At 36.3% G+C, this 72,089-nt stretch overlaps 2 protein-coding genes and 1 pseudogene across 2 annotated transcripts; 1 reads left to right on the forward strand and 2 right to left on the reverse strand.

The window, feature by feature from the left end:
- Nucleotides 1-2,177: 2,177 nt before the first annotated feature.
- Nucleotides 2,178-2,672, reverse strand: LOC138338579 (uncharacterized). The gene has a single exon (XM_069289556.1). It carries the CDS (start codon nt 2,670-2,672, stop codon nt 2,178-2,180), a length of 495 nt encoding a protein of 164 aa, XP_069145657.1.
- Nucleotides 2,673-20,697: 18,025 nt separating this feature from the next.
- On the forward strand, nt 20,698-22,040 carry LOC101254727 (uncharacterized). Its single transcript, XM_004247033.5, has one exon. It carries the CDS (start codon nt 21,270-21,272, stop codon nt 22,011-22,013), a length of 744 nt encoding a protein of 247 aa, XP_004247081.1. The 5' UTR covers nt 20,698-21,269; the 3' UTR covers nt 22,014-22,040.
- Nucleotides 22,041-27,700: 5,660 nt separating this feature from the next.
- LOC138338580 (uncharacterized) lies at nt 27,701-34,371 on the reverse strand (annotated as a pseudogene).
- Between the last annotated feature and the right edge of the window lie 37,718 nt (nt 34,372-72,089).

Genomic DNA, 72,089 nt, shown 5'->3' on the forward strand with positions numbered 1-72,089 from the left:
TTTCATAGCATATCAAGGCACATGGACAGTTTTCACCATCCTTATATCACATTCACCTTAATCAACTTTACAACATAGTCAAGACATTTAAATTCAACATCATACCACCCTATCATCTAGTATAAGGTGAACTTCAACGTAACATGATGAGTTAACCACAATTAATCACAATTGGAAATAAGGATAAAGATTCTAAGACTTACCAAGTCTTATTCATAGTTCATCATCAAGGTCTTACCATCAACCCAAAACTAAAACCCAATTAGGAGAGTTACATCATCATACAATTATAACTAATAAGATAACAAGGCCAATTTCATCTCTATAACACAATTAAAACTAGATCATATCTTAAGACAAGATACATCGGCTAGTTTCAGAATATACTTCATAACCTAAATCACATAATAAGAACTAGCACGATAGGCCTATAATTCATCTTGATTTATTCATAATAACACCATAGGATAGTAATCTAATCGATAACCAAGACAATTGAATGATCACAATACAATATAGATCAAGATCACAACTTAGGGTTAGGGATTGAGGATCATGTTCTTCAATTTAGACCAAACCATCAATAATTACCCTAAACAATTTAAATTACATGTTAATATATTCAATATAACCTAAATAAATCATCAAAAACTCAATTCATAACTTCAATTTCGTAATTGGATAAAACCCATAAAAAAACTCAACTTTTGAAATCCATTTTGAAGGAATCCTTTGAGGAAAAAGTCTCAAAGGTGAATTAAATTCCATACCTTAAAGTTTGACAACAATTTGATGGTGAATTCGTCCCTTACCGACCCCAAAACCTTTATCCTTGCTAGTCTTCAATGGTGAGTTCAAGTAGAGAGAGAATGAAGAGAGTTTATATTTGAGAATTGTCTTAAACTAATGAAGGTTGGGAGTATTTATATTGGGTCTTAAATGAACTTAATTAGAATCCCCTAACCCCTAATTAAACCACCTAACCCCTAACTAGTTAAATGATACCAACTTAAATTTAGCAGAAAACTCAACCCTCAAAGACGAGACCCGAACGTCGGGCCGTTTGTGAGTCGATTGACCGAGCAAGCAGATGATTTCCCCTAAGGCACTGACCCTGCCTCTCTCGTCCTGCACTCCGTCGATGAGTTCAGAGATTGTGTAGTCGAGTGGATTCCTCATCATGGCTAAGTATGGGATAACAATGGCATCAACACCAAGTTTGTCCACACACGGCCCATTTATTGTGTCGTCGATGCACACTGCCAGACACTGTTGCTTCAAACGCTAGGGTCCTCCTCAAGGGCCCTTAGTCGGTCCTTGGGGAGTCGTACGCGGATGTTTTGACCATGGAACAACCTAAACACCTAAGGTACCCTTCCACCAATTTTTATACATTTCCGACTCCTAAAAGTTAGTAAAATAGGCTAAGGCACACTGACATCCCTTTGAACCAACTTCTCGGACGTCATGGACGTTCTTGAACGTTTTGGTTCTTACACCTTTTAAATGACCTATATTCATTGATGATAGAATTAAAAACAATTCTTAAACCTTATGACACCTATGTTAGGCTTTACGACACGTCTTGGATTTTCAAGGTGTTACATTATCCCCCCTTAGGAACATTCGTCCCCGAACGCCACCAAAACTCTTTTGAAGGAAGGAATAGACTCAAGACTAGCAGACCAACCAATTAAGAACATCCAATTAACATAAATCATATCATTTCAACAAGGTAATTCCAAGAACTCCTATAACCACACATAAGGCTCACACATTCATCATGAGGTACTTCTTTCTTACAACACACATGGGCTCAATATACATTGCATGATTCAATTAGCACAAAGTTCATCTTATCAACATGATACATATAATTTTATAAAGACTCACTATATCAAAATACACAACATAACTCAAAACAAGCAAAAAGCAAAATTTCAAGTTTTTCAAAAGAAATATTACAGTAACTTAAGTGTAAAGCTTTCAAAAATACATACTTTGCAAAACTTCACCCGCAAAAATCAAGAAACCTTAAATTCTAGTCATATTTATATTATTAAAAAGAATGAATAAACTAAATTCTCAAAAAGATGAGGGTAACGGGACTTCTCAACTAGGTGACTCTTCCATAACACCTTTACGTAAACCACCTTTTTATTCCTTAACTTTATGACTTACCTATCAAGAATTTGAACTGAAATTTCTTCATAAGAGAGGTTATCCTTGACACCAAGACCCTCAATAGGAAGAATGGACTCGGGATCACCAATAAACTTCTTCAACATAGAAACATGGAATACCGGATGAACTGAAGCCGATTCACTAGGAAGTTTCAATTCATAGGCAACCTTACCAACCCTTTTCAAGATTTCATGGGGACCCACATAACGAGGAGTCAACTTCCATTTCTTACCAAATCTAACCAGTCCTTTCAATGGTGAAATTTTCAAATATACCTTATCACCTTTTTCAAACTCCGAATCCCTTCTCCTATGATCAGCATAAGACTTTTGCTGACTATAGGCCGTTTGCAACTGGTTCCTTATGATATGAACCTTTTCCATTGTCTTATATATCAACTCAGGATCAAGAAGCGAAGGCTCACCCACTTCAAACCATCCAATAGGATACCTACACCTCCTATCATACAAGGCTTCATAAGGATCCATGGAAATGGATGAATGAAAACTATTGTTATAGGCAAACTACACCAAAGGTAAATGTTTATCCCAACTCCCTTTAAAATCAATAATATATTCCCTAAGCCTATCTTCAAGGGTTTGTATGTACACTCCTCTTGACCATCCGTTTGGGGATGAAAAGCGGTGCTTAAGTTCACCGTAGTACACAACCTGTTTTGGAATGATCTCCAAAATCTAGATGTGCATTGGTTCACCCCGATCCGATATTATGGATAATGAAATTCCATGGCGGCACACAATCTCATCCGGGTTTACCACCTAGACGTAACCGTCATCGTCGTCCTTTGCAAGGACTAAGACTAGCCTCTTAGTCTCATGTAATTACATTCATAAGTTGAAAACTGTGGAAAAATTAAAACTTACACTATAACTACTTGGAGGTTCATATAGACCTCTACATACACATAATATATAATCATATTGCGTATACACAGACCCTTCGTATAGGAAGGTTACATAGCTTCTACTTTTATTGCACATACATATATATAAAATATGAAAATAGTCTCAACAATTGTCTCATCTCATACCATCTATACGATGGCATATCCCTTACATCAATCCAACAAGACCACATATAGGTCGTACAAAAGTGTAATACTCAATTGAAAAGTAAAGAAATGATCCTTAAGCTTATAAAAAGTCCGTAAGCTAGATGGTGGAATTTCCCTCGGAAGTTAAGTACCTACCTCCCTTAGATGAAAGAAGAATCCAAGCCTTCAACAATATCGCCTTCCAAACTCTTCAACGATCGGAACCTAAAATGTTTGGAAAAAGGGAAGAAAATGGGGTTAGTACTCCACATATACTAAGTATGAGACCTTATGCACATATACAAGCAAAACATTCTAAAAAGGGACTTTTAGTTAAAACATGTAATTTTACCGCTTTAAGAACCTAGTGCAAAGCTAAACAAGTCATATCAACCAACCAATCATGCTTACTATCTCAACAAGTAATACTTATCCCAACATACATGAAACCATTATTTACTACAACCTTATCATAAAGGAATAATATCACAAGAATGAATAAGAGTCAATCATATCATAATAAGCAAGACAACTACTCATGAATCGTTACCAAGTAAACAAGTGCAATAACCAAGCAAAGCCCCATAACCTTACTCAATCAAGTATCCTTAAATAACAACCATGACGAATGTCCAACTTTACATAACATAATATTTAGGTTTACATTTCATCATATATTAACATTATACCCAAGGCATACTCATAAGTGAACTAATCAACATATAGTATCAACAATGTGCCAAAGTTATCATATACATATCATATATCATCATAACATAAACATATGTAGGAACCTCCTCCTAAGACTCCTATAAAGGCTAATTAGTGCAATGTTTAGGTAGAGTCTCATAAACCTACCTAGACTAAGCTAGACCTCTTAGGTTATCCAAGTTTGAGTTCAAGTCCTTTAATTCATACTACCTTTTGGGAGCATCTTGTACTAACCGACATAGATCACATGAGCTAGTTTGGAATCCAGTGTCATAAAACCCTAACTTAAATAAGATGAACTGCTTGTCAAGGTAGTACAAAAACATGAAACATAGAAACTACGTGGATCCACTAGATAGTATTCCTATGGGGGCAACATAGTTCAAGAACCAGGAGATATAGTTGGGAACCTCTTTATGCGCCATGCATTATAGTCTTCAATCTCAAGAGTAATGTAGTGTTCCTACCTTCCCTATGTGGGAAGGGACACTCCTCAATCTAGTTCACTCGGCGCTAAGCTAGAATCCCTTTTTGAAATGTCTTTAAGCCTTTAAATATCGATCCAGCTTAGTTTAGGTCATTGGGTCTATCCCTTGTATAATCATTATCATCAATAGCTCAATAAGAATTGTATGAGTATAAGTCCTTCATCGCAATTCATATAAGTGAGGTTAACACATTATCATTTCATAGCATATCAAGTCACATTGATAGTTTTCTCCATCCTTATATCAGATACACCTTAATCAACTCCACAACATAGTCAAGAAATTTAAATTAAACATCATACCACCCTATCATCTAGTATAAGGTGTACTCCAACGTAACATCATGACTTAACCACAATTAATCACAATTGGAAATAAGGATAAAGATTCTAAAACTTACCAAGTCTTTTTCATAGTTCAGCATCAAGGTCTTACCATCAACCCATAACTAAAACTTAATTAGGAGAGTAGCATCATCACAATTATAACTAATAAGATAACAAGGCCAATTGCATCTCTATAACACAATTCAACACTAAATCATATCTTAAGACAAGATACATAGGCTAATTTTACAATATACTTCATAACCTAAATCATATCTTAATAACTAGCATTATAGGTCTATAATTCATATTAATTTATTCATAATAACACCAAAGGATAGTAATCTAATTAATAACCAAGACAATTGAATAATCACAATACAATGTAGATCAAGATTACTACCTAGGGTAAGGGATTGATGATCATGTTCTTCATTTTAGATCAAACCATCAACAATTACCCTAAAAAAGTTAAATTACATATTAATATATTCAATATAACCTAAATAAATAAACAAAAACTCAATTCATAACTTCAATTTTGTAATTGGATGAAACCCATATAACTTGCAATTTTATGTGTAAACAGAGATAATCGATTTTATTATCATTTATTGTCTTTTCAATTTCAAAAGTAGATGGTCTATCTTTTGAAAATTAAAATTAATGTTTAGTAAGTTATCAAATTATTAAGATGATAATTATTTACCATTAAATAATTCAAGTGAGAAAATAGCAAATATGACAATAAAATTGTTCGTCTCCTAGCTAGTTAGAGGCCATAAAAAATAATTTTTTCTGGTAGACCTTTACCCAATTACATAAAGTTGAAAGTTCCATAATAATTCAATGAATAATTGAAAATGTTATGAAACTATAGAAACAAGAAGAAGAATAAAGTAGGGAGAAGATAAAAGATTTCTTATTCATTTTGAAGTATATTCAGGATTCTTTGATCTTATTTACAATGAAAGAAAACCCCTTTACTTGTAGCGGATACCTAACTTGGTCGCCAAGTATGATTACTAACTATATCCTAAAAGGACTCCACATATAATTAAACATTCAATATAATAGAAATATGGTTAGAACACTCCCTTTTGAATATCGGTAGATTTAATGTGTCTCGCTAAAAGCTTGCTAGATAAAACCCAATAGGAAAAAAATCTAGTGAAGGAAAAAGAGTATACACATTAATAATATGCATTATGGATGTCTCACTAAAAATATTGCAATAAAACTCTCCCTAATGATAACATCAATTCAGAGACTAGAATCTTCATTTTTCAAGTTTGTGCACCATATTTTTGAAAGTTGTAGTTGATACAGAATTGGTGGATAAATCAACCATATTATAGTTGAACAAACATGTTGCATGTTGATATGTCATTCTTGGAAGCTCGCGAGTATAGAAAAACTTAGACGAAATATGCTTCCTTCTATCTCCTTTTACGAATTTTCCCTTCAGGATAAAGGATTTATGCAAGTTCCTTACTTCAACTTCTTTAAGCAAATAATCTATTGCCTTTTGAAAACTCTTTAAGAGTTTCAATTCTAGTCATCAACTTGCATAACAATACTTGTATATGCTTTATGCGTTTTGAATCCATTTAATCCTTATATGGATGATAAACAAGTTTTTTTGAAACCTTGTACTCCCTCTGTTTCAAAAAGAATGTCCATATTTCCTTTTCAGCCTATTTCAAAAAGAATGACTCATTTCCTTTTTTGGCAACACATTAACTTGAACTTTTCACATGGCATATTTAAGACAACAAGATTAAAGGGAATTTTGGTATATTTGACATAACATTAATTTAGTACCACAAGATTAAAAATATTTTATTTCTTAAACTGTGTTTCAAGTCAAATTAGGTCTTTTTTTTTAATGAAGGGAGTATATGCTTTAGATTTTGAACCCAATGGATATTTTCATATCAATTTCGCCAAGTGAAAATATTCAATATTAAATGTATGACATATTCCAGTGCCTAGATTGCAAGTCAAATAAGTTTATGCTTACCAAGATGCATCGTTTAACTTTTCACTTTATAACTATTTCTACTCCAACATGCTTTAATAGTCGTAGAATTTATATCATAATAATTTTTTACAATATTGGCGCTATTGTACCAAAGATATTTTCAATGATATACCATTTTGTACTAATTCACAATACGACATAACTTATTGAAATTCTATCACTTTATTATTTTTAGGTACGTACCCCTTTCATGAGGTTTCATGATGTGTTGTGTTGTAGGCTCTCCAAGAGCACATTGTCTCCTTATTATGATTATTTTGATTCTTGTGTCCTTTCCTATTTTCAAGGATTATTTTATGTATAATTGATTAGTCTATCATGCTTCATGCATGTTATTGACTATATCCTTTAGGGACATCAATAGGAGTATTGACAATTTTCGTGTTACTTCTAATCTCCCCTTTATGTTAGACAAACTAACAGAAATCTCAATCTTTTGGAGAATCTATCTTTGTGTATCATTGTATATTATTAAATAAAAACGTTTGGTCCCTGACCATAAATTAATTAAAAAAGAAAGATCAGAATCTATTGGTATGATGTGTATAATTACTTTTGTATGCGGTATCATATTTCAAATCAATATATCGAGCTTTGTTTTCATAGCCAATGATTTCACCATTTATTTGAGACATTTAATGTCACATATGTCACAACTAGGGAGCACTGCCTAGATGTAACCGGCGTCTTTGTCCTCGAAGAGGACTTAGACTAGCCCTTAGCATTTATCATTACATATCATAGATCAAAAATGCGTAAAATTTAAAACTTTTACACAATGAAGTTACTTAAACTTCTCACTTATCATATATGAAATTTACATAGACTCCTCGCTTATGAAGCATACATAGCTTCTCGTTTATGCAATATAACCAATCCATAAGATTGTCTAATAATATTGTCTCACATATAAACCATCTAATTAAGAATTACAATATTGGCATAGCCCTTACTTCAATAAAATATGACATATATAGTCTTACAACAATAGTCTCAAATAATAAAAGAAAGAATAAATGTTTTTTGACATATGCAACATTATAGCTAGATGTGGAAGGATGACAACATCCCCAAACTTGAGGACTCACAAATAACTTGGGAAAAGTTCCAACTCTTCCTTGAAATTTGTCTAGAAGCTCTTTGATGTTTGGAACCTACAATGTTGGGGAAAAGAAAAGAAATATGGGTTAGTACAAACCAAATATACTAAGTACGAGACCTATGCATAAAATCACCAATGCATGAGAAAAGGAACAATTTAGTCAAAACCATGTTTAGTATCAAATGCACATACAATGAAACATCATAATTCAACCCAATATGATATTAACCCCACATATAAGCAACCCAAGCAATACTTGGGCAATGCCAAGAATAGAACCCCATAACCCTATCCAAAGCTAAGTATCACATTAGGTCACCTACTTCATGCATACAACATAACCTCATATTTCATCATGACATGCTTGATTCATAAGATTCATATATAACTTGACATACATAACATGTAATCAACATAATCATAAAAGAACACTACTAGAACTATCCCTTAGGATCCCACACGTGGAATGTGTAAGAGATTCTCATACCCTCCCTCACACTATGTAGAACCTTTAGGAAAAGCCCTAATAAAAGTTCAATACTTAACTTGTTCATTTAATTTTACATTCGAGAAAGAAGTGCAATAACCGACATTAGACCATGTGAGCTACATGGGATCTGGTATTTTAATCCCACACTGAAAACATATGGTTAATACTTGCGTAAGGTGTAACCTTTCGTGCATAGCTATCTAGGTGATCTACTAAGCTAGAATCCTATGTGGTAACATAGTTAAGGGTCAATGAGATTGTTACTAGAAACCTTGACTTGCTAAACGTGGAGGTTTCCATCTTATGAGAAAACACACATCTTGGGAATCTGTACTTGATAAACGTGAGGAAACCCATGTGGCTTAGGATCCGAACTTACTAAACGTGAGACCCCCATCTCCTTTACATTCCCTTTTGGTGCTAAGCATTTATTCCCTTTAGTAATCATCTTACAAGTTCACATTAGTCTCTTAGACTCCCTATATGAATATCTCATCATAATAGCTCATAGGTATTCATAAGTGAGAACTATCCTTTCACTTTAGAAATCACATACAAGTGAGTAAACCTTTCACTCAATACTTTATTATAATCATGGAGAACTATTTTCAATCATATAATCATATCATAACATTCATACATACTTAATACCTAATTCAATTGTCTAGGATTAAGGATGAGGAATACTTGTTATCAACATCAGAATCACACATTAGACATAGGAGCATTACTATCTAAGTAACTTATATTTCATAATTGAATTCAAGAAGGATCAATCTTTATACCTTCTTGTCCCTTCATTGCCTTCATACTTAAATTACCAAAAGATACATTAAAAATACATAAATAGGGTAAATTCAAGAAGTCATACATAGCAATTATCATTCTACATAATCATATACTCATCATCTTCCACAATTCCCATATAATTTCAAGATATGATGAGTTTAGGGAAGAACAATGGTTTAAGGAAATATCGCTAGTGATTACCAATAATTTACCATCAATACTTAGTTAAAAAATGATAAAATACCATAATTCACCACAATTGAATAACAATTTCGTTTTGAAAAGAGAACCCATGTCTAGATTGAAACCCTATTCTTGGGGAAGTTTGAATACCATAGTTGAATGAGCTTCATAGGCAAAGAATCCCAAGAGTGAAAGAAACCATACCTTGAAGATGATTTTTACATGAATTGAGATGGATTCCTTGGTGAATTTTCCCCTTCTTTAAGCTCTATTGTTCCTTTAATGGAGGTTTAAGTTTGGGGAGAGAGAAACTAGAGAGAAGTTAGAGAGATTCGGGTTTAATGAAATAATGGGGTGTTAGGTTAGTTAATTGAATTAGGGTACTTATAAGTCATTAATTAACTAATTATAATCGACCTAAACCCCTAATTAATTAATTAATCGATTTTCTAACCACCAACTTAATTGACTTTTGGACAGTAAAATGAGGTCTCAAACGATGAGACCCCATCGATGCCACGTTGACTAAACAACGGGACTGTACTAGTCATTCGCGGTTTTGGTCAGAGACTCCATTTTGGAGCCTTTTGGGAAAGTTTCTAAGTTTCAACCAATGACACCAAACGACAGAGCGTCTTTCAAACGGCGGCTCGTCGTTTGTGCTCATGGTTGAACACTGTAAATTGGGCATTTTGGGGCCAATAGATGAGTCCTCCTCAAGGACCCTTAGGATAGTCCTTGGGAAGTCGTACCCAGACTTTTCAACCTTAAAAGCATCCTAACAGGTGTTTCCAATATTTTCACCCAATTTGACTCATTTTCGACTCTTAAAACCCCTTGAAACACACCAAGTCACAGTAGCTCAATTTTCACTAGCCTCCAGACGTCATGGTCGTTTCTTTATGTTTTGACTCTAGCGCCTCCTAATTAGTTTCATTATATTATTTAGGCTTAGAAACATTTTTAAGGCTTGGTTCATATATTGAGTCTCTAGACTAAGTCATGGACTTTTGGAGTGTTACAATATCATCTTGAATATTGTCGCTATTATCAAGACAAATTGTCTTAATTACATATTCTTAGAGTTGTACTCTTAACTCAATTATCTAGCACAAACTATTATGTGAATGTCAAACAACAAGCTGACAACAAACACACATGTGATTATCTTATAGATGCATCGCTTTATCATATCACATGATATGTGAACGAGCCCATATTCACCTTCTATACTTTTAAGAATTTAGGGATTTAGTCCCAACTTTAGTTGATTCAAACAACTTATCAGGAGAACAAGAAACATAAAGATTTCTTGAATAGTCTTCTAGTTCTTCAATGAATGTCTATTACTCAGTATGCACATCTTTGAAATTATCAAATTATTCATGCCAACTAATAAAATTATTAGTACTTGTAAAGTCCAAGTTTACTATATCATTGTCTTTTGCTTTAGTAAATTTCTAATTTACTATTATATGAATAAATTTCATTTTTATTACTCTTATAGTAATTTTTAAATTTATTTCTTCTCAAGTACTATACTCCGTCTAGAGGTGAGTCGTGATCCCATCACTGAATGGACTACTCTAATTATCGGAAAATTGTGCATGTAATCGTATTATTTGTGTCAACATTTTTACAAATATCAAGTTGCGAGATAACAACATGCACACATGAGACCATCTAGATGAAACATTTATTAGGACCATTAAGTATCTAAACAATCCACTAGGTGGATGAATAGGTTCACAAATATATGTATATGTTCCTAATAAGCAGGGGATTCAATCTCAACTTTTGATTATGATGTTCTCACAATTTACTTGCCTTGCTAACAAGCAGTACAAGAAAATTCACCATTTAAAAGAATTTTTAGGTTCTTCAATGGATGTCCATTTTAATTTTCTATATTCGTCTAAAAATTATAGACTAATGATGTCCTAGACAGTCATGCCAAATTAAAAAGGGATTGAAATTAGTAAATTTCTTATTTACTATAGAATGTGTCTCAATAGCACTAATTATTGTTCAATGCAATCTTGAAGATAAAGTATGAAATTTTTCTATAATACATATCTTCTTAGAGAAATTCTTGGTGATACCACATCATTAACCAAAGGTTGCGATCTTTCCCACGCCTAGCATGGTAGCTTATACCTCGTTCCCTTAAGAATGCATCTATATTTTTAGCATGTATCAAAAGTTCTCATTCTTCATGAATGATAAATAAATATGTGAGCATATCAAATTATGACATCTTAGTACCTCATTCCATATTTATGTGCATTATTCAATCACTTGTCTTCTTTCAGACATATTATGTGCTACTACCACATCTACTTTATGTAATTGAGCAAATTCAATCAATTTCTCATATACACATTAGTTTTTCTTTAGTCATTATTATATCATCAATATAGTGCATTAAGACTCAAATTCAATGTATTTTCCATATAAGAGTATCTTAGGCCATAAATCGTTGGAACTTGAACCCAATATCTTTTCATCATGACGCATTAGGACTTTAACCGATGTCTTACCCTTTTGGTGTGATGGGATGTAAACCCATTGTATTATTCTTTTGCTGCGATAAATCTTAAATTTATCGTCTTACCCACAATGAGGCTCGATCTCAAATCTTCAAAATAATTGTAATATTATCACTTTTGATAATCATTAATATGATTGTACATTATAATTACACACAAAATTGAGATTATTGATTTATTATAATAAACATTAGTAGTTAATAAATATATTTTAATACATTGCATACCTCATATAAAGGTAGAAAACATATCTTTCACTAAATTGTGCTCATTTTGTTAGTTTTATGACCCACTCACATTAATATTATTTTATTTTAGTATTTAATTACTAACTAAATTCTAATTCTAATTGGATAAGTGGAGAAGTTACTTCAACTACACATTAAGTCTTCTACTTTACCCATTACCTCTTCCAACTATCCATTATCTCCACTACTCACCATGATGAAAAGGTATGAGTGATGTTAAAACAACTCTATTTAAAGGGTCCTGTCTCTGCCATAAAAATATAGTCTTATCCATCAAAGCTATACATAAGTATAAGGCAAGAGAGAGAAACAACTTCTAAAGAACCAAAAGAAAAGACTTCTGCTCAATCAAGTCAAGAATTGTAATGGCATATTCGCGTATGCATTATTGATTGAAATACCATATTATTAAATATATGTGAAAATCATATAGTTCTACGATCCTGAATAATTGATAGAATTTCTAAATATTAGATTGGTTATGTTTTTCACAATCATTAAAAATCCTTATATGTGGTATCAGAGTATGGTTTAAGAACTAGTGACTTTTCATAAAATTAATGTTTTCCTTATTTGAAAATGGTAATAGGTAGTATTAAGTGAAATAATTATTCTCTATCATGATGTATTTTATTTTTAAAATTATGCATATGAGATTAGTTAATCACCAAAGTGGTCTAATCTTTGAAGAATTAATTCAAAATAATAATGACTAAATGTATATTCAATTATCCATTATTTTGATGCTTATAACTGATATAACTTATGGATATATTAAATTTTTTGATTGTAAGATATTTAGGGATCACCCAAAGGTTGATTAATTCATTTTATAATCATTATACATTAATGAGATAATTTAGATGTGTCGTTAGTTTTATTTATTTATCCAAAGATAATAAATATTATTGACTGACACATTTAAAATTATTGAATTACGTTAAATTCACTTCTAAGCATCATTATGTCTTAAGTTGTATTTTGATGTTTCACCCAAAGAAGGACATCAATATACATTTAAGAATTTATAAACCATTTCTGAATTTGATAGTAAGTTAAAATTCATAACTCAAAGTATTAACAAATGAGTATATTATATTTGCAGCATTTGCTCTTCATTCGCACTCTGCCTCCGTTACGACCTTTAACGATCTTAACTTCTCAAATTGGTGCGAACAGATCAAATTCCACCTCGAAGTTTTAGATCTTGATGTTGCACTTTACACCGAGAAGTCAACTGTTATTACTAAAACTAGAAGTACTGAAGAAAGGTCTCATTAGAAGCACTGGGTCGATCTAACATATTAGGCAGAATGTCTATGCAAATGAATATTGTGAGAAACATTAAAACTACTCTTCCCAAAACTGAAATGCAAAAGATTTTCTGATATTCGTGGAAGAATCCTGTCAAACTGCTGATAAGTCTCTTACTGGGACACTAATGGGTACTTTGACCACCATGAAGTTTGATGGTTCACATACCATGCATGAGCATTTCATCTAAATGACAAACGTAGCAGTAAGACTTAAGTCTTTGGGAATTGAAGTGGAACAAAATTTCCTTGTACAATTCATTATTAACTCATTACCTTCTGAGTATGGCCCTTTCCAAAGAACTACAATACCATAAAAGATAAATGAAACGTGCATGAATTGTACAGAATGTTGGTTCAGGAGGAAGTAAGGCTCAAGAATCAATGAACCCACTCCATTAACCTTGTAAGTCATCAAAGAGTTGGAAAGAAAGGAAAGAAACATGCTAAAGGAAAACAGAGACACCATAATGTCAATGAGTCCTCCTCTCAAGTATATAAGAATGATAAGTGTCATATCTGTGGATAATCTGGATGCTTTTAGAAAGATTGTCTGAAATTTAAGGCATGACTCGAGAAGAAAGGTAAGCCTAGTGATTTTACATATCTCGAATCAAATTTAACTGAAGTGCCTTATAATACTTGGTGGATTACTCTGGTTGTACTATTCATGTTTCTAATACGATGCAGAGGTTCCTTACAGCACAATCCATAAACCAGAATGAAAGATATGTGCATATGGGGAATAGAGTGAAGGCTTCAGTTACAGTTATAGGAACTTACCTTTTTATCCTTGATATTGGGCGCCACTTAGATTTACTTGAAACTTGTTATGTACCTTCTCTTTTGAGAAATTTAGTTTCTTTGTCTAAGTTGGATAAGACTGGATACTTTTTTAATTTCGGTAATGGATGTTTTAGTTTGTTTAAACATAATTATCTCGTTGATACTGGTACTCTTTGTGATAACTCATACAAACTGAATCTTAATTCTATTTGTCGAAACACTCTTAACTCTGCATCATAATATTGGAACTAAACAAAGTTTGGTGAATGAACAATTTGCTTTCTTGTGGCACAAACGTTTAAGTCACATATCCAAAGAAAGATTGGAAAGATTAGTTAAGAATGAAATTCTTCCAAATTTAGATTTTATAGACCTTAACATTTGTGTGGATTATATGAAAGGAAAACAAGCAAGACACAAAAAGAAAGGAGCCACAAGACACACACAACTTCATGAAATTATACACATTGATATATGTGGTCCTTTTGATATTACATCTTTCAGTAAAGAAAAATACTTTATCACTTTTATTGAAGATTGTTCACGTTATGGGTATGTCTATTTGTTGCATGAAAAATATCAAGCGATAAATGCCTTAGAGGTCTTTATTACTGAGGTTGAAAACCAACTAGATAGAAAAGTGAAAATAATCAGGTCAGATAGAGGTGGTGAATATTATGGAAGATATGATGAAAATGGACAACATCCAGGTTCATTTGCTAAATTCCTCGAAAAACATGGCATATGTGCTAAATACACAATGCCTGAAAAACCACAACAAAATGGTGTAGCAAAAAGGCGTAATCGTACATTAATGGACATTATTAGGAGTATTATAAGTAATTAATCTATTCCTCTTTCATTATGGATGTATGCTTTAAGGACTTCCATTTACTTAATAAGGTTTCTAGTAAAGCAGCCCCAAAGACTCCTTTGAACTATGGACTGGAAGGAAACCTAGTTTAAGGCACCTGCATGTTTGGGTTGCCTGGCAGAAGTAAGAGTTTATAACCCACAAGAAAAGAAACTGGATTCAAGAACAATCAGTGGTTTCTTTCTTGGATATCTAGAAAAAACAAAAATGTATAGATTTTACTGTTCTAATCACAGTACAAGAATAGTTAAAACTGGAAATGCTAGGTTCATTGAGAATGGTGAAGTTAGTGGAGTGAAGAACCACGTAAAGTGGAAATTAAAGAAGTTAGGGTGAGGGTTTCTTTATCTTTACTTTTTTAAAAGATGTTATTCCTAAAGTTGTTGCACAACCTAAAATCAACAAGAAAAACAAATTAATGCTCCTGTTAATCTCAATGAAGTAATAATTAATGAACCTGCAGTTGATGTACCACAAGAAGTAGCATTAAGAAAATCTCAAAGACAAAAGATACCTACTATTTCTGATGACTATTTGGTATATTTACAGGAGTCATAATTTGACTTAGGAATTGATAATGATCCAGTTTCATTTTCATAAGCCATTGAAAGTAATAATTCTGATAGATGGACAAATACCTATGAAAGATGCATGTGACCTTGTTAAATTACCAGAAGGTTGCGAAACAGTTGGGTGTAAATGTGTCTTTAAGACCAAATGTAACTCAACTGGCAACATCGAACGTTACAAGGCCAGACTTGTTGCAAAAGGTTTCACTCAAAAAGATGGCATTGACTATAAAGAAATATTTTCACCTGTCTCTAGAAAAGATTCACTAAGAATTATAATGGCTTTAGTAGCTCATTATGACTTAGAGCTACATCAAATGGATGCGAAAACAACCTTTCTAAATGGAAATTTGAAGGAAGAAGTTTATATGAATCAACCTGAAGGGTTCTCTTGTAAAGGAAAGGAACACATGTTGTATAAACTTAAGAAGTCATTATACGGACTTAAACAAGTTTCTCGACAATGATATCTTAAGTTTAATGAAATTATTGTCACTTTTGGATTTAAGAAAAACATTGTTGATCGGTGTATATATCTGAATGTTAGTGGGAGTAAGTTTATTATGTTAGTCCTGCATGTTGATGACATCTTGCTTGCTTCTAATGATCTTGGTTTATTGCATGTTACCAAGAGATATTTATCAAATAATTTTGGAATGAAACATATGGGAGAGGCATCCTATGTGATTGGAATAGAAATATTTCGAAATAAATCACAAGGATTATTAGGTTTGTCTCATAAAGACTATATTAATAAAGTGTTAGAGAGATTTAGAATGAAAAAATGTTCATCAAGTTCCATTCCAATTCAGAAAGGAGATAAATTTAGTCTCAATCAATGTCCAAAGAATGAATTAGAATGTAAGCAAATGAATGATATTCCTTATGCATTAATAGTTGGGAGTCTGATGTATGCCCAAACATGTACTAGACAAGACATCAGTTTCGCTGTTTGAATGTTGGGTCGTTATCAAAGTAATCTAGGAATGGATCATTGGAAAGTTGCGAAGAAAGTTTTATGATATTTGCAAGGAACTAAATATCATATACTCACTTATAGAAGATCTGATCATCTTGATGTGATTAGATATTCAGATTCAGATTATGCTGATTGTGTGGATACACGAAAATTCACATTTGGGTATTTGTTCCTATTAGCTGGAGAAGAAATATCATGGAAGAGTGTGAAGCATTTTGTTATAGTTGCATCCACTATGGAAGATGTGTTTGTGGTATGCTTTGAGGCCACAGTTCAGGCTAGTTGGCTGCGGAACGTTATTTTAGGACTTGGACTAGTCGACAGTATTTCCAAGCCGCTGAAAATTTATTGTGATAATACTGCAACAATCTTCTTCTCTAAAAATGATAAATATTCTAAGGGTGCCAAACATATGGAATTGAAATACTTTTCAGTTAAGGAAGAAGTCCAGAAACATGAAATGACAATTGAACATATTAGCACCAAACTTATGATTGTTGATCCTTTGACGAAAGGATTACCGCCCAAAATATTTGTTGAACATGTTGAAAGAATGGATCTTTAATAGCAATGAATGACTTTATGAAAATATTAGATTATGTTTATGCAATTGACACTTTGAGTTCAACTATATATATGTTTCTGTTGTTATTAGTTTTATCTTGTACACGTTATGTTGAGAATGATGATGACAGGTTTTGTTTTAGATAAAGATATTTTAAGCATTATGATGGACCCGTTATGTATATGAAATGTTGTTCAGGAAATAAACTAATATTGTAGTGCATGGAAGGGACTATGTCAAATAAAGTGGTGTACAATCGCCATGGCTCATATTAGTTGATTTACTTAATAACAACAAATAATATTGAATTTAGTATATGTGCATATTGTAATTGAAATGTTTATTAAATCATTAAGCAAATGATGTTACGTGTGTCAAGTGGGAGAATATTTGTTTTATGACCCACTCACATTAATATTATTTTGATTTAATATTTAAATACTAACTAAATTTTAATTCTAATTGGATAAGTGGAGAAGTTACTTCAACTACCCATTTAGTCTTTCACCTTACCCATTACCTTTTCCAACTATCCATTTTCTCCACTATTCACCATGATGGAAAGGTGGGAATGATGTTAAACAAACTCTATTTAAAGGGTCCTCTCTCTACCATAAAAATATAATCTTATCCAATAAAGTTATACATAACGTACAAGGCAAGAGAGAGAGAAACAACTTCTAATGAACCAAAAAGAATGACTTCTACTCAATCAAGTCAAGAATTATAATGAAAGATTCAGATCATAGTATTAAATATATGTGAAAAATCATATAGTTCTATCATCCTGGATAATTGATAGGATTTCTAAATGTTAGATTGTTTATGTTTTTCACAATCATTAAAAAATCCTTATACATTGAACTATTAAAATAAACTAAGAAATTCTCTTCTCAATCGGCTAAAATAAAACGTATAAAAAATCGACAGTTCTCTTTAAATATTTACTCTAGATGGTAACTACAAATCTGTCACATAAATAATTACAACTAACAAAGTAAAGATAAATCATACCTTAAAGATATGAGAACCTTATTGCATAACTTATGCAAAATCTTTTTTGCACTTTTTTCGTCTTCTATCATAATTTTTTAAGAATAGAACAATTGTGGTGATAACGTGTTATAAAACTATATAAACAAGTAGAAGAATAAAGTAGGGCGAAAAGAAAATATTTCTTATTCATCTTCAAGTATATTCAAGATTCATGGATCTCATTTACAATGAAGGAAAACCTCTTTATTTATAAGGGGAATCTAATTTGGTCCCCAAGTAGAATTCCTAAACATATCTTAAAAGGACTACACATAATTAGACCTTCACTGTAATACAAATATGTTTATATAAAAAAAAAACTTTTTGTGGAGTTCTAATCTAAACACAAGAATAGGTGGGAAACAATGAACTATATATACACTTAGATTAAAAAAAAACATTATAATACTAAAGTCTCTGTATTATTATTCAAGCATTAATAATCATTGTGTTATTAATATATACCAATGATCCATTTTTTTGTCTTACTAAATGTTATTCCCATTTTAAGTGAATTGTGTGAACTTATTTCATAATTTAAAATAAGTAATTAAATGTTTTAAAGTTCAAAAGAATTATTGTCACTTTGGTTTTCTTTTATATTTGCTTTTCTTTTTAATGTAGTTCTTCACTAGTTTATGTTTTCAAGTAAAATAATTTAAAAATGATAAACAAAAAAGGATAATAGTAAAAGATAAACTTTTAATTTTTATCCTTAATATTTTATCTTAACAAGTGTGTGATATTTAATAATTCACTTAATATAGACTGAATAGAGTATATTGATATTTTAATTTATGTTGCATTGTTTAATTGTCACGAATTTTGATAAATTTGATAATTATTTGTGTCAATAAGCAGTGGCGGATTCAAAATTATGTTACAGTGTTAAATTATGGGATAACGCACAAGTACCCCCTCAATCTATGCCCGAAATCTCAGCGACACACTTAAAATGTACTAAAGTTCTATTACCCCCTTGAACTTATTTTATTAATAATTTTTTATCCCTTTTCAGCCTATGTGGCACTATCTCTTAGGCCTAATACTGGTTGACTTTTTTTTTCAATTTAGTATCACGTAGGCCGAAAAGTAGAAAATTACTTATAAAATAAGTTCTGAGGGGTAATGGGACCTTAGTATAGTATAAGTGTATCTCTGAAATTTCGGGCATAGGTTGAGGGGGTACTTGTGCATTTTTCTTTAAATTATTATGAACTTTGATAAATTTTGTGATTATAAGCACTTGTTAGGGTTCAGAAAAAAAAAAGAGTAGCAACCAAGATTTAATCTTGGAACCTCAAATACATTAAGTCCTCACTAAATTAATACTTGATTAACTAATAATTCATCTAAGATAATATTTTGCTTTGATCCCGACATCGGTCAATGTAAAGAATCACCATTTTTGATAAGATAATATGATAATATATTTTCAGAAGACCCTATATAAATATATGGTCTCATTAATATCATAAATTAATAACTCTTTAAAAGTACAAATGTATTTAAGACAACTTAGTGAAATATGATTCTGTTGTATTTGGTTTTTTGTTAAAATTTAAATTTAGTTGTACTTTATCGCTAATTTTTCTTATTGCATCCAAATATTTTGGTTTTGTCTTTTCGAACTGAACCATAAAATTTTGAAGTGTTCTAGATACGATAGGTGTTTCCTAATGCGTGACTAGTTCCAAATGTATTATATTATCTTCAACTTTATCATCAACATTGTTCTTTTCAATGGTATCCACCATTTCTTCTATGTTTTGGACCTTTGAACATGTATCATTTTTACCCATCCAAAAGGTTAGCAACGTCTAATTTATTGTGGTAATCAAAATAATTAATCACGACCTCAAGTTAATAAATGACGTTTTCACAAGTAAGTTGATTCAAGTATTCTGAGGTTTCATCCCCGTAAAATTTTACGGTATTGAAACACTCTTTAAATTAATAAATATTAATTTATCGGTTGAATAATACCTCTATAAAAATAATAAAATGTTAAAATTCCACTTATATTAATTTAGTGAGGTCCATTCATTAGAGGAAGGAAAATAAATAATTTAACTTTCTAAATATTAATAAAACTATTATTGCACAGAATGGATTAGAGAAAATAATACAAAAAAGATTTATGTTTCTGGATCAGAAATATAATAGTAATAATAGGGACCTTCCAATCAAAATAACTCCATTTAACTGAGGTTTCATAACGTCCACGCAGAGTCTTTTGTGCACCCCCAACCCTCCTCCTCCCTGAAAGTTTGAAAATAAAGGAAAATTCTCCACAAAATTTAGCCACAATGATATTTATCTATGTTATTTTATTTTATTCTTCTGAGTAATTTTACCATTTTAATTTAAATATTTTTTAATTTAAAAATAAAAATCAATATATTTTAAATAAAAAATATTTTAAATATTTTATAATTTGAAAATTCTAGCTAAATTTTCTACCCTAAAATAAAAAGAGAGAAGGATTAAAAATGCAATATGTATTCTCATTCCATTTTTAAAGTATTGATACTTTCATAATATTTTTTACTAAACTAATTGAATAATAATTTATTAACATTGGCGAAGTACATTCTTCATTCTTGTCAAGCTTAGAGTTATTTAAATGATCTTTTTTTCTATAAGAATTTAAGGTCACTATTTACTTTATATAACAAATTAAAATACATTTAAATTTAATTAATAAATAAAAAACTATTTTAAAATTATTAATAATTTTAAAACAAAACTAATAATTCTTGAATAAAATATTTCAAACCCCACAAACTCCATCATCCTTCTTTTTCTTTAGAACTCTGTGTCTCTTCTTTTAACATATTTCTTCTTTCTTCATTGATTGCTGACTTCTTAGGAATCCTATGTCTTACCCTTTACACTTTCTTCTTTCTTATATTTGTATTCAATAAAACTGCCACAGATCTGAGTTTTTCGATCTCCATTTCCATATTCATCTGAAAAAATGGAAAGCAATACTAGTCTTAGAACTTTGATGTTTAATGATAAAATCGATACCCCAAACCTTTCAGATTTTCTCAGAGTCAAACAAGATCATAACAATAATCTTACAGGCCTTACATTAGGCGCGGTGTTGAGCAACGTACGAGAATCATCTTCTTCTTCTTCCCTTGTTCATAACTCCAGCAGAACTCTCTTCGATATCATTCGAGACGATCCCAGCAACAACAGCAGAAAACCCAGAAAATGGGAACATTTTAGAAACAAACTCCGTCTTAAACCTAACATTTCAATTCAACACCATAGCAATCCAATAACTCCTGTTGAAAATTTTACATCTGCATCTGGGTCAACAAGTAGAATATTGGAAACTGCAGAGATTGATGGAGATGAAACTGGAGTGGAATTGGAGGATCAACCTGCGCGAATGTCATTAATGGCCTTGTTAACAGAGAATGATGGAGATGAATCAGCGTATATGATTGAAGATGGAGATGCAGATGAAGAAGAAGATGAATTGGATGTTGCCGGCATCGAAACCGGCACCATTGCCGTTGCTGATGTTGTTGACGTCGGCGCCGGCGGAGAATATAATAATTGTTGTGTGTGTATGGTGAGGCATAAGGGCGCTGCGTTTATACCTTGTGGACATACATTTTGCAGATTGTGTTCAAGGGAACTTTGGGTTCAAAGGGGCAATTGCCCACTCTGCAACAATTTCATTTTAGAAGTTCTTGATATTTTCTAATTAATGTTAGCCCATTTTCTTCCTCAATTTTTCACTTTTATTTTATCTTCTTCGATTTTTACTTCATTCCATCTATCTCTTGTTTTAATATCTCAATGCTAATTAAGAAAATTAAGTAGAATTGTGAACTACTTAGTGACTAATTTAGTAATGGCATAATAGGGAGATAATGGTATGTGGTGCCTCGATATTGTATTGGTAAAATGAAACATAATTTGTTTAAGTTTGAACCAGTTATTAACATGTGCATCGGTAAGTTTACTTCATTTCAATTTAATTGACATCTAATCTAGTTAATATCTTTAAATTCATTATGGATCACTTAAATTTGACCTAAACTCACTCAATTATCACCCCTAGTTATACCTTTGTCTTGTATGGACTAATGTAATTTAAAATTTGAATAGAAAAGGAAGGGAAGTAAGAAACAAAGTCATTATTTGAGGTCACATGGATGTTTGTATGCAATTGTAGAATTGTCTTTCTCTTGTATAAGAACGAAAAAGGTCAAGAGGAGATAGCTGTCGAGCTAGTGTAGTTGAAAAGGACTTGACAACTAGTTTATAGTGTGGGACCTTTAATAATGTCTTACTCCAACTAGGGGAGAGAGCAAACCAACATTTAATCATTTATGACAAATCCCCACCACCAAACCTAATGGGATCTTAACAATCAGTTTGGATATGTAACGGGTTCAAAGATAAAAAGACGACAAAAAAATGAGTAATTCTTTCAGAAGCTCCGTTTCATTTTATGTGGCATCATTTTTTTTTGTCAGTCTTAAAAAAATGTCGCTTTCTTTACATAGTAAGTATTTTAAAAGTACAAATCCTCTTTTATCCTTATTGGTCTCACCTAATTTTATTGTAGTACTCTAATATATTTATGAGGAGAAATAAATGTGACTTTACTTTTTTTGAAGGACAATTTAATAAACATTTCAAGTCTTTATTATTTCTTAAATTTCGTATCCGATGAAATATTGCCATATAAAATGAGACGGATGGAATAAATTTATTTCTTCTTCATTTCATAACTGCATAATACATAAACATGACCTAACTTTACTTTGGTGAACAATTATGATCTTTAACTTTGAATGTACACAAGTATATACTTAAACTTGTATAAAAATTGAATGTGTAAACATATGTGTCCTCCATGACATAATGCCTATGTTGCCCAAGAGAGCTTCGAATCTTTGTCATGGTTCATAATCAGACCAAACAGAACGATACGCCCAGGGGTGACTCAATATAATTGGGGCTAAAGCGAATTTTAACTTGTGATCTAAAATATAATCATACTTCATATACATATTTATTAAAAAAAACACTAATTCGATGAAAATAGTACTTAATATATTTTTTCAGTGACTAGTTTTAGGTAAGATTTTATCAACTCAACATTGAAAACATCATTTTAAGTGAGACAATTATTTATATGTATTGTTAACATAATGATACAAGTAATAAGTTGATAAATATTAAATAAAGATAAAAGTTAGAATCATAGAATTTGACTCAAAAAGTTGGTGATTTTGTATACCTCATTTTAATACGCTTAGAGTAATGCTTGAAACTTCAATTTAAAAAGAAAGTAACAAGAATTTGGAATTCTCTTTGTTCAACACTTTTCACTGTTAATTCTTATTGCTAATGTTAGGTTATTAGCATTTTAATATTAATATATAACATATTAAATTGCTTTATTTTGGAGTTATTGATACGCTCAAACTTACTTCTCAAATGAGAAGTAAAGCGGTCGCGTCAAGTAAATAACCCAACTAGTGAGGTTGGGATCGTTCCCACGAGGAAAATAGTCTAGACTTAACTTCAACTTGTGATTACTACTGTTCGGTTGATGACTTCCTTAGAAAGTAAAAGCATGAAAAGGGGGGTTTGTATTTCCTAATAAGTAAAAATAACTAACGAACTTGACAGAGACACTTAACAGCTTTTAATTTTGGGTTTTAATCAATTAATCAAAGTTACTAGGGTTTACGTGTTCCCCACGGATTCATAACTTGATAATTCTAACTATAACAATTCTTTCCTAGTATCTTGCATGCAAAGTGATAAGTTATGTATTTCTAAATCCTTGGTCCGACATCTAGAAAATCTCACTCCGCACCTTGGTCCGGCTGCGTGTGTTGCTTTCCTAACCCTTATCTTTACCTCATATTAAGCATCGTATTCGATATTTGACTAAGTTATTACCTCGTACCAATCAATACTAGCCTATTAGATAGTATACACTAAATCTATGTTAATAATTCTTTTCCTATTATCTACCTCCTTTGTCCGGCAAGTAGCATTAAGGCGAGTTCTAACGTTGATCATCCGTTAAAAAGACTTCTAAGCGAAAGAATTATTAATACATGCAAGACACTATTCTAGAATTGTTATTTTAGCTAGGGTTTATCTCATTATTTGCCTATGGTTCCCACAACCCTAGTTATGGAGTTTAGTTCCTCATAGCCATAAACACAATATTCAAATATGTTAAACAAGAATTCATGTACTTACTTCAATTGAGAAAGAATAAAGTCCGAAAATTTGCTTGATTAATCACCAAAAATTACTTGTAAGAATCTCCAAAAATCAAACACTAAAACACAAAGTCTAATAATATGATGTTTAATCTCATAGAGTCTAACTTCAAAAACGAGATTTTTCGAACTATTTATAAAAAATAAAAACCTAATTAAACAAGGATTCTAATTACTGGAAATCTGCCAAAACGCGGCTGGGTCGACGGACCACGCGACGGACCGTCGTGAACTCCGTCGTCCCATACTTGGTGCAATTCTTCTGCTGCTTTCTTCATTCCCCTCGACGGCAAGTGTGACGGACAGTCATAGGCACAACGGTCCGTCGAGGGTCTCGTTTCAAAATACTTCAACTCTTGGAATCTGGGTACTGGGATCACTTCTCTGATCTTCACGACGAACCTGCAGGACGGACTGTCACAAGCTTCGTAAAACCACACTTGGTCAGACTTCCCCATCTTCCTTCAGCAGCTTCTCTATGCTGCCACCTACGGACCGTCACAGGAACGACGGACTGTCATAAGCTCCATAGGTGGTCTCTTCTGCATTTTTCGCTCAAAATCTCCGCATTCAGCTTTGGACAGATTTTCTGCAAAACAAAGAGAAACTTATATCAAAATTAGCACAAAAAAGGCTTTCGGACATACTAAACTTAAGGAAGAAGTATTAATTATACCGTGAAACCACGGTATATAAACACCCTCAACTTAAATTCGTTGTTTGTCCTCAAGCGACGCACTATGACTCACTACACAATCTTTGTACAATAGTATTCATGTTTTATCCTTTGCAATCATTTGGCTATCAATCCCGATTAATCTCATCAAATCTATGCATGCTATCACTATTAGGCTTGAATTTTGTGGGATTCGAACATGACACAGACTCACCATGCACTAACACCTATCCTCTTCAATTTCTCACCGAGGTGGTAACAATTCTGGTATTGCAACTAGTGTCCTCACTTTAGAACAAAATCCTCATTTTTCACACAATGATTTCAGTTAGAGTATAAGGATTACATTTCAACACTCGCTCTCAGAACAAAGTCACACTCATTCATACCTATTGCCATAAGCTTGCCCTTATTTTCACTGTCTTAAGTTTGCTATACAACCCTTAGGATCACGATAGGACTTTTTTAGCTTGTAACGTAGGCTCAGAGTCAGGTAGGGTACATTTAGGTATACTTTAGTGAATTTTTGCCCTCCTTGACATATCGGCTAAACCTTCCACTTTCTATCACTTTATCTCGCCTAGTTTCTCCTATTCTTTCACCTTGCTGTTTCCCTTCTTTCTTCATTTGTGTAAGTAACTCTTTTCTTTTCTTGTTTGTAATTCTTGAATATTTCTCTTTCTTTTTCAACGAGTTCTTGAGTCACTTTACTTTTGTTCTTTCTCTCTCTTTGTTCTTTCAACCCCTCTTTCCAGAGCATTCCTCAAAACAGCCACCCTCAACTCATGGCTTTGCCATGAGTCAAGGTACACAATACCCAAAGTCGGGTCAGGTCTATAACGAAGGTTGTTTATACATTAGCCACCCTCAACTTATGCTTTTGGCATAAGCTGAGGTGCACATGTCCAAGGAGGGACCAGGGCTAACATATTGTTCCCAGAAAAGATCAGTTGGGGTGAAAAAGAAAGGTCTAATTTTAAGCTCAAATTATTTGGATCAAAGAAGGGTAACTTTCATTTGGTTTCTTTTATTTAGGCTAGAAATGGGCTATATTGAATAAGGGCCTATGATTCTTTCCTAATTGTCTGTTACAGCTTACTTTTAGCAGGACTAACCAGGCAAGTTCTAGCTTAGTACCAATAGTGGACTATTCAACTTTCCTCACACTCACTTGACATCTCATCACTATACCAGATTAGCAGACATCTAGTTTGACTTGAAGGTTTAGGGTAATGCAATGGTGTAACTCTATTTCATGCTTACAGCCACACAATTATCAGTTACTACGCCTAGTCATGCAACATTTTCCAATTTTATCGGGATATCATTTTAGCCATCATGCTTCAGAGTTAAACTATGTACAAAAGATATAATGTGCCGGTTCAACAGAAAAAGTAATCAGTCTTTTGGGGAAAAAGAACATAGGCAAGAAAACCCCAAAAAAGGATAGTGAGTCGGGCTACTCAAACTTCACCCTAACACTCACTTTCCATTTACCCCACCCCCAACAAAAAAGCATGCAATTGTCCCCAATGCATAAAAAAAATCTAAAGATTAGAGGGATAGGTGAAGCAAACCTGTGGCGCATAGCGCCGTGAATCAACAAGCTGGTGGGTCCGGTTTCCCAAAACCCACATCCTCTGCAATCTGGACACCCTCAGTGGTGTCCTCAGCAATCTAGACACCCTCAGTGATGTCCTCAGCAACAACCGCACCATCAGTAGTGCCTCCTGCTGTCTCTACAGTGCAGGAGCTAGACGCCCCAGCCGCTATCTGCGATGCTCTGATTTTGTGTGCCTCCGCCTCAGCAAGTGAGGCTCTCCTCGCGGCCTCCATCTCTCGTCGCTCCTTCTTCCTTGCGTGCGCCTCATCCTCTGATCGACCCCTACGCCTCTTGGCACTCTCTCGAGGGGAAGGTGGGGAATATCTGAAGTAGCAAACAGGGCCGCCAATACAGTGTCCTCAACAGGCTCGAAAGGCTCCGGCACTCTCGCCTCTAGGATTGTGTCAATGTCTGCACGAAGACTGTCGACTGCAGCCTGAAGAGTTGACACATCTACCGGAGGGGCTGGGCGGGCTAACACTCTCAACTCAAATGCATCGAGGCGCTGGTGAACCTCAGCAATCTTCTGCTGCATCTTCCTCTCCATACGCGCTTCCGACTCAGTAATAGACTTCTGCATCCACGGTTGGATATGATGCAGAAGGGTGGCCATTTGTGCCTCCAGTTTTTGGACCCTAGCAAGCGGTGCCGGTAACGGTAGAGAGGCTGTGCGAGAGGAGCTCGGGTCTGGGCTACTACCCGAGATAGACTCGACCGGGGTAGTGTCAGTGGACGTCTGTGTAGCGGTGCGGGCCTGGGCCACCGTATCCGCAAGATCATCAGCAAGTGGTGGCAGCTCTTGACGGGGCCCTCGACGTGAGGCCAACTCATTGGCCTCGTCTCTGATGAGGCCGATGTCAACGGTGCCCTGCAGGGTTTTCAACTGATCTATGTGCCATATGGGCACACCTGCGGTCCTGCAAAGGGCAAAAATCATACACGGGAAGGGGTAGGTAGTTGTGACCTTGAATGTCCTCTCGTGCATGACTGCCTGGAGAAGCCATGCGAAGTCGACCTCGAATCCGTCTATCATCGCCGCTATCAACACTGCTCGATCCCAAGTGACGATGTTATCAGCAACTGTGGGGGAAAGGCAGTGACGGACGAGCAGCCACAAGAACTTCGTGACGAACGTGAGGTTGGCCTTCTTGATGGCCCCCTTCGACTCAGTGACCCAATCTGCACCCTCTCCGTTGACTGATAGATGCAGGGCCATCCACCTCTTGGTGGTCTCTCTTAGTTCCTGCTCGCACAAGAACTGGCCATCCTTCACTATCTGCCAGCGGTAGTCAAACTCGGCAGTGTGGGGAGTCCGCGTAGCATCTGCACTCTCGCCGTATAGGAACCGGCGGATAGCTGGCAAGGAAATGTCGACCTGCACGCCCCGGACTCGAACCTGCTCCAGTGGGGCCTGTTTAGCGGGAGCAGCCCGCTTATTGATCTGTGATCGAATAGTCGCTACGTATGATGCGTAGAACTCTCGGACCACTTCCTCGCTGTATCGTCCCAACGGACGGGCTTTCCACTCTAAGCGATGCCTAGTGAATAGGTTATGGATCTCCGGCATCGATGGGAGACTCCCTGTAAGTACCCGCTGCTCCAAGGTGAGTGTCCGAGTCATTACTCCTTTATCAGTTAGGAATTTGGCGTCGGAGTAAACTTGAAACTGGACTTCGACGCACCATCGGTTTGGCTGGTCAGAGGCTGGGGTGGGGACCTGGGCTGGTGCACCGGATGTAGAGTCTGAACTGTCAGCCTCATCAGACAAGGCCGACGCTGCAGCAGTGGCGGGTGCGGGAACCTCAGTAGAGCCTGAAGCTTCCTCGAACCAGGATACTCCTAAGGAGCCAGACGCTCCTTCCTCATTTGTGGCTGACCCAGAGGGTGTGCCGGTCAGTGTGCGCTCCTCATCAGACTGGGAGGCAGTGACTACGCCGGACGCCACCGTCTTGGGTGTGGCTCTGGGGGCACGTGCAGCACGGGAAGGTGCGAAAGTGCCTGGAGGCACATAATCAGGATCCCGCTCATCATCAGACCCGATGATCAAGCGTGCAGACGGCGCAAAAGACTTGGATCGCCCGCGTGCGTAGGCTCGGTCTTGCTTGGGTGCCATAGTCGATAGTACCTGCAAAGGATCACTATTAGTACGAGTAATGTCAAACAAGACAAACAAGCCCATACAACATAAAACATTTAAAATAGTGTGTTAGTGATAGTGAAACTGTATCACACGACGGGCTAGATGACGGCTCGTCGTGGATACGACGGACCGTCATGAGGTCCGTTGTGTTGTACTTAGTCAATGTATATAGAAATAACCCTGAAGGAGGGGTCTCTGACCATCATGACGGTCAAGCAGGACGGGCCGTCGTTGGTACGATGGTCCGTCGTAGGACACTTAGAAAATGTTGGAAGACCCTTATTTGAGGGGTTTCTGACCATCATGACGGTCAAGCAGGACGGTCTGTCGTTGGTACGACAGTCCGTCGTAGGACACTTAGAAAATGTTGGGAGACCCTTATCAGAGGGGTCTCTGACCATCATAACGGTCGTGCAAGATGGACCGTCGTGGGTATGACGGTCCGTCGTAAGAGTCCGTCGTAGGACACCTAGAAAATTTTGAGAGACCATTAGAAACAGGGCCTCTGACAACTAGAATGGTTGTGCAGGACGGACCGTCGTGAAGACAACGGTCTGTCACGGGCCATCATCGGGGTCTCATTCTGAGTAGCAGTGTTAGAACTGGGGGCTACGCATCCCCGATGAACCCACATGGTCGTGTAGTGTTGTGGACCTATACGTGTCTATCCCAACGACCTAAGAAACTACCAAAGAAAAATTACCTATGCCTAGGGTTATCAACATGGCATATACGAACATTTTGAGCCTAGGTTTAGACATAAGCAGATAAAGGAAACAGTATACGACTAAGAACTAATCTAATACTAACTACAAAACAAAAATGCAAGATAAATAAGTATAAATGTAGAGACACATACCTTAGAAATGGAGAAGAAAACAAACGGAGAATGATTCTGGCAAGGTAGACACATACAACAGCAGCATCGACTAGTGGATGATAAGTATAAGGCTTAGGAGGATTTTGGGAGCAATGATCAGTGAGGGGAAGTTTGGAAGTTTAAAAGAGAGGGGAGATGAGGGGAATAAGGAAGTAATGGGGTGGAATATGGAGGGGGGAGTATAAACGGTCAAATTTTGAAAAGGGTCCAGCCGGGTCGGGTCGGGTAGAATTCATTAATCACCCGATGGTTCCCCGATGATGGTCCATCGCGTTTGTGATGAGCCATCGTAGGTTCCGTCCTGTGTGCCCTAATATTCAAAATGATAGAAATACGTACCTGGTGTGATGGATGCATACGATGGTCCGTTGCGTGCGCAACGGTCCGTCGTTGTATCCGTCAGTGGCTACTGCGGAGTAGTTTTCTGCAGAATTTCCTGGTGATGTGCCTGCAAATTTAAAACCCATTTATAGAAAATATGCTACCATTATTAAAAAATACGATGAGTATTGGGTTGCCTCCCAACAAGCGCCTGATTTAATGTCGCAGCACGACTGGGGCCACTTGATTACTCATACTTCATCAAGATGGTATGCCTCGATCACTTCATTCGCCGATTCAGCATGCCCGAGATAGATTTTTATGCGCTGTCCATTCACCTTGAACCGCACACCCTCCTTAGTTTCCAACTCAACTGCTCCATGAGGGAATAGTTGGGTAACCGTGTAGGGACCAGTCCATTTGGACTTGAGTTTTCCTGGAAACAAGCGCAATCTGGAATTGAATAGATGCACTAAATCCCCGACCATAAACTCTTGTTTTTCAATTTTGTTGTCATGATACTTCTTTATCTTTTCTTTATATAGGGCTGAGCTTTCATAGGCTTTCAAGCGAAATTCATCAAGTTCATTCAACCCATTTAACCGTTGCTCTGTAGCTTCGCTCCAATCCATTTTTAACTTCTTCATAGCCCACATGGCTTTTTGCTCTAACTCAACCGGAAAATGACAAGCTTTCCCATATACAAGTTGGTACGGAGACATACCTATGGGAGTCTTATAAGCTGTCCGGTAGGCCCAAAGAGCATCATCAAGCCTCCTTGACCAATCTGTTCTACTAGCATTCACTGTTTTGGACAATATCTGTTTGATCTCCCGATTCGATACCTTAACTTGTCCACTAGTTTGAGGGTGGTAAGGAGTGGCCACATTATGGCGAACACCGTATTTCTCCAATAACCCCTTGAACAATCTGTTGCAGAAGTGGGAGCCCCCATCACTAATAATAGCCCTTGGAGTGCCAAAACGGGAGAATATATTCTTTTTCAAGAATGCAGTGACACTCTTCCCTTCATTGTTTGCGAGGGATATGGCTTCGACCCATTTAGATACATAATCAACTGCTACAAGAATGTACTTCATCCCATGAGAACTCACGAAAGGGCCCATAAAGTCAATACCACACACATCAAATAACTCAATCACAAGAATGGGGTTTAGAGGGAGCTCTTGCTTTCTTGAAATACCACCATCTCGTTGACATTTGTCACATGCTTTAGCAAACCCATGAGCATCTTGATGAAGAGTTGGCCAATAGTAACCACATTGCAATATCTTGTGAGCGGTTCGGATACCACTGTGATGTCCGCCAACAGGTGAAGAATGGAATGCCTCCAATACACTCAACATTTCACATTCTGGCACACAACGCCGAATAAGCCCGTCAGCACAACTCCTATACAAGTATGGTTCATCCCAAAAGAACTTCTTCACATCGTACATGAACTTTTTCCTTTGATGAAAGGACAAGTCTGATGGAACAATATCACTAGCCAGATAGTTTACAAAATCTGTGAACCATGGAATCAAGTCTTGTGAAGCAGCCAATACATGTTCATCGGAGAAAGTATCATCAATGTCAGTCTTATCCCCTAACTCTATCATAGCTTCATCCTCTAGATGAGACAAATGATCAGCAACTTGATTTTCAGTCCCTTTTCTATCCAGCACTTCAAAGTTAAATTCTTGCAGCAGTAATACCCAATGAATCAGCCTTGGTTTTGCATCCTTTTTCGCCATCAAATATCTCAATGCTGAATGGTCAGTATGCACTATAACTCTAGTACCTAGCAAATAGGAGCGAAATTTCTCAAAAGCAAAGACTACTGCGAGGAGTTCTTGCTCAGTCACTGTGTAGTTCTTCTGGGCTTCATTTAGGGCTTTACTAGCATAGTAAATTGGGTGAAGGATTTTGTTTCTTCTCTGTCCCAATACTACACCAAGAGCCAACCCACTAGCATCGCACATTACCTCAAATGGGCTGTTCCAATCCGGAGAAATAATGATAGCCGCAGACACTAACTTTTCTTTTAGCTCACCAAATGCTTTAAGACAGGATTCATCAAAGCAAAATTTACATTATTTCTCCAGCAATTTGCACAATGGGTGTGCAATCTTTGAAAAGTCTTTGATGAATCTCCGATAAAAACCTGCATGCCCAAGAAAGCTTCTCACACCTTTCACATAGATCGGCGGGGGAAGTCTCTCTATTACCTCAACTTTAGCTCGATCAACCTCTATGCCCTTTTCTGAAATGCGATGACCCAACACAATACCCTCTTTCACCATGAAATGACACTTTTCCCAGTTTAGTTCCAAATTGCAGTCTTCACATCTCTTAAGAACCTCAGATAAATTGGTCAAGCACCGCTCGAATGAATCACCAACCATAGAAAAATCATCCATAAAAACCTCTATAGTATCCTCCACTATGTCAGAAAATATTGACATCATACATCTCTGAAAGGTTGCGGGTGCATTGCACAACCCAAACGGCATTCTTCTGAACACAAAAGTCCCATATGGACAAGTGAAAGTGGTTTTCTCTTGATCTTCTGGTGCAATGGAAATCTGATTATACCCCGAATACCCATCAAGAAAACAATACCACCCTTTTCCGGCAAGTCTATCCAACATCTGATCCATGAAGGGCATAGGAAAATGGTCTTTTTCAGTCCATGAGTTCAATTTACGGTAATCCATACACACCCTCCATTCAGTAACCGGTCTCATTGGAACAAGTTTATTCTTTTCGTTGGGGACCACAGTCATTCCCCCTTTCTTAGGTACACACTGAACCGGGCATACCAAACTACTATCGGCGATTGGATAGATTACTCCAGCATCCAACCACTTGATAATTTCCTTCTTCACAACCTCTTGCATAGGAGGATTCAAGCGTCTCTGGTGCTCAATACTCGGCTTATGATCAGGCATGAGTTGGATTTTATGAGAGCAAATACCAGGAGAGATCCCAATAATGTCCGCAATGGTCCACCCAATAGGTCTTTTAAACCTTTTTAGTACCTTCACCAAACTCTAAACCTGTTGTTCATCCAGGTCTGATGCAATGATTACCGGCAAAGTGTCACCATTTCCTAAGAATTCATTCCTAAGATGAGGTGGGAGAGCTTTTAATTCAACTTTTGGAGCTTCCTCTATAGATGGTTTAGCGGGTGGGGACTCGCGATTCTTCATATCAAGCTCAAATTTCTTCGGTTTAAACCGAACATCACATCGGTCAAGAGCCGCGACTAATGACTCATACTCTTCAATGCAAGCGCTATCAAATTTTATTATCACTGCCGCTAATGCTTCGACACCTAGACGTTCTTCTATTTGTGTCTCAAATGTCTCACCCATGTTGTAGGATATAACAGATGCCGATTGGAGCTCACTACTTTGCCTCATGGACCTACAAATATTAAAGGTCACTTCCTCACTGTTCAACCGAAATTTCATCTGCCCCTTTTCCATGTCTACTAAGGCTCTTCCCGTAGTTAGGAATGGCCTCCCAAGGATAATAGGCACTTCAAAATCAACCTCACAATCAAGAATAACAAAATCGGCCGCAAAGATGAATGACTCCACTTTTACTAGCACATCATGAAGTATCCCTATGGGCCGTTTTACTATTCGATCAGCCATCAGTAGCCGCATCGCAGTGGGCTTTGGGTCACCCAAACCCAACTTCTTGTAAATCGAGAGGGGCATGAGATTTATGCTTGCCCCCAGATCACATAATGCTTTCGCAAAATGTAATAGCCCGATTGTACAAGGAATAGTGAACGCACCCGGATCTTCTTTCTTTTGGACCAGAGATCTTGTAGCAATAGTACTACAATGCTGCATTCTATCATCATCCTCAAAAGTAACCGATCTTTTCTTTGTGACCAAATCTTTCATAAACTTGGCGTAATCGGGCATTTGTTATAAAGCTTCTACCAAAGGGACATTGATAGAAAGTTGCTTCAACATTGTTATAAAACGCCGATATTTGCCATCCTCAGTCTTTTTCACTAATCTTTGAGGAAATGGGGGTGGTGGCCTAGGCAAGGGAGTTACCTTTTTAGGCACTTCAGCATCTTCTGCAATGTTATCCTCTGAATTAGCATCAACATTTACCACTTTATCAGTGTCTTTTGTCACCTTATTCTCATTAGATGACATAGGTGGGTCAATGGTTTGCTTGCCACCGCGAGTAGTAATTGCCATACAATGTCCATCATTTTTCGGATTTTGGACAGTGTTGCTAGGAAGAGTGCCCGGTTGCCGTGTGTTGACAGTTGCAGATAATTGGGCCAATTGTAACTCAAGTTGCTTAATCGTTATTGCATGTGTATCAATTTTTTGGCAAATACCCGCTAAATCATTCCTCAACTCTTTATTATGCTCATCACTAGCATCGAACCTCCTCATCATTTTATGCAACATATCCTCAACTCGCGACATACTACCTCCACCATCCCTAGGAGTAACTTCACGATTTTGAGGAGGAACATAGGGTCCATTCCTGTCGTTTCTATTACCATAGTTACCCCTGTTAAAGTTGTTGTCACAATTGTAGTTTCCATCTCGGACCTAATGACCCTCACGATTGTAGTTACCATAGTTCTAACCTTGGTTACCTTGACCTTGGCGCCAATTCTCCTGATTAGAGCCTTGGGCACTTGGTCGGAAACCCCCCATCTGTTCATTTACTGCATAGGAATCCTTCTCATAATAACACTCATCGATTGAAGGTGGTGGTTTAGCCAAGTAGTTGACTGCATTAATCTTTTCCGCACCCCCAATGACATGTTTTAGTACCAACCCAAGCTCAGTTCTCATCTGAGCCATTTTTTCACGAATATCATCTGTGGCTGGGTTGTGAGTGGACTGCACTGCGAAGGTGTTTCTCCTTGTATCGGACTTCCTAGTACTCCAAGCTTTGTTGTTACGGGAGATTTTCTCTAATTTCTCAGCAATCTCAGCATAAGGGCATTCTCCATAAGATCCACCTGCTATGGTGTCCAACACCGCTTTATTGTTATCAATCTGTCCCCGATAGAAGTATTCCTTCAGTGACTCATCATCAATACGGTGATTTGGGACACTTCTCAAGAATGAGGTGAATCTATCCCAAGAACTACTAACTGACTCTCCTGGTAGTGCCACAGAGTTATTCACCCTGTCTTTGTGGTTTAATTTCTTGGATACCGGATAGTAGCGTGCTAAGAAGACATCCCGTAGTTGGTTCCAAGTGAAGATGGAGTTGTATGGGAGCTCAGTAAACCACATAGCAGCCTCTCCCGTCAGTGAGAGAGGAAACACTCTGAGACCTATTACATCTAGATCCAAATCAGGCCTCCCCACACAACTTTTACACGCTGCCCTTACCTTAGCTATATGGGCATGTGGATCCTCAGAAGGTAGCCCTGAAAACAAACCTCTGGCAGTAAGCATTTGCATCAGACTACTAGTTACCACAAAAGTGTGGCCTGTGGGTAGAGGAGGCAAAACCGGTGGCCCATACGAATCTACTATGTTATCATAGCCTCTGTAGTATGCTTGGGGCCGTGGAGTGGGATTCTGTCCCCTCTGTTGATGTTCACCCGGAGCATCGGGTAACATCTCACCATGAACATCAGTCGGAGCTAGGATGTTCTGGTTTGGATCCTCATCATTGAATCCAAAATTATGATTCATGTTTCGCAGTGTACGCTCTAGCTCGTGATCATAGGGAAACAACAGTTCTCTTCCTCTCCGTGTATTTGGCATACAAGGAGGAAAGTTCTGAAAAGAAATCAAAAATAATAAAACAAAGTAAAATCAAGAAAATATCAACTAAACTATAGTAAGAAGTTCAAGTTAATCTAAAAGCTAAATTCCCCGGCAGCGGCGCCAAAATTTGATACGCTCAAACTTACTTCTCAAATGAGAAGTAAAGCGGTCGCGTCAAGTAAATAACCCAACTAGTGAGGTTGGGATCGTTCCCACGAGGAAAATAGTCTAGACTTAACTTCAACTTGTTATTACTACTGTTCGGTTGATGACTTTCTTAGAAAGTAAAAGCATAAAAAGGGGGGGTTTGTATTTCCTAATAAGTAAAAATAACTAACGAACTTGACAGAGACACTTAACAGCTTTTAATTTTGGGTTTTAATCAATTAATCAAAGTAACTAGGGTTTACGTGTTCCCCACGGGTTCATAACTTGATAATTCTAACCATAACAATTCTTTCCAAGTATCTTGCATGCAAAGTGATAAGATATGTATTTCTAAATCCTTGGTCCGACATCTAGAAAATCTCACTCCGCACCTTGGTCCGGCTGCGTGTGTTGCTTTCCTAACCCTTATCTTTACCTCATATTAAGCATCATATTCGATATTTGACTAAGTTATTACCTCGTACCAATCAATACTAGCCTATTAGATAGTATACACTAAATCTATGTTAATAATTCTTTTCCTATTATCTACCTCCTTGGTCCGGCAAGTAGCATTAAGGCGAGTTCTAACGTTGATCATCCGTTAAAAAGACTTCTAAGCGAAAGAATTATTAATACATGCAAGACACTATTCTAGAATTGTTATTTTAGCTAGGGTTTATCTCATTATTTTCCTATGGTTCCCACAACCCTAGTTATGGAGTTTAGTTCCTCATAACCATAAACACAATATTCAAATATGTTAAACAAGAATTCATGTACTTACTTCAATTGAGAAAGAATAAAGTCCGAAAATTTGCTTGATTAATCACCAAAAATTACTTGTAAGAATCTCCAAAAATCAAACACTAAAACACAAAGTCTAATAATATGATGTTTAATCTCACAGAGTCTAACCTCAAAAACAAGGTTTTTCGAACTATTTATAAAAAATAAAAACCTAATTAAACAAGGATTCTAATTACTGGAAATCTGCCAAAACGCGGCTGGGTCGACGGACCACGCGACGGACCGTCGTGGTTATGACGGACCATCGTGAACTCCGTCGTCCCATACTTGGTGCAATTCCTCTGCTGCTTTCTTCATTCCCCTCGACGGCAAGTGTGACAGACCGTCACAGGCACAACGGTCCGTCGAGGGTCTCGTTTCAAAATACTTCAACTCTTGGAATCTTGGTATAAGGATCACTTCTCTGATCTTCACGATGAACCTGCAGGACGGACCGTCATAGACATGACGGACCGTCACAAGCTTCATAATCCCACACTTGGTCAAACTTCCCCATCTTCCTTCAGCAGCTTCTCTACGCTGCCACCTACGGACCGTCACAGGCACGACGGACCGTCATAAGCTCCGTAGGTGGTCTCTTCTGCATTTTTCGCTCAAAATCTTCGCATTCAGCTTTGGATAGATTTCCTGCAAAACAAAGAGAAACTTATATCAAAATTAACATAAAAAAGGCTTTCGGACACACTAAACTTAAGGAAAAAGTATTAATTATACCGTGAAACCACGGTATATCAGTTATAAGAATGAACATTGGAATGGATGACTTCTACATCATCCATTAGCATTGGTTATCCATCAATGTATTTCATTCTTAATTCCTCCATTACTCTTTTTAACCTATGTAACCTATGTAACTCCGATTGTAACCTATGTAACTCCCATTGTAACTTATGTAACCGATGTAACTCCCATTGTAACCTATGTAACTCCTAAGGCCATTATCTTCACTATTTACTACCTCCATTATCTTCCTATTCATTGCTAGGAAGACTTCTTGTAGTATAAATAGTGGTACTCTTCATTTGGTTTTAGAAACACACAATTCATAAGAGAAAACAAAGTTAGTCTAAAAGAGAGTTCTTATTAGTTGAAGGGGGGTGTTCTTTTTTGTGAAGCTTTGGACTCAACTTTTGTCCAGAGTTGTTGAGTTATACTTTGTGAAGGCTGTTGTATCCTGGAGGGGACAAGTCAAAGAGGACTACTGCTGGACCGGTGAAAACATTTGCTGCAGTGGGCTTGAATCTCCTTAAAGAGAGCGAGATATTCGCGCCTCAGCCTGAAGAGATTACTTTCTTCATTTTATTTTCAATTGTAATCTTGCAATTTTATTATCTTGTAAGTTTTTTCACTAACAAGTTTAAGGAGTTTCAAAAGATGAAAGGGTAAAGTACTTTTCAAAAAACCGTGGATGTCAAGTTGGGAGATCTTAACAAGCCATTTCGGTTCAATGGTAACCATTTCAAAAGATGGAAGGGTAAAGTACTTTTCTACTTAAGTCTTCTCAATGTTTCTTACGTTTTAACCGAAAAAAATCCAAACAAAGAAGACATCACCACTATAAATGATGATGAAACTATTTCTCATCTAGAGAAAGTGGAAAAGTACGATGGTGATTCCTATAAGTGTCGGTATTATCTTCTTAATTGTCTATCTGATAATTTTTATGATTATTATGATAAAACTTACTCTAGTGCAAAGAAAATTTGGAAGGCATTGCAGAGTAAGTATGATACCGAAGAGGCTGGAGTGAAAAATATGCAGCTAGTAGATTTTTTCGTTTCGAAATGGTGGACAACAAATTAGTGGTAGATCATGCTCAAGAATTCATCATGATTGTTGGAGAGCTTAGGTCCTAAGAGGTTAAAATTGGAGATAACCTTATTGTTTGTGGCATAGTGGATAAACTTCCACCTTCTTGGAAGGAATTTCAAAAAACTATGCGCCACAAACAAAAGGAAACCTCTCTTGAAACCTTGATAATGAAAATCCGCATGGAAGAAGAAGCAAGGGGCCAAGATGCACTTTTACAAACAGAAGAGAACAACATCACATCGAAGGTAAATTTAATTACTTCGAATAATGCTACTCCTGAAACTCACAAAAATACTTCTTTAAAGCCTAAGAAGAAAAAATTTAAGAAAAATAATGGTAGACCTCCCAAGAAAAATAATGGTGAAAATCACCAAGCACAAAATGAACAAGTTCAAGAAAAGGGACCATGCTTTGTTTGTGGCAAGAGTGGGCATATTGCTCGATTTTGCAGATTACGGAAACGTGGTCCTAACCCTCAGGCAAATGTTACCGAAGAACCTTTTGTGGCGGTGATTACCGACATAAACATGGTTGAGAATGTTGATGGATGGTGGGCTGATTCTGGTGCAAACCGTCATGTCTGTTATGACAAAGATTGGTTTAAAAAATATACTCATTTTGAGGAGCCCAAAACTATCATGCTTGGTGATGCTCACACTACTCAAGTTCTTGGAAAGGGAGATGTTGAATTGTGTTTTACTTCTGGAAGGATATTAACATTGAAAGGTGTACTTTATACTCCTTCTATGAGAAAAAATTTGATGTCTAATTTTTCTTCTTAATAAAGCAGGCTTCAAACAGATTATAGAATCTGATCAATATGTAATAGTGAAGAAAGGTATTTTTGTGGGGAAGGGGTATGCATGTGATGGGATGTTTAAGTTGAATGCTGAAATGAATAAAACTTCTACTTCTGTTTATATGCTTTCTTCTACTAATTTTTGGCATGCTCGTTTGTGTCATATTAATGATCGTTATGTTGGAATCATGAGTAGTTTAGGATTAATTCCAATGGTTTAAAAGAATTTTGAAAAGTGTGAGGCTTGTAGTAAAGTCAAGATCACTAAAAGGCCTTATTTTCAAGTTGAAAGAAAAACTGATTTGTTAGAATTAGTTCATACTGATATTTGTGAACTTGGTGGAATTCTAACTCGTGGAGGTAATAGATAGTTTATCACTTTCATTGATGATTTTTCTAAGTTTACATATGTTTACTTGATGAAAAATAAAAGTGATGCTTTTGAAAATTTCAAAACTTATCTCAATGAGGTTGAAAATCAGTTTGGAAGAAAAATAAAAAGAATTAGAAGTGATAGAGGCCATGAATATGAATCAAATGAGTTTAATTCTTTTGTTAGATCATTGAGAATAATTCATGAAACTACTCCTCCTTACTCTCCTTCGTCTAATGGAGTAGCAGAAAGGAAAAATAGAACTTTGGTTGAATTGACTAATGCCATGCTTATTGAGTCACATGCACCTTTAAATTTTTGGGGTGAAGCTATCTTAACTGCTTGTTATGTGTTGAATCGTGTGCCTCATAAAAAGTCTAAATTGACACCTTTTGAATTGTGGAAAGGTTACAAGCCATGTTTGGGATATCTAAGAGTTTGGGGTTGTCTAGCCTTTGTGAGGCTAATGGATCCCAAGATTACAAAGTTGGGTAAGAAAGTTACTACTTGTGCTTTTCTTGGTTATGCTTCAAATAGTACAGCCTATAGATTTTTTAATCTTGAAGATAATATTGTAATAGAATCTGGTGATGCTATTTTTCATGAAAATAAATTTCCTTTTGATACTAAAAATAGTGGGGGTCAAAGGATTGAACCAAATATTTTGTCACTACCTAGTTCTTCTACTTCAACTTTGAAAAATAAAGAAGTTGTTGATTTTGAGTTACGAAGAAGTAAAAGAGCTAGAGTAGAAAAAGATTTTGGTCCTGATTTTTATGTGTTTAATGTTGAAAATGACCCTCTAACTTTGAAAGAAGCATTATCTTCACATGATTCTATTTTTTGGAAAGAGGCTGTAAATGATGAAATGGAATCTCTAATTTCTAATAAAACTTGGAAGTTAGTTGATTTACCACCAGGTTGTAAAACAATTGGTTGGAAATGGGTGTTAAGGAAAAAGTTGAAACCGGATGGTTCTATTGATAAATACAAGGCTAGGCTAGTTGCAAAAGGTTTTAAACAACTACAAGGCCTAGAATTTTTTGATACTTTTTCTCCGGTAACAAGAATTACATCCATTAGACTTTTAGTTGCTATGGCTGCAATTTTTAATTTGCAAATTCATCAAATGGATGTAAAAACTGCTTTTCTAAATGGAGACCTAAATGAAGAAATTTATATGGACCAACCCGAGTGTTTTGTTGAAGCAGGGGCCAAGAAAGCAAAGTATGTAAACTTACTAAATCCCTATATGGCTTGAAACAGGCACCAAAACAATGGCATGAAAAGTTTGATTCCTGCATGATTAAAAATGGTTTTAAAACAAACGATGTGATAAGTGCATATATCATAAGTCTTGGAATAATTCACATGTGATCATTTGCCTATATGTTGATGATTTGTTGATCTTTGGCTCTAACGTGAATGTTATTGGTTAAGCTAAAAATGTTCTTAGAAGCCATTTTGATATGAAAGATCTTGGTGAGGCAAATTTTATTCTTGGAATAAAAATAACAAGAACATATGAGGGGATTTTCCTTGACCAGTCACATTATATTGAGAAAATATTGAAAAAATATAACTTTCATGATTGCAAGCATGTTGCTACTCCTTTTGATTCAAGTGTTCACTTATTTCCTGTTGAAAGTGAAAATGATGTAATAAATCAAAAGGAATATGCTAGTATAATCGGAAGTTTGAGATATGTGACTGATTGCACTAGGCCTGATATTGCATATGCAGTAGGAGTACTTGGCAGGTTTACAAGCAAGCCAGGTAATGAACATTGGCATGCTATAACAAGAGTTATGAGATATTTAATTGGAACGAAAAATTGTGGTTTGTTCTATAAAAAATATCCTGCTGTACTTGAAGGCTTTTGTGATGCGGATTGGAACACTTTGTCAGGTGATTCCTGTTCTACAACTGGTTATGTCTTTACTTTAGGTGATGGTGCTGTTTGTTGGAGATCAAAAAAGCAAACTATAATTGCTAACTCAACCATGGAGGCTGAACTAATTGCTTTAGCTTCAGCTAGTGAAGAAGCGAATTGGTTAAGAGATTTATTGTTTCAAATTCCTTATTTTGAAAAACCAATTCCTCCTATTTTAATTCATTGTGATAGCACCGCTGCAATTGGTAGAGTTCAAAACCGTTATTACAACGGTAAATCCAGACCTATAAGGAGGAAACACAATAATGTAAGATCGTATTTGACAAATGGTACCATTAATGTTGATTATGTCAAATCTTGTGATAATCTTGCAGATCGTCTTACAAAGGCCTTAACTAGAGAAAAGGTTTGGAGCACATTGAGGGGGATGAGATTGAAGCCTACAAATTCTTGAGTTATATATGTGGAAACCCAACCTGGGGACTAGAGATCCTATAACCAGGTTCAAAGGGAAAAACTAATCATATGATGACTTGTTGTGAAAAATGCACTATTTTTTTCCCTTCCCTATGATATGAGTGCATTATTTCCTGTAGTTTGTGAAGGTTGAGTTGATAAAACTCTTAATGAATATCTGTAGTCCGTATGGGTGGAGTGTTAATCTAACAGGATCACTCTCGACAGATTTCCCCTATGTGATGTATGGAAGTAGGTCGCTTCCTATGAGAATGGGGCTTATTCTCAAATGCACTCATGAAACCGGGATAGCACATGGCCATAACGTGCTGGCTGTTAAAGCTCATGTCAACACCTTGATTATTATGTGTGAGCAGTGATATTTTATTTCCCTTAAGCAGTCATAGTTCAAGTCTGAGACCACTACGACTCTGGAGTAAAAGTTATTGTTTCACTAAGTGGAGGTTCAATGCAGAGCACACCTTCATTATGCATAGTAGTCTTCCTTCAACTGATATACTCTCTTATCTAGATATTAAAATGAGTGGGGGATTGTTAGGTTATTAGCATTTTAATATTAATATATAACATATTAAATTGCTTTATTTTGGAGTTATAAGAATGAACATTGGAATGAATGACTTCTACATCATCCATTAGCATTGATTATCCATCAATGTATTTCATTCTTAATTCCTCCATGGTAGTCTTCATTTGGTTTTAGAAACACACAATTCATAAGAGAAAACAAAGTTAGTCTAAAAGAGAGTTCTTATTAGTTGAAGGGGGGGTGTTCTTTTTTGTGGAGCTTTGGACTCAACTTTTGTCCAGAGTTGTTGAGTTATACTTTGTGAAGGCTGTTGTATCCTGGAGGGGACAAGTCAAAGAGGACTACTGCTGGACCGGTGAAAACATTTGCTGCAGTGGGCTTGAATCTCCTTAAAGAGAGCGAGATATCTGCGCCCAGCCTGAAGAGATTACTTTCTTCATTTTATTTTCAATTGTAATCTTGCAATTTTATTATCTTGTGAGTTTTTTCACTAACAGCTAACAAAGTACAAAAGACTGTTAATTCATATTTTTAACAAAGTACAAAAAATATTAAAGTAAATAAAATAATTTATCGCTAAAAAAATTATACTTTTATCATAAATAATTAATTTTTTAATAAAAAATTTAACACATAATTTATTCTTGAATAAAAATTAAAACCCCGAAATTTGGGGGCCTAAGACAAAGGCCTTATTTTTAAAAGCGTAGAGTCGGCCCTAGATATGCCTAAATTGCGTGTTCAATTTCATATTCTTATATTCAGTCCTCAATATTATCAAATTATATATTAGAAAAAAAACTATTGAATTTGACGTTATGATTTGCATTTTTATGTACATATAAATAGTAGAAATAGGAGAAAAACAAAAATAAAAACGATACATAATAACAAAACAATTGAATAAATATTTTTTTAAAAATGCGACCTCTTTTTTCTAATGGAAGAAAGATCATGTTAGCATGAGTCCTATAAGGCACATTTTAAGTTTTAATGTAAGCCTTGTGCATGTTTGGATTAACTATTAGCTTATGACTTATAAGACAAAAGTCATAAGTTAGGATTTCTAACTTGTGACTTTTGACTCTTTTTGTTATTTTGGCTTCAAAATAAGTGTTTATAACTTTACCCAAATATCTTAAATTTATTTAAAAGTTATTTTGACTTAAAAACACCTAAAATAAGCTAATCTAAACGGGCAAAGGCTCATTCTGACGTGAGTCTTACAACAAACAATTCAACATCTTCTGCTCCTCTATACAAATGTGGTCCTTTTGGTTTCATACTCAATTTTTGTTGTCATTTTGGAAATTTTGCTTAATTTGTTTTGCCCTTTGTGTTCCTGGTTCGATATATAATAGTCTTTCGTTTATATATACTTATTATTTATTTCTAAAATATATTTTTATTTTTACTTATCATTTTTGACAAATCAACGAAGGACAATTATATCTTTACATGTTTTACCTTCAACATTAAATACTTATTTTAAAAATAATTTTTCAAGGAATAACACTAACATTATTTAATAGGAATAGTTTGGTAAAATAATTATCAATAATTGTTTTCTTAATGCATATATCACGTCAAATCGTACAAGTAAAGATGAGCGAATGAAGTATAAAATCTGATTTGATATTAAATTGATTTGAAGTTAAAATTTTATTTGAACATGTAATTTAAATTTTCAAAGTTACATTTTTCACATAAACACAAAATTCTATAAGTTGTGAAAATTTAATAAAATTTCTTCAATTTTTATATAATTTTATTAATGAGTGCATTATAATTCATAAACAAGATATTAAAATATCATAAGACGTTACATGAATTAATTGCATATCTACAAGAATAAATAGCATATTCTCATGTTCAATTCACAAATGAATGTTCACAATTGTAAACTTTCAAATATAAATAACTTAAAATAAATATAATCAACCATTTTACTAATAACTATTGACTTTTTGGTATAGGATTTTGCTTGATTTTCTTACCATAATTTAAGATTTATTTTTTCTTAAAGAAAAGATAAAATATTACCATAAATTTTTTACTTTTCTTGGAAGAAAAATATAATATTATTTTATATTTGGTTTATTCTTGTTTTCTTTTAGAAAAATATTTTTGAGTATAAAAAAGTTTTAGAATAGCTATTTCTTTTCTAGTAGGAAAGGTTTTTGTACTCTATAAATATAGACCTGTTTCTTCAAACACAATAGAACAATAGAATCCACAATGTAGTCGTTTAGGGGCTTTTGTTTATGAGGAGATTTTATTCTCTACAGTTTTAATGTTTATTTATTATATTAGTTTTGGTATAATAGTATTTTGTTTTTTAGTATTAGTTTTTGTCATCTAATTTATTAACAATATGATTTGCTATTATAAGCTTCCGCATGACGTCATAATTACCCCCTTCATATCCCCAACAAGTACTACTAGAGCACATGATTCAATGATCCTATGACCCAACAAGTTGTATCAGAGCACATGGTTCAAAGATCTAATGTTTAAAGTAGGCTGAAGACACATTCAAGTGGTTTCAAATCAATTTGCAATAAATTTGATGATAATGAAGATTTTTGTCAAGCTACATGTGGAGAAGAAGTTTCAATTATATTTTCTACATTCTTGTCGCCGCAATTTCTAAGGATAAAAATAAAATATTTTAAAACCATTTTTAACTCATATATTTTAAACTTTATTTTTAAGCATGGTAAGCAGCAATGATGAAGACTATGTGATGAACAAAGATTATCATGCAATTGAAAAAGAAGAATCAAGTTTGTCAGAAAGTTCAGCCAAAATGGGAGATTTGTTAGGGTTTTGTCCTAATTTTCTTACCATAATTAAGATTTATTTTTTCCATAAAGTAAAGCCAAAACATTACCATAAATGTTTTTAATTTCTTGAAAGGAAAATATAATATTATTTTATATTTGGTTTATTTTTTTCTTTTAGAAAAAAAGTTTTGGAGTAAAAAAATGTTTTAGAGTAGCTATTTCTTTTTTAGTAGGAAATGTTTTAGTATTCTATAAATAATGGCTTGTTTTTCCAATACAATATAACAATAGAATCCTCAATATAGTAGTTTAGAGACTTATTTATGGGGAGATTTTAATCTTTCCACAGTTTTAATTGTTTTTCTTTATATTAGTTTTGATATAATAGTATTTTGATCTTTAGTATTAGTTTTTTTCATCTAATTTATCAACCATATGATTTTCAATCAGTAAGCTTCTGCATGACGCCGTATCACCTCCTTCATATCTCCAACAATTCTTTCACACGGTAAGAACAATCTATTCACATTAAATATAAAAATCTTTTTTCGCTAAATTTCAAATGATAACTCTTTTTACAAAATATAAACTAAATTTTAAAAAATTAAAATCATACTTTTGGAAAAAGCTGAGATAAGAATGTAGACACATAAATTGTATTGGATCAGATTCATAAAAAATTTGAATTAAATCCATGTTCATTTGGGCTGAATAATTATTTTGGGCTTTCTAAATAAATAAGTTCATCTTATTAAATTCAAACCCAAGGTTCATTTCACCTTGAAGCCCAAATCCATGCCACGTGTCACAGTGACTAGGCATCCAAAACCAACAAGGTGACGCCACGTGTCCAAATGAGGTGGTAGTCCCAGTCAAATGCAAGAACGAATCAAAATGTGCCAAGTGTCAAAATGACATTCTTTGGCCAATCACAAGCAACCTTGTTCACTCCCTACAACTATAAATAGGGGATGAACATGACATTCAAAGGGATCCAGAAAACTCTTCAACAAGCATTCAACAAATTGGAGAAAGCTACAACATCAACATCAATAGTTCTTCGAAGGAGTGATCAACAGAGTTCTTTCTGGAGATCAACTTATAATGACGAAGCGCTTTTCGATGTCCCAGAGATCGACAACATCTCAAGGAGGTCTACATCATCTAAAAATCACAAAATACGCTACTAAAGTCCCTCGAATCAAGAGAACGGAATTGTACTCACAATGATTCATTAATAAAAATCAATTTTTTTCTTTTATTTATTTTGTTTGCAGTTAATTTTCTACACATACGAAAAATTTGTTGCGAACAAATTTGGCACACCCAGTAGGACCTATTCTGTTCTTTATCTCTTTCTCTTCCAAATCAAAAACTACAAAGGCTACTATTGCAGTGGCGTTCAGAAAGAGTTATGATTTTTCTATCAAGGAGTCTACTAATGTTGTGTCTGCTGGTCTCAGTCATGTTGGCCCTATTTCTCAGCGTAAGTTCAAAAACAGTAAGTTGGATGGATCTGAATACTTCACTTCTTTGGAGGCGCTAAAAAGCAACAACTCTCATACGATGGTCGTAAGTGCAACACCTAGGGGAAATCTCGCATCTGTATTCTTCGGAAAATCTTCTCAAATTGGATCCAACTTTGATGATTCGGAAGATTCAATAGATTCTCCAACTTCAATGAATGTCAATGCTTTTATGGCGGACTCAACTGACATAGACGAGAAGTTCGCGATGATGGAGCAAACCATTGAGGCCTTAAAGAAGTTCATTGATGATAAAAATCTTCATATTGCTCAACTTATGAACAAGTTGGAGGCCTTTACACCTGGAGAGTCAAGTCACGTTCCCACTTATCCATCTGGTTTTGATCAACGAAACAAGGACGTTGAGGAATCTCTAGCAAAGTCCAAATTTCAAAAAGAGAATCAATCTGCTTCAGTTGCTGCACTATCTGTCCAACAGTGGCAAGATATGATAACGAACACTATCAGGGCTCAATATGGGAGAACACCACAAAGTTCCTTGTATTACTCTAAGCCATATACTAGACGAATTGATTGTCTATCCATGCCGACATACTATCAACCACCAAAGCTACAACAGTTTGATGGCTAGGGGAACCCAAGGCAACACATCACCTATTTTGTTGAAACATGTAGCAATGCGGGAACACAAGGCGACCTTCTGGTAAAACAATTTGTTTGTTCGTTGAAAGGGAATGCTTTCGACTGGTAGATCGACCTGGAACACGAGTCTATTGATAGTTGGGAGCAACTCGAGAAGGAATTCCTCAATCGTTGCTACAGTACTCGCCGAACTGTAAGCATGATAGAGTTGACTGGCACTAAGCAAAGAAAGGATGAGCCAGTGGTGGATTACATCAATCAACGGAGATCATTGAGTTTGGACTGCAAATATCGTCTTTCTGAAATATCTGTTGTAGAAATGTGCATTTAGGGTATGCATTGGGGACTTCTATACATACTACAAGGAATCAAGCCGCGAACTTTTGAGGAACTTGCTACACGAGCACATGACATGGAGCTGATCATCGCAATTCATTGGAAGGCATCTCATTTTGCTGATGTGACGAATGAAAAGAAGGAGTTCAAAAAAGGTATGACCTCAAAGATCCATAGTAAGGAATCTATGGCGGTGAAAGAAACTTCTGTGAAGGTCACCACCAAGAATAAACTAAAAGAGGAGGAAGCCCCAACTCAATATCCAAGAAAGGAGAGGCGACGTCCAACCTTGAAGTAGCTAGAAGCAAAGGTTTACCCATTCCAGATGCAGATGTACCTATGATCCTTGAGGAATTGCTAGCTAAAAAAGTTATTGATCTTCCTGAATCAAAGAGGCCCGAAGAGATGAATAAGGTTGGTGATCCTAGATATTGCAAGTTCCATCGCGTCCTTGGACACCTGACAAGGAAATGCTTTATCTTGAAGGAGAAAATCATGATTTTAGTAATTGAAGGAAAAATAATCATTCACCAAGATGAAACGGCATAGGCAAATCATGCTAGTGTAGCACCAAATCAAAACAACTGCTCAAGGTTGTCGTCTATTCCAAACACCACCTTCTTGCGATTCGGAAGTTTAGCGCCTATTGAAGTTGATATTACAAGGAGGACTCCTGAGGGTTCGATAGAGATACAAAACCACAATGAAAGTTAAGTTGATGGTTGGACTTTTGTTACTCGTTATAAGCGGAGAAATCAAGAAGTTCTTTGGATACGACATCCTAATACAAGAGCAACAAAGAGTGATGTGAATCAACTGCAACAATCAAAAAGCATTAGAGCTTGTACTAGCCTGAAGATCAATGGTTCTTCATCGCACAAAGTTCGAAGGCCCATTGCATTGGATGAGTTATTTCCTAAAAAATTCTTTTGCTGTAGTCAAACTGGTGCAACACATGTTATTTCCAGCACCGACGAAACAAAGGGAAGCGAAGGTGAGCATAATCCAACAATAACACAAGAACATCAAACAAATGAAAAAGTTGCCCCATGTTGTGCATATCCTTTACAGATGATGACTTTTTATTAGGGTCTAAGCTATATAATCGACCCTTATTTTTTGTAGGGTCTATTCTTGAATATCATATATGCAAAAACATGAAGAAGCTGACTCAATTGATTTCGACGATAGTAAAGTTCAATGGGCTGCTATCAAGATGTCTAAGAAAAGAATGGATGAGGTTTCCATCAAGCTTTCACCATCTAAAGGAAATATACATACTAATATGAATGATGAGCAACAAATTTTTTGATATATTCCACGTGAACGTCGAAAAAAGGAGAATCAGTGCTAGAGGAATGCACTCAACAAGTCCAGCCACCGAGGAAGGAACTTAGTCACGTAACCTTCCAAGATTTGAAGGATAAAATGACTGTCCCAGTCGCATAAATCCCATGTATCGCTTTGGAGCCCTCAAAAGGCAATATCCAAGTTGGTAAGATAAAAGGAAACTTTGATCAAAAGGTCTTCACATTGTTTGAAAAATAAGGCTATGATTTCTCAAATCCAACGAAGTTAGGAGAACTCAGGGATGAAGTCACTGGTGAAAAGATATACGGGCTTACAAAGTATCAAATGCAGTTAAGAAAGCAGGGATATCATGTCGCAACTCCTAAGTTTGGATTAGGATTCAGCTTGCCAGAGCCTCTTTGAATTTCGTCTAAGAAGGAGAAAGAAATCACTTCATCCCACTACACATCTACAGACAAGACAGAGGAAACTAAGGAGAGTAAAATACCATGATGGACTTCACGCATTGGAAGATTAGAACCTTGTATCTCTGCATTTGAAATATTAGGATGCAAGGGTGAAAGAGGATGCTCCAAAAAAGTAGATGAATATGCCACCACCTCAAATGCCTCTGTATTTCATCGCTTGGGAACCAAAATAAAGTCATTAGCCAAAAGGAGGTTGCTAGAGCATGAAAATTAAGATTCTTGTGATGTAATTGACGACAAGGAGATTCATAGTGTGTGCCCATCACGTATGAAGAGAAATGTTGTATTGTCAATCACCACTGATGGTTCTTTAAAAGTGAAAAGAAGCACAATTGTTTTCACCAACAAATTTCATGAAGAAACTAAGAAGGAGGAAGATAAAGCCATCACAATCTTCATGAGAAGTGACTTGGAAGATTCAAACTTGACATAATCATCTTATCACATATCGGTGGAAGAAGGTCCAGACGTTGATGATACAAATGTTTATGTCCAAGAGGCTCCCCCTCAATTGGAGGATGGCGTACAATCAACCGTAGACGACCTCAAGGAACTAAATCTAGGCACTCCAAAAGATCCACGTCCAATCTTTGTAAGTGCACTTCTTCCACCAAAAGAAGAGAGGAAATACTTCAAGTTATTGGTTGAGTTCAAGGATATTTTTTATTGATCGTACAAATAAATTATGGGCCTTAGTCCCATGATAACTATTCATCATTTTGGGATAAAAAAGGGAACACGTCCTATAAAGCAGTCACAACAAGTGTTTCGTCTGGAGTTGGTCACACAGATTGAAGTTTAGGTCAACAAACTCATCGAAGCTGGATTTATTCGAGAAGTGAAATACCCTTTGTGGATCTCAAATATTGTACCTGTTAAGAAAAAGAATTGTCAAATATGCGTCAGCATTGATTTTCGAGATTTGAACAAGGCATGTCCAAAAGATGACTTCCCTATGCCAATCATTGAGCTCATGGTTGATGCTACAACTGGTTATAAATCTATGTAGTTCATGGATGGGTCTTCTAGATACAATCAAATTAGAATGTCTCCAAAATATGAAGAATACACTGCATTTCGAACTCCAAAAGGGATTTATTGTTACAAAGTGATTCCCTTTGGTCTAAAGAATGGTGGGGCTACCTACCAACGTGCAACACAAAACATATTAGATGACATACTTCATAAGAGGGTGGAATGTTAGGTCGATGACTTAGTGGTAAAGACGAAGCAAAGGGAACACCATCTTGAAGACATTCGAATTGTTTTTGAAATGTTAAGAAAGTTTGACTTGAAGATGAACCCAATCAAATGCGCATTTGGGGTCACCTCAGCGAATTTTCTTGGCTTCATTGTGCATCACCGCGGAATTGAAGTTGATCCTGCAAAGATTGATGCCATTCAAAAAATGCCTGAGCGAAAGAACTTGAAAGACCTCCGCAGTCTGCAAGGAAATTTGGCATTCATCCGAAGGTTTATTTCTAACCTGGATGGAAGATGTCATCCCTTCAACCATTTGATGAAGAAAGATGCTCCTTTCCACTTGGACCAATCATGTCAGAACGCCTTTGAAAGCATCAAAAGATTCTTGATGAATGCACCTATTTTAGGGGCACCGACTCCTGGAAAGGCGTTGATATTATACATTGCATCGCAAGAGAGATCACTTGGGGCACTTCTTGCCCAAGAGAATGAAGATAAGAAGGAACAAGCATTGTACTATATGAGTCAATCTTTGATGGGGGCTGAGTTGAATTATACACCTATCGAGAATATGTGCTTGTCATTACTCTATGCAATAAACAAATTGAGGCATTATTTTGAAGCATACAGTATCAAGTTAATTTCTCGAGCTGATCCTGTGAAGTTTGTAATGACTCAGCTAGTTCTCTCGGGATGTCTAGCAAGATGGTCTATATTGTTCAATCAATATGAGGTCATATACGCACCTCAAAAAGTTTTGAAGGGGAAAGCACTTGCTAATTTCCTTGCTGATCACCCTCTTCTGGGAAAATGGGAAACTTTAGATGAATTCCCTAATGAAGATGCATTTTTTACTGAAGAGTTGTCGGCATAGACAATGTTCTTTGATGGATTTGCATGCCGAGTTGGAGCAGGGGCAGGAGTGGTATTGATATATCAAGAATGACTAATCTTACCATTTTCATTTGTTCTGGATGAAACTTGTTCGAATAATGCTGCAGAATACGAAGCTTTGATAGTGGGCCTTGAAATGGAATCTGATATGAAAATTCCTCAATTGGATGTCTATGTGACTCTCAGTTAATCATCAATCAACTCTCAGGAGCTACGAGGTAAAGAAGGAAGATCTTTTGTCATATCACCAATATGCTATTTTCTCACTTGAAGGTGTGATCAAGTGTTCTTAAATCATGTAGCAAGAGAAGAAAATTGCATGGAAGATGCTTTGGCTAACTTGGCTACAACAATGACACTTGGAGAAAATGAGACAACAAAAGTGTGTATATGTCATCGATGGGTTATTCCTGGTTGTCTTGATATTCAAGTAAATAAAAACCATCATACATCTGTTCGAGTATTTGAAGAAGAAGATTGGAGAAAACCACTAATTGAGTATCTTGAACATGGAAGGTTACTTGAGGATCCACGAGTAAGAGCACACATTAAGAGAAGAGCACCAGGATTCATTTTTCACAATGGAATGTTATTTCGTCGTTCTTATGAGGGAATATTCTTGCGGTGTCTTGACAAAGAAGATGCTCCACAAACAATGGAGGAGGCACATTCTGGAATATGTGGAGCACACCAATCAGGGCCTAAACTTCATTTTTGCATCAGAGGATGGTCTACTATTGGCCAATAATGGTGATGGACTTCTTAAAACATGCAAAAAGGTGTCAAGCGTGTCAATTCCACGCTAATTACATCCATCAATCTCCAGAGGCTGTACATGCGACTGTAGCCTCATGGCCTTACGATGCATGGGGACTTGATGATTTTGGACCTCTTCTAAAGTCGTCAAAAAGACAAATGTATATGTTGGCTGTCACTGACTATTTCTCTAAATGGGCTGAAGTTGTACCATTAAAAGTGGTAAAGAAGCAAAATGTTGCTGATTTTATGAAATCAAACGTAATTTTTAGATATGGTATACCAAGATGTATAGTCACTGATAATGGAACACCATTCAACAATAAACTCATGAGTAGTTTGTGCGACAAGTTCAGTTTTAAGCAATGTAAATCATCAATGTGCAATGCACCTGCCAATGGTCTTGCTGAAGCTTTTAACAAGACACTTGGTAACCAATTGAAGAAAGTTGTTACAAAGAATAAAATAGACTGGCATGAGAGAGTTGGTGAAGCTTTGTGGGCATATCGTACAAAATTTAGAACAGCTACGCAAGCGACTCCATTTTCCTTGGTGTATGGCGTAGAAGCTGTACTTCCATTAGAGAAGCATATTCCATAATTGCGAATAGCAGTCTAAGAGGGACTTATGATACGCTCAAACTTACTTCTCAAATAAGAAGTAAAGCGGTCGTATCAGGAAAAGAACTCAACTAATGAGGTTGGGATCGTTCCCACGAGGAAAATGTTCAGCCTTAACATGAATATATTATTATTACTATTTAGTCAATTATTTCCTTGGAAATCAAAGACAATAAAAAGGGGTTTTTTTACTTCAAAATGAATGAAAATAACTAGCTATATTGAAGGAGACAACTAACAGCTTCAAATATTGGAGTTTAATCAATTAATCGAAGTAACTAGGGTTTACGTGTTCCCCACAGATTCATTACTTGATAATTCTAATTCTTTCCAGGATCTTTCATGCAAAGTTATAACTTATGTATTTCTAAATCCTTGGTCTGGCATCTAGAAAATTTCACTACGCACCTTGGTCCAGCTATGTGTGTTGCTGTACTAACCCTTACCTTTACCTCATATTAAGCATCATATGTGATATTTGACTAAGTTATTACCTCGTACAAATCAATACTAGCATATTAGATAGTATACACTAAATCTATGTTAATAATTCTTTTCCTAGTATCTATCTCCTTGGTCCGGCAAGTAGCATTAAGGCGATTTCTAACATTGGTCATCCGTTAAAAAGACGTCTAAGCGAAAGAATTATCAATACATGCAAGACACTATTCTAGAATTGTTATTTTAGTGAGGTTTTACCTCATTATTCGCCTATGGTTCCAACAACCCTAGTTATGGAGTTTAGTTACCCATAATCATAATCACAATATTCAATATATGATATAAGAATTCATGCAGTTCCTTCAATGAGAAAGAGTAAAATCCAAAACTTCACTTGATTAATCAACAAAAATCACCAACAATCAAAAACTTAAATTAATTGAAGAACAAAGATTCTCCAAAAGTGTAACAATAATCCTCAAGTCTAATCCACAAAAGAAGCTCAAAAATCAAGAGTCTAACAAAGCGTCTAAAAATAATCAAGAGTCTATCCCCAAAAACGGGGTTTTTCGAACTATTTATAAAAATTAAAAACCTAATTAAATAAGGACTCTATTTGCTGGAAATCTGTCAAAACGCGGCTGGGTCGACGGACCCCGCGACGGATCGTCGTGATCACGACGGGCTGCCATGGATTTCTTTGTCCCGTACTTGTGCAATTTCTTCTGCTGCTCTCTTCATTACCCTCGACATGAGATATGACGGATCGTCACAGGCACAACGGTCCGTCGAGGGTCTCCAGTCCAAAACACTTGAACTCTTGGAATTTGGCTACTGGACTATTTTTCTGATCTTCATGATGAACCAGCAGGACTGACCGTCATGGCTACGACTGTCCGTCACGCACTCCGTAACCTCACACTTGGTCAGAATTTCCCATCTTCCGTCAGCACCTGCACTACGATGCCACCTACAGACCGTCACGAGCACGACGAACCGTCACAAGCTCCGTAGGTGGTACTTTTCTGTATTTCTTGCTCAAAAACCTCCGCATTCATCTTTTAGACAGATTTCGTGCAAATAAAGAGAAACTTACATAAAAATTAGTACAAAAAGGCTTTTGGACATACTAAACTTAAGGAAAAAGTATTAAAAGTACCATGAAACCAGGGTATATCAACACCTCAACTTAAATTTGTTGTTTTTCCTCAAGCGACGCACTATAACTCAATACAAAATCTTTGTCCAATACTATCCATGTTTTATCTTTCGCAGTCATTTGGCAATCAATCCCGATCAGTCTCATCATGATTATGCATGCTATCACTATTAGGCTTGAATTATGTGGAATCAGAGCATGACACAGACTCACCATGCACTAACACCTATCCTCTTTAATTTCTCAGTGAGGTGCTAATATTTCCGGTATTGCATCTAGTGTCCTCACTTCAAAACAAAATCCTCATTTTCCATACAATGATTTCAGTTTGAGTATAAGGATTACTTTTCAACACTCACTCTCAAAACAAATTCACACTCATTCATACATATTGCCATAAGCTTGCCCTTATTTTCACTGCTTTAAGTTCGCTATACAACTCTTATGATCACGATAGGACTTTCTTAGCTTGTAACATAGGCTCAGGGTCAGGTAGGGTATATTTAGGTATACTTTAATGACTTTTTGCCCTCCTTGACATATTGTCTAAACATACCGCTTTATCATTTTATTTCGCCCAGTTTCTCATATTCTTTCACCTTGCTATTTTCCCTTCTTTCTTCATTTGTGTAAGTGACTCTTTTCTTTTCTTGCTTGTATATTTCTTGTATTTTTTTTATACTTTTCTTTCAACTAATTGTTGAGTGACTTTACTTTTGTTCTTTATACCTCTTTGTTCTTTCAACCTCACTCTCCAGAGCATTCCTCATAATAGCCACCCACAACTCATGGATTTGCCATGAGTCAAAGTACACAATACCCAAAGTTGGGTCAGGGCCATAAAAAGGGTTGCTTACTTCATTAGCCACCCTCAACTTATGGTTTTTGCATAAGCTGAGGTGCACATGTCCAAGGAGGGACCAGGGCCAAAACATTATTCTCAGAAAAGATTAGTTGGCGTGAAAAAGAAAGGTGTAGTTTAAGCTCAGATCATTTGGATCAAAGAAGGATTAATTTCATTTGGTTTTCTTTTATTTAGGCTAAAAATGGGCTCTATTGAACAAGGGCCTATGATCCTTTCCTAATTGTCTATAACAACTTACTTTTAGCAGGACTAACCAGGCAAGTTCTAGCTCAGTACAAATAGTGGACTATTCAAATCTTCCTCACACTCACTTGACATCTCATTACTCTACCAGATTATTAGAGACCTAGTTCGAATTTTAGACTTAGGGTCATGCTGTTGTGTACCTTTATGTCATGCTTACCACCACACATTTATCAATTACTATGCCTAGTCATGCATCATTTTCATTTTATCAGGATATCATTTTAGCCATCATGCTTCAGAATTAAACTATGTACACAAGATATAGACATGTCGGTTCAGCAGAAAAAATAATCAGTCTCTTGGGGAAAAAGAACACAGACAAGAGGATAGTGAAACCCCCAAAGAGGATAGTGAATTGGGCTACTCAGACTTCAGCCTAACACTCACTTTCCATTTAACCACCCCTAACAAAAAGACATGCAGTTGTCCCCAATGCATAAAAAATGAAATACAAGAGTGGTAGGTGAAGCAAACTTGGGGCGCAAAGCGCCAACGATCAGTAAGCTGGTGGGTCCGGTTCCTCGGAACCCACTACCTCTATAATCTGGACACCCTTAGTAGTGTCCTCAGCATCAACAATACTATCAGCAGTGCCTCCCGCTATCGTTATATTTCTGGAGCTAGATACCCCAACAACTAACTCTACTGCTCTCATCTAACACGCCTCCTCATCAGCAAGTGAGGCTCTCCTCGAAGCTTCCATCTAACGGTGCTCCTCTTCCGTACTCGAGCCTCATCCTTCTCTCGACCCCTACGCCTCTTGGCATGCTCTCGAGGGGGAGGTGGTGGAATCTCAGAAGTGGCGAATAAGGCAGCTATGACTGTGTCTTCAGCAGGCTCTACGGGCCTCAAACTCAGGCACCCTAGCCTCTAAGAGCATGTCGATGTTTCTGCGAAGACTTTCGACCGCATCCTTAAGGTTCGACACATCCACCTGAGGGGCTGGTCTAGCTAACACCCGCTACTCAAAAGCGTCCAAGCGCTAATGAACCTAAGCGATCTTCCTCTCTGTGTGATGGACCGTTATCCGCTCCGAGCGCTCTTCTGCCTCAGCAATAGACATCTGTATCCAAGGCTGGATGTGATGCATAGGTGTAGCCATCTGTGCCTTTAATTTCTGGACCCTAGCAAGCGGGACCAGAGCGGGGAAACGGGCTGAGCGAGAGGACTTCGGGGCAGTGCTACTACCCGGGATAGAATCGACCGGGGTAGTGTCAGTGGAAGACTCCTGCGTAACCATGCGGGCCTGTGCTACCATATCAGCCAGATTGTCACCAAGTGGAGGAAACTCTGGACGGGGCCCTCTGTGTGAAGCCAACTCATTGGTCTCATCCCTGATAAGGCCGATATTAACAGTGCCCAATGGGGTCTTGAGCTTATCAACGGGCCATATAGGCACACCTGTGGACTTGCATAAAGAAAATATCATGCGCGGGAAAGGGTAAGTAGTTGTGACCTTAAAAGCCCTCTCGTGCATGACCACCTGTAGAAGCCACACAAAGTCCACTTCAAACTCGACTATCATCGCCGCCATCAGTACTGGTCGATCCCATGTGACTATATTATCAGCAGTTGTGGGGGAAAGGTAGTGGCAAATAATCAACCACAAAAAACTTCGCCGTGAAGGTCAGGTTAGCCTTCTTGATGGCTCCCTTCGGCTCGGTCACCCAGGCAGCACCCTCTCCATCAACGGACAAGTGCAGGGCCATCCACCTCTTGGTGGTTTCTCTCAGCGATAGCTCATGTAGGAGTTGGGAATCTTTGATAATTTGCCACCGATAGTCAAACTCGACGGTCAGAGGGGTTGGTTGGCATCAACATTCTCGCCGTATAGATACCGGCGGATGGCAGGCAGGCAGATATCAACCTGAATGCCACGTACTCGAACATGCTCTAGTGGGGACTGTTTCGAGGGAGCAGCCCACATATCAATCTGTGATCTGAGAGTAGCCACGTAAGAGGCGTAGAACTCTCTGACCAACTCTTTACTATAACGTCCCAACAAACGCGCTGTCCACTCCAGTCGATGTCCGGTGAAGAGATTGTGGATCTCTGGCATAGTCGGGAGACTTCCCATAAGGACCCGTCGCTCCAATGTAAGTGTCCATGTCATGACTCCTTTGTCATTCAGGAACTTTACGTCAGAATAAACTTGATACTGCCCGTCTACACACCACCGGTTTGGCTGGTCGGTAATCGGGGTGAGAGCATGAGTTGGTGAACCGGGTGTGGATTCCGAACTATCAGCTTCATCAGATGAGGCAGACTGTGCAGCCGTTGCAGGTGCAAGGACCTCAGCAGATCCGGAGGCTTCCTCCGACCACGAAACTCCTAATGAGCCAAACACTCCTTCTTCATTAGTAGCTGCCCAGAAGGTGTGCCGGTCAGTGTACGCTCCTCATAAGACTGGGAGGCAGTGACTACGTCGGATGTCACATTTTTGGGTGTGGATCTGGCAGCACGTGCAGCTTGGGATGGGTTGGAAGTGCCTGGGGCCACATACTAGGGGTCACGCTTATCTTCAGAGCCAATGACCAGGCGGGAAGACGGGGCGACAGACTTCGATCTCCCGCATGCGTAGACTGGATCTTGTTTTGGTGCCATATTAGATAGTACCTGTAAAGAATCAATATTAGTACTAGAAGGAGCAAACAAGACAAGCAAAACCACAAAAAATGAATAAAGATTTAAGATGTAATGACATTTCTATAGTAACTGTAGAACACGACAGACCAGGTGACGGTTCGTCGTGAGTACGGCGGACTTTCATGGGGTCCGTCATGTCTTACTTAAACTATGATTATGTGGAGAACCCTTAAGAAACATATCTTTCAAGTATGACGGTATATGCAGGATGAACCATTGTGATTATGACGGTCCGTCGAAGGTATGACGGTCCATCGTAGATGTCTGTTGGAGGACAGTTGGAAAAAGTGAGAGACCTAGATGAATAGGATCTCTAACCGTCATGATGGTATGTGAAGGATGGACCATCGTGGGAATGACGGTCTGTCGCATGTGTCCGTTGAAGGACACTTAGAAAAAGTGAGAGACCCTTAGGAACAGGGTCTTTGACAACTAGAACGATTATGCACGATGGACCGTCGTGGCAATAACGGTCCGTCGCATGTGTCCGTTGTAGGACACTTGGAAAAAGTGAGAGACCCTTAGGAACAGGGTCTCTGACAACCAGAACGGTTGTGCAGGACGGAACGTCATGGGAACGATGGTCCGTCACATGTGTCCGTTGGTGGACACTTGGAGAAAATTGGACAGTGGGGTGTTAGGGGTGTTGGAACGGACCCAATGACGGCTTGTCGTGGGTACGAAGGTCCGTCATCGTGGTCTCAATCTGTCATTCAGTGATAGAATTTGGGATTCCCCATTCATCCCCAATGACCCAAATGGAATTGTTAGTGTTTTAACCTACATGTATCTAACCCAACTACCTAGTAAACTAGCAATGCTAAAGCACCTAATTCTAGAGTTTTAACACGGAATTTTTTTTTGGATTCTCAACCAAGGTCAGACAGAATTTTATTAAATAATGAACACATCAAGAAGAACTAGACTAATACTAATTGATAAACAAAAATGCAATATAAATGAGTAGAAATCAGAGACACATATCGGAGAATTTGAGAAAAACAAGCGAGGAAGGTACTTGGTGATCAAGTAAAGAACCACAGCGGCAGACTCCGACTAGTAGATAGTGAATTTTAGGAATTGGGGAATTTGGGAGAATGATCGGTTGAAAGAGAGGGGGTTATGAACTTGGAAGTTGAAAAGGGAGGGAAATGGGAGGAAGAGGGAAGGAGTGGTGTGAAATGAAGGGGTTGGGGTTTTTAAATGTTAAGATTTTTTTCAAAAACCCAGTTGGGTCGGGTCGGGTACGCTTCACTAATGACACGACGAGTCCCTGATGATAGTCCGTCGCAGCTGAGACGGTCCGTCGTTTGTTCCATCGCGTGTGCCCTAGTTTTGAAAATAACAGAAAGACGTACCTGGCATGACGGATTGATGCGATGGTCCGTCACAACCGTGACGGGCCGTCGATGTATCCATTAGTAACTGCTGTAGAGTGATTTTCTGCAAAATTTCCTGGTGATGTGACTTCAAATATAAAATCCATTAGTAGAAAATGCTACCATTACTAAAAAGAAAAAAAATTATAAGTATTGGGTTGCCTCCCAACAAGCGTCTGATTTAACGTCGCGGCACGACTGAAGATACTTGATACTCAGCCTTCATCAAGATGGCATGTCTCTATCACTTCATTCATCGACGCAGTATGCCCAAAATAGAGTTTTATTCGTTCTCCAATCATCTTAAACCGCACTCCCTCATTGGTTTCTAACTCAACTTCTCATGAGGGAATACTTGGGTAATCAAGTAAGGGCCAGTATGTTTGGACTTGAACTTTCCGGGAAGCCAACGCAAGCTAGAACTGTAAAAACACCAAATCCTCAACCATAAACTCTCATTTTTCACTTTTTAGGTCATTATCCTTCTTCATATTTTCTTTATAGGATACAACAGATACCGATTGGAGCTCACCACTCTGCCTCATGGACCTACATATGTTGAAGGTCGCTTTTTCATTGTTCAACCGAAATTTCATCTACCCATTTTCCATATCAACTAAGGCTCTACCCGTAGCAAGAAATGGCCTCCCAAGAATAATAGGCACTTCAAAATCGACTTCACAATCAAGAATAACAAAATCTGTCGGAAATATAAACGATTCCACTTTTACTAGCACATCGTGAAGTATCCTTATAGGCCTTTTCACTGTTTGATCAGCCATCAGTAGCCGCATCGCAGTGGTCTTTGGGTCACCCAAACCCAACTACTTATAAATCGAGAAGGGCATGAGATTTATGCTTGCCCCCAGATCATATAATGCTTTGGCAAAATGTAATGACCCGACTATACAAGCAATTGTGAACGCACTCGGATCTTCTTTCTTTTTTATGAGAGATCTTGTAGCAATAGCACTACAATGCTGCATTCTATCATCATCCTCAAAAGTGACCGATCTTTTCTTTGTAACCAGATCTTTCATAAACTTGGCATAACCGGGCATTTGTTCTAGAGCTTATACCAGAGGGACATTGATAGAAAGCTACTTCAACATTGTTAGAAAACGCCGATATTTACCATCCTCGGTCTCTTTCACTAATCTTTGAGGAAAGGGGGGTTCTAGGCATGAGAATTACCTTTATACGAATTTATGCATCTTTTCCAGTGCTATCTTCTGCTTCACCACTACCCTCTACCACCTTATCATTATCGTTTCTCACCTTTTCCTCATTAGACGACATATGTGGGTCAATGGTTTGCTTACCACCTCAAGTAGTGATTGTCATATAGTGTGCATCATTTTTCAAATTTTGGATAGTGTTGCTAGGAAGAGTGCCCGGTTGCCGTATGTTCACAGTGACAGATAATTGAGCCATTTGAAACTCGATCTGCTTAATCGATATCGCATGTGTATTGAATTTTTTCCCAATACCCACTAAATCACTCCTTAACTCTTTAATGTGCTCATTACTAGTATCGAACCTCCTCATGATTTTGTGCAACATATCCTGAACTCGCACCATACTATCTCCACCATCCCTAGGAGTAACTTCACGATTTTTAGGAGGGACATAGGGCCCATTCCTATCATTTCTGTTACCGTAGTTACCCCTGTTGAAGTTGTTATCGTGGTTGTAGTTTCCATCTTGGACATATTGATCCTCACAGTTATAGTTACCATAGATCCGACCTTAGTTCCCTTGACCTTGGACCCCATTCTCTTGATTAGAGCCTTGGGCACTCGGTCGAAAACCCCCCGTCTGCTCGTTTACCGCATAAGAATCCTCGCATAATAGCATTCATCATTTTGTTGTGGTGGTTTAGATAAGTAGTTAACTGCATTTATCTTTTCTGCACCCCTAGCGATATGTATTAATACCAACCCAAGCTCAGTTCTTATTTGAGCCATTTCTTCACAAATCTCATCAGTGGCAGGGTTGTGAGTGGACTACACTGCGAAGGTATATCTCCCAGTATCTGACTTCCTAGTACTCCAAGCTTTATTGTTCCGGGGGATTTTCTCTAACTTTTCAGCAATCTCAGCATAAGGGCACTCCCCATAACATCCACCTGCTATATTCTCCAACACCGCTTTATTATTATCTTTTCTAGTATCTTGCATGCAAAGTGATAACTTATGTATTTCTAAATCCTTGGTCCGGCATCTAGAAAATTTCACTCCACACCTTGGTCCGGCTACATGTGTTGCTATACTAACCCTTACCTTTACCTCATATTAAGCATCATAATCGATATTTTATTACCTCGTACAAATCAATACTAGCCTATTAGATAGTATACTCTAAATCTATGTTGATAATTCTTTTCCTACTATCTACCTCCTTGGTCCGGCAAGTAGCATTAAGGCGAGTTCTAACGTTGGCCATCTGTTAAAAAGACTTCTAAGCGAAAGAATTATCAATACAAGCAAGACACTATTCTAGAATTGTTATTTTAGTTAGGTTTTACCTCATTATTCGCCTATGGTTCCCACAACCCTAGTTATGGAGTTTAGTTACCCATAGTCATAATCACAATATTCAAATATATGATATAAGAATTCATGCACTTACTTCAATGAGAAAGAGTAAAATCCAAAAGTTACCTTTATTAATCAACAAAAATCACCAACAATCAATTAATGAAATTAATTAAAGAACAAAGATTCTCCAAAAGTCTAACAATAATCCTCAAGTCTAATCCACAAAAGAAGCTCAAAAATCAAGAGTCTAACAAAGAGTCTAAAATAATCAAGAGTCTACCCCCCAAAACGAGGTTTTTCCAACTATTTATAAAAAATAAAAACCTAATTAAATAAGGACTCTATTTGCTGGAAATCTGTCAAAACGCGGCTGGGTCGACGGACCTCGCGACAGATCGTCGTGATCACGACGGGCCGTCATGGATTTATGTGTCCCATACTTGTTCAATTTCTTTTGTTGCTCTCTTCATTACCCTCGATGACAGGTATGACGGATCGTCACAGGCACAACGGTCTGTTGAGGGTCTCCGTTCCAAAACACTTAAACTCTTGGAATTTGGGTACTGGGACTACTTCTCTGATCTTCATGATGGTCCGTCACGCACTCTGTAACCCCACACTTGGTGAGAATTCCCCATCTTCCTTCAGCAGCTGCACTACGATGCAACCCACGGACTGTCACGAGCATGACGAGTCACAAGCTCCTTAGGTGGTACTTCTTTGTATTTCTTGCTCAAAAACCTCCGCATTAATCTTTTAGCCAGATTTCATGCAAATAAAGAGAAACTTACATAAAAATTAGTACAAAAAGGCTTTTGGACACACTAAACTTAGGAAAAAGTATTAAAAATACCGTGAAACCACGATATATCAACTTACAACTGAAAGCAACGTTCAACTTCGTCTAGCAGTGTTGGAGGCATTGGATGAAAAGAGATTGGAAGTACAACAAAGGTTGGAGTGTTAACAGGCTAGACTTGCAAGAGCATTCAACAAGAAAGTGCGAGCATAAAATGCATGTTACTCTTGGCCCACAAGAGTATAAACTGTGTACGACTCCCAAAAAGAAACTCATCCTCTTGAAGTACGATATGACTTGATCCTCCTCACCGATATTCGTAGGCGCTTGGAGTAATCACTATGAGTTCAGTCAAATGGGCAAAAAAATAAAGGAGTTTGGTGGTCTTGCATGATCATCACACTAGTTATTTTAAAAAAATAAATCATGTAGCTAGTAAATTAGTTCAAATGCGGCGCAAACGAGCAATTCTACATTGGGTCATGGATTTTAAACTATGATGGTTCAAGACTAATGAATTCATTGGCATTGGATGAAGAGACTTGCAATTCTACTTGTTTGCTTACGATGTAGATAATTTGGTGTAATTTACTAATGCTTTAGTAAATTACTCAAAATTAGGGGCCTCTTTACCTGCAACATCAAATCGAAACACCCTTCGGATCAACACTCTATGTTGAAATGGCATAGCCAAACAAAAAAAAATCATGATTAGAACTCTCCAAGTTCAAGAGACAGTCTTTTGTTATCGTCAAAAGCGCACAAACTTCATGAAATGACATTCTAGGCATATAATCAACTTGAAAAAAAATTGTGGACTCCTACGCCGCGTAATTGATTTTCTCCCAAAGTTGCGCCAAAGCTGAAAAAGCTTAGCTATGTAGAATTTTAAGCGGACTTTGAAAAGATATCTGCGCTAATCTAGAAATCTTTTGGACGTAATTTTTATATGTGTTTCATGTTTATGAGTTATGTTTCCAACTGAATGAGAATCACATCATATCGAGGCTCCTCTGCCGAGTTATTGATTTTCTCTCGAAGATGCGAGCCAACTTCGAACCCAAATCTGTACTAAAACATAAATCTCATGGATTTGATTTTTATACAGATTGAAGATCAATAAGTTTTATTTCCACCGAAAAAATAAGCTTGCTATTTCGATGCTCCTACTTCAGGCTATGAATTTTCTTTCACATGTGCGCCAAGCTGGAAAAACAACTGAAGATTCAAGCATGCAAATTTTGCGCCAACTTCGAATCCAAATCTGTGCTAAACCATAAATACCATGTATTTGATTTTCTATTCAGATTGAAGATCTCTAAGTTGTCTTTCCAACAAAAAAAGAAGCTTGTTATTTCGATGCTCCTAGTTCAAGCTATGAATTTTCTTCCACATATGCACAAAGTTGAAAAAAATTGAAGATTCAAGCATGCAAATTTTGAAATAACTTCGAATTCAAATCTGTACTAAAACCATAAATCACATGGATTCGATTTTTATACTGATTGAAGATCTCTAAGTTGCCTTTCCAACAAAAAAAAAAGAAGCTTGTTATTTCGATGCTCCTACTTCAGGTTATGAATTTTCTTCCACATGTGCGTTAAGTTGAAGAAAGCTGAAAAAAGTAACGTTTTATTGCTTTCCTCAAATAAACGCTAGTATATACAGTCTTTTTTTTTCAAAAAAGAAAATAAACGGGGCTCATGGAAGAAATAATCAAAAATTCGAAATTCAAGAGAAGAAAATTTGTCACTATTTATTGCTTAACAAAAAAAAACCACTACACCTTAATGAGCGAATAAGAAAATCCTAAGAAAAAAAAATCTAACTGCAGAAAAGGCTTGAAATTTATGATTTATTGGCGACTTTTCTCAATTGCCTCTTCTAGCTTGGCTATTTTTTCAACATCTTCGTTAGACATCACATTATTTAGCTCGATGGTATAAATTTGGCCCTCTGTAGTGGTGACATTCTCTTGACTTTTCAAAAAATTCTCTTTGTAATTTAATGAGCTCGGTGACCTTCTTTTTCTTGGAAGATAAGACTTTTAAGTATTTCTCTACATCTGCTAGGGTTGCTTGAAGTTTCTCCATGTATACATCCAACTTTTCATGTGCCAACTTTGCACCATCAAGACGACGTTGCGCATCAGAAAGAGCCTTCTCATGTGATTCTTTAGTTATCTTTGATAATCTTAATGTATCATACTCTGCATACGACTTGAAGAAATTCTCTACATGACCCTCCGAAGAAGAGACATCAATAATGTTTACCTTTCTAATCTCCTGTAGAGTTGAAGCGATACTTGACTCCAATGTTGTAAAGTCATCTGAAGAACCTAATGAAAATTGTGTAATCCATCCACACAATGTGCCCTACATCTCATAAACAAAGGAGGAATTGGCACGGTGAATGGTTTCTTGTGGATCAAAAGTAGGATCACCACGTCGCAATGATGTCATCATGTCACTAAAAGGTGATTTTCCTGGTGGAACTACTTCTGATGAAGGCATCACATTATTAATGAAAGAATTAAAGTCTTTTGCAGCCGCATAAAGATCATTAAGATCTACAGTGAAATCTGTAACTGCGCCATTGTTAAGGTCGTCACCATGTAGTTCTTGAAGGAAAAACTAAAAAAAATATTATAAGAAATAAAAAGATGATCAGATTTTGTATTTTATTTTAAAAAAAAAAAGAGGAGAGGATCTTACTTGTTTTTCTAAGTCATACACAGATTTCGAGTTCAGATCCTCATCAACAAAGTCGTTATCATTGATGATAATTGTATCTGAAATATTGATACCACGACAAGCATCATCTAGCTCTTGTGCCTTTCTTTTTGGACGATTCCAGTGATGATCCATTGGACTAGAAGACGCATCAGGTCGTCCAACACCATTCGATGAAACATAACTAAGAGAAATATCATCACAAGGCGTCTCAAGGTTTGACGTTTAGCCATTATCATTGTCTGATGATATATGAAGTTCATTTGTTGTAGAAGAATCACGAACAACTTTGGAAGCAAGTGAAGTCGCCTTTGAAACTTATGTGAGGCGTCTCGATTTTGATTTTGCGGGCACATCCCCATCTTTCAAGGTTTTGGACTTTGATGAGGTCTTAATGACTTGCAAAGTATCAATTGACTTCGCTTGAGATTTAGAACGAAGAAGTGACTTTTCCTTTGGTTGATCAGAAGTCTCTTGAAATGAAGTGGATGCAAAGTCTTGCTTTGTCTTCTTCAAAATGATGCGGAGGTTTCCTTGGAAAGTTTTCATCCTTTGGGATGGCCACCAATCTACATACTCGCAGGTCATCAAAGGAGCATCCTCCAATAGGCACGTTGGAATCATGACTTTAGAAAAATTATTGAGTTGAAAAGAAGAAATCCAAAGTTGTACGAATGTTAATAGTGTATCATCGTAAGGACACTCCATAAAATCTCCGGGGACATCTTGACAAAGAACAAAATATCGACTAAATCTGACAGGGCTGTAGGATTCCACGATGAAATTTGAATCATGCCTAAGGGTTACATAACCTAAGCAAAGGCTTATGACATATTCTTTCCACGAATTCGAATGCTTGACATTATCGGTAAGATGCAAATATCTCCCTTGCAGCATTGCTAAATGATGGAGGCGACGGGCATCATCCCGTTCAAATAACTTTGGGGTGTCAGTAAAATGAAAATACTTGCCCATCTTCGAGCCCGAAATTTTGCAATGAGGTATCGATCAATGTGAACGATTGGCACGAGATGAGTCCCAAAACATTACCCAAGCCAACCATATACATAATGTATGGGGAAAATTATTTTTGACACACTCAAGTTTGAAGAAGTAGAGATTTCTCGCAGGCCACGATTTATGCTTGCAAGAACAAGGACTGCTAAGGAGAATTTCTTTCCATGAGCCATCAAGCTCGCAACTTTGAAAATACTAGCGCGCACATGGTTGACTTTCTTAATCGAAAGCACAAATTTGCAAAGTCAACAAGCAAAGAACGCTGCCAAGATTGTCTAATATCTAAGCGATTCTTCCACATCTAACTCGATAAAATGGGCATTCTCCTTGTCAGTCCAAGGCAGGAAGTTTGAATCAATGTGTCCAATCATAGACGAACACTTCTTGGATATTATCTTTCGCTAATTTGTAGAAGGCCAACAACAAATAGCGACAACATTGGGGAAGAAGCAATATGTTTTGAGTATGCAAATCCCTCCCTTGCACCTTTGACAACTTTGACATATGAATTTTTTCTTTTTGTTTAGTGTCAATTCAAGAAAAGGATGCGGCGAATCTTGGCTTTGTGGATCGTATTTCTGTATCAAGTATCTGCAAAAACATTAAACAAAAATAAAAAATTTAGATTAAGAACAAGTCCAAAGTAAAGGGTGTAACCTCAAATTTTTGCGACTGGCGAAAGGCTGATTTCAAATAGAAAACCGAATCAGCACAGAGGTGATCTAATTGTGGTTTTTGTACATAATGTATCCCTATTAATTTTCTTTCCAACACCGCAAACGGCTTGTGATTTCATTATTCTTACGATGAGGTATGAATTTTTCCGCGAAGTCGCGCAAAGCTGATGCATTCAGTTCTTCAGAATTTTAGGCTGAGTTCAAAAAATCACCTGAGTAAATTCGAGAATCTTCTGACCGTGATTTTTGGTTATGTTGTATCACTGTCAGTCTAGTTTCAGAAAAGTTGAACGGATCATAATTTGAGTATTCCTACAATGAGATATGAATTTTCTACCGAAGTCGCACTGAGCTGAAAGGGGTGACGAAAATTAGAGGTAGAAAATAATTTGAGAGGACTCGATTGAACTTGATGATACGACAATGCAAATATGGGCATATATATAGCTTTCAAAATAAGGACAAACCAATTTGATTCCTACAAATTATGGAAAATTATATTATTTCCTATAAAGTATGAAAATTATGGTAAATTTTCATAGGAATTAAATTATGAAATTTTTTCATGGGAATCAAATTATAGGAATCCTATAGAAACCAAATTATGGTAAGTTTTCATAAGAATTAAATTATGAAAATTTTCCATGAAAATCAAATTATGGGAATCCCGTAGAAATCAAATTATGATAAGTTTTCATAAGAATTAAATTATGGAAAAAATTTCATGGGAATCAAATTATGGAAATTCCATAAAATCAAATTATGGTAAAGTTTTCTCAGAAACAACATGAAAAAGTATGCCCGATGGAGAATCTACTCGCGTCATGAGAATTTGAATTTTGTGTGTTCTATTCAAGTGAAAGCCTAAAATTTGCGTCAAAACCACAAGATCTCTATCACCAAGCCAAGCTTGTGGATGCAATCCTTACTCATTGAATTGGCGGTCATTTCGTAGTGATGACCCAAATGAAATTACCATACTATGAAGAAATGTCAAGCGATAAGTTTTCAAAAGCTTGAAACACTTCAAGTCAAAAATGAGTTGATAAACAACCGAAAGTCAAAAGACCTCTTACAGATTAGAGAATGTTGTCATGAAGACTTTGGTAAAGGTTGACCTCAACATATCGTCATGGTAATTTCTCATGAAGACTTCAGCTTTCATCGTCGAAATTCGCAAACCTACACACAGAGAAGTCCCAAAAAAATTAATGGCTACTTCACGTCTTTTTGCCAAACTTCGGCAAGCCTCTACGTCGACAAGCCTCGAAGTAAGGGGCATTTGCAGACACATAAATTGTATTGGATCAGATTCATATAAAATTTGAACTAAATTCATGTTCATTTGCTGAATAATTAATTTGGTCTTTACAAATAAATAAGTTCATCTTATTAAGTTCAAACCCAAGGTGCATTTCACCTTGAAGACCGAATCCATGTCACGTGTCACAATGACTAGACATCCAAAACCAACAAGGTGACACCACGTGTCCAAATGAGATGGTAGTCCAAGTCAAATGCAAGAACGAATCAAAATGCGCCAAGTGTCAAAATGACATTTTTTGGCCAATCACAAGCAACCTTATTCACTCCCTACAACTATAAATAGGGGATGAAGATGACATTCAAAGGAATCCAGAAAACTCTTCAACAAGCATTTAACAAATTGGAGAAAGCTACAACATCAACATTAATAGTTCTTCGAAGAAGTGATCAACGTAGTTCTTTCCAGAGATCGACTTACAACGACGAAGCGCTTTTCGACGTCCCAGAGATCGACAACATCTCAAGGAGGTCTACATCATCCAAAAATTTGAGAAATACGCTACTAAAGGCCCTCGAATCAAGGAGGAACTTAGGAGAGAGAATCAAGAAAATAATGGAATTGTACTCACAACGATTCATTAATAAAAATCACATTTGTTTTCTTTTATCTATTTTGCTTGCAGTAAATTTTCCGCGCATACGAAAAATTTGTTGCTAACATAGAACTCATGATATGAAAATTGCATATCCGCACAGAAGCTTAAAATAATTATCATTTGATTTTTGGGCATCACCCGTTTGTCCATAGATTTGGTTTTGAAAAGAAAGTTTATATTCTGTCAATTTCAATTGTTTGCTTTGATTTAATTTGACGCAAATTTTAAGAAAGTAAGAATGTTTTTAAATTTTATAATCTTAAATTTAAGACTTGTCAAATATATAGAAATATCATTTTATCGTATAATTTTAAAAATGTTATGTAGAAAATGAACTAAAAAAGTTGTTAAAAAGGGAATGAAACATTCTAATTTAACAGATTTTTTTAAAAAAAAATTATTGAAATGGTGTATGTAATATTCAGCGATTATTTTTAATATGTAGTTATTTATCATGTATATTCATTATTTGAAGTTTTAATACATTTGGGAGTTCTTCAATTTTTCATTCTAAGAATTTCAACGCTGAATCATAATTTTAAAATTTTAAATATTATTTTTCATCAAAATTTCAAATAACTTTTTAAAAAAATATCAACTGTTATAAAATCATTGAATGATGGATAGTCCATAAAGTAAATACATGAACAACTATCCATATTCACTAGGTTTCATGAACCTTTTTGGATAAGAATGTATCTATTTATTATGGTACTTAATATGGTGACTTTTGAAGTGATTTCTCAACCTATAAATAGGGTTGTTCCTTCACTATTGTATGATATACATATGAGACTTACATACACTTGAATAAGAAGAAAATTTCCCTACTTCTATCTACTTCTCTTGTCTTATTCTCTTTATGATTATATTCTTATGAGCTTGATTTTATAACACGTTACCAGACGAGTCTCTATCTAATTGAGAGTGAGTTCTTGTTTTTCTTTAGCTCATATTTTGATTGATCTCGTTATAAGATCAAAGTATTATATGCATAAAATTAGGTATGTATTTTCTAAAATATTTTATGATTTAGAATAAAATAGTATTCAGTCACTAACAATTATCAGGAACTGAAGACATATACTACTATTGGTTGAATATGACATGCTATACAAAACTTCTTAAATGGAAGAAGGTATAAAATTTTAATAGCATGAGTTTGAATATTATTTTGATTGTTTTGAAAGACTCAAAGAATAAATCATGTTGTACTTCGGTTTATTATACCGTTGGTTAAGGGTAAGACGATGGATTCAAGTTTCATTGCACGAAAAGGGTCATCAGGTTAAAGTCCGGATGCACCATAATGGAAAATATTTGAGGATAAGACGATAAATTCAAGTTCTATCGCACCAAAAGGGTAAGACATCAATTAGAGTTTTCATGCACCGTGATTGGGTTCAAGTCCCATGGAATTATGGCATAACACGTCTTATATGGGTAAGACATTGTGTTTTAGCCAATGCACCATAGCGATGATAAAATGATGACTAAGAAAATAATATATTTTTGATGAAATGTCTTGAAATTTATCATAATGAATTTGCTCCATTCCTTGAAAAGAATGTGGTAGCAACATGTGATAACTCTAAAATCCGCCTGTTGACTTGGTCCATTCAATCATATGAATGTGGTAGCAGTGAATGATTAGTTTGAAAGATGACAAATAATTAATGATATGAATAAGGGTATGGAGAGACTGAATTATAATAGTCACCATTGTGGTAATGATAACAGGAAGAACACTATGAGTTCTTCAAATAGTCCTTTAAAATGTGAAGGCAATTTTTATTATCAAAATGGTATGAAAGGTCATTAGACTTGTGAATGTTGTCAACTTAATAATTTGACAAGTTTATAAATCCTCTATCATGAAACAAGAAGATAAACTGATGGTACACTTGATCTTTCAAAGTGATGTTGAGGTGTGTCATGGAAATATGATGAATTTTAAAGCCATGACAATGTACTTATAATGAAAATTCATGAAGTACATATAAATAATTAGTCCATTCCTTGAAGAGAATGTGACTTGTGATGAGTATCATGAATGTTCGATTATTCTATAAGAGAATGAGTCAAGATGTGATAAAATCATTATGGATAGGATATATGCCACAACTCACCTCTATGGAAGGTTTGAAAAAAATGATATATGTCAAAACTAACCTCTACGAGAGGTTTGAGAGGAAATAAATTTTATTTGACAGAAATGGCTAATCGTATTGTACGTTTATACGTCACTATGGTATGTTTATTATGAACTACCTAAAGGGAAAAAGAAAGAAATAGTTCTTGACTATAATGTTTGTGGTCATTATTGTGTGGCAATACAAATTTGTCATTGGTTGTGTAC

The sequence above is a fragment of the Solanum lycopersicum genome, chromosome 9 (assembly GCF_036512215.1).
Source record: "Solanum lycopersicum chromosome 9, SLM_r2.1".
Lineage (NCBI taxonomy): Eukaryota > Viridiplantae > Streptophyta > Magnoliopsida > Solanales > Solanaceae > Solanum > Solanum lycopersicum.

Bases quoted from the DNA above. Each gene is read 5' to 3' on its own strand.
- LOC101254727 (XM_004247033.5), top strand. From the start codon at position 21,270: ATGGAAAGCAATACTAGTCTTAGAACTTTGATGTTTAATGATAAAATC.
- LOC138338579 (XM_069289556.1), bottom strand. From the start codon at position 2,672: ATGGATCCTTATGAAGCCTTGTATGATAGGAGGTGTAGGTATCCTATT.